This window comes from Neoarius graeffei, chromosome 27 (assembly GCF_027579695.1).
Source record: "Neoarius graeffei isolate fNeoGra1 chromosome 27, fNeoGra1.pri, whole genome shotgun sequence".
NCBI classification, from domain to species: Eukaryota; Metazoa; Chordata; class Actinopteri; order Siluriformes; family Ariidae; genus Neoarius; species Neoarius graeffei.
The window spans coordinates 39,965,083-40,037,171 of NC_083595.1; positions in this window are offsets into that span (position 1 = coordinate 39,965,083).

The window sequence follows — 72,089 nt, forward strand, 5'->3', positions numbered from 1 at the left end:
TACTGAAGAGGAACAAAGGTATTTTAAAAGTACATCTAGTAATTTGAACTTATTTGTGAGATTTAATGACCTTTAAAACATTTCACTACTGACAATTATCATGAATGCCAATTTTGGATGAGAAGATTATTTCTTATTTAATACTGTATGTACTGTATGTATTTTTCCCATGGAAAGGTAGGTGTGGGGTGATATTACAGTCTTGTTATTTTTAATTATTATTTTTGCATTATTTCAAGGAAATGATTATCCAAATGAAATGTATGAATTGCACATTGATTTTTCACTTGGAGAAATTAATTGGCTCAAGCTCGAAGAATACCAAGTAGCTTGAAATGTTCTGCATGATGGAGAGGTCCAAGATTCTTGACAAGTGTTTTCTAATCTTGTTAGACATTACAGGAAGAGGCTCAGTGCTGTTATTCACTCCAGGGAAGGTTTCACCATTGTGAGATGCCAGTAATCTTGGAGCCAGTGTGTTGCTTTGGGGGGACATGCTTAGCTTTTGTTTGCATGTTTTGAAAGATATTGTGCCAAGGGTGTCAATAATTCTAGAGTTACTGTATATAATAGCATAGTAGTGTATCATGTAGTATACTAGGTTCAATTTAGATTACTTGTATGCAGTTTACTCATTTGTTTCAAAACACATGAAACGGAGGAATTGGCATTTAATATACATCCATATCAATGATTTCTTCTAAATCCAGATTGCCAGTGGACATGATATACAATCTCTTTGCTGCATGATTATTGCTAAACTAAAATTTGTGAAGGCCCAGTTTCATATAATTCCTTGTTTACAAAGGTACAGAAACGTGACTAACATGACTGAATAAGAAAAAATGTTAGGTTTTAATGCTTAATCATTTGCAAATAATTTATGGCTAAAAATAAAACAGCTTGGTTATGTTACTTCATTGCAGTAATTCATGTCACCACTTTGGATTAGTGCCACATACTCGAAACAGATGAAGCATCAAGAATAAATGCATTTATTTTATCCACATTCACTGGATATGAGCAATCGTGTGCTCTGATTGGCTACTCTACTACTAGGCTATCAGCTCATACCGTGAGTAGAGAAAAAGAAAATGGCAGAGCGTGTTGCTGAACCAACTGGGGACAAAATAAGAACTGTACTCGAAAACAAAACGCCAAAAAAGCAACAAAATAGAAATGAAAGTATTTGTAGGAACGTATCTTTTTTTATTTTTCACAAATTGCTACCGTCATTTCGCCGGTTTGTTTACATTCGAAGCGAAAATTATTTAGTCTGATGTTTTGTATAAATTTTTATTTATCGAATTTTCAAAAAAATGAAAATGCTCGGTTTCTCAAAATCCAGTGAATGTGGATAGAATAAAACGAATATTCCACTCAATATCATCGTAACTCGGTGCTATGTGCTTCGTCGGCTATCATCTTGTGTATGACTCAATTTTGTGGAGTAACCTGTTAAATATTGGTCTCTTTTGGTATTGTTTTTTAAACAAGCCATATTGTCGCTTCCTTAATCAGACCAGAATGAGTAAATGGAAAGATGAATCTATGGAAGTCTTAAAATCTCTCCTTTCTGACTGATGTCTCGAACACAGAATTTGCTACAGATGCCAGGTTGGTTCTGAAAACTAGAACTATGGAACTACAGTCAGATTTTTCATGCTTTGAATGGCTCTGCTACAATGTTTTTCAGTTTGGTCTGCGAAAATACTTTGTTGGCTCTGTATTCAAACTGCACTCCACCTGTCACAACCCCTGTAACCTGTTCATGAATAAATGCTGTATTTGATTATAGATCGTAACTTGCAATTTCCAAATTACAAGTTACGATCTATTCCAAAATGGAATTTTGTCATTTCCAAACTCTGACTTGGAAAACCCAAAGAATTATTATTATTATTATTATTATTATTATTATTATTATTGCCTCAACTTGGAATTCCTTCTTGTGAACTTGGGATGGTCTACACAACTGAGTTCAGCAAATGATGTCAAATCAACATGGCCATGTACAACATTAGCAGTAAACAAAGTAGCACTTCTTACCTTTAAATGACTGACACTGTACTGTATATACAGAGATAGATAGATAGATAGATAGATAGATAGATAGATAGATAGATAGATAGATAGATAGATAGCTTTAAAATTAAATGCAAGTAGGGCAATATACCAATGTACAATTGAACTAAATACATGCAACTAAACCAAGGATAGCACAAAGTGTAAAACATTTATTTCCATTGTGGCACTCAGAAATGTTTCAGGATGATGCTATGTTGACTGTTTAATCATGGAATTAAGTGTATTATCAACAGTAAATTTGTACAAATGACACTGACTAGAATAATTAACTTGAATGGCACCAAAAGAAGGGAAAAAAAATGAATTGCTGGCTAAACATGGATATAAAAGGCAAGATACAATAGTATTGCTGGGTTTCAGTGACCTTTCTTAGCGGCTTTACCGGAAGTGAAATAGCTGGTGGTCTAAATGGTTGCCGTAGTGCAAACAACTAGTGATAAGTTATCAGAGTACACTCATAATTTAGAAGCCACTGCTCGCTTTAGATATATTCAGAAGATTGCTATGTGCAACGGAATCGACCCCTACAGTCTGGGAAAGAAGGATTTGTCATACGATCTCGAAAACTACCCTTCAATCGAGTTCCTTGACATCTCGAACTATCTGGTGTTGCAGACGTCCTTCTACACCGCAAAACAGATGAAAGCGTGGAAGAGTATGGAGGCTTACTTTTTTGTATGTGGCTGGGTAAAGGACCTTGGGATCAAGTCGCTGCTGAATGAATCCTGTATTGTTTTTGTGAGTGTGTGTGTATATATATATATATATATATATATAAAATTTTTTAAGCTTTTCATTTGCGTTTTTACAATGAAGCGCTGCAAGTTGAAGTGTAAACAAACAGCAGTTCGCTTGATTTTCACTTGTGTTGGCTCTTATCTCTCAGGTAAATCATTCACAAAGATCATCAGAAACCCCTATAAAGACCTGGATCTTAGTTAAACAAGATGGAGAAGTGATCACGGCGCATTGTAACTGTACGGCTGGGGAAGAATTTTGTCGCCACCTTAATGTATATGGACTTTGTGAGGAGTAAACAAAGAAACAGCTGGGGACTTCAGCGCTTCATGACTAAAAAAAGTACCGTAAAATAACGACACATAGCAAGAAAAGTACTTGGAAAACACTCAGGACATAGCTGAGAGGGAGATACAAACCTTTCACCAAGTGATCACTGCAAACTCGAGCGTGCTTCGACTCGGCTCTCTTCGACTTCAGTGAGAGGTTCAAAAGCCACCTTTCTCAATGTCTTTTTGTGAAATCCTGTGTTTGTTCACCCTTTTTTATTAGTTCACGGGGAACCCTGAAGAAACTTTTATCAGTTTCATGGTTTGATCGATTCGAACAACCTAAAACAATACAAGCGTAAGGCGTTTTTCATACGAGCAATGCACCTTCTTTGTACAAACGCTTTGTCAGCTGAGCTTTGGTAGACCACCAGCTAAAGTTTTGAATAACTAATGAGGTGCATGTGACGTCACGTGAAACCCAGCAATTATAATGCATCCAAGAGTAACACCATGTAGTTGAGCACCAAAGAAGGATCACATCAAGAACCCTAACTGTGGACGAGTTAAATTAATTTAAGTTAAATTCTCTTTAGATCAGTCAACATTAGCTTGATAAATCTATAACACTGACGATGTAGATTTGCTGTTTGAGGTGGAAAATGCGTATACATCAGTCGTAACAGTTAGCTGACTGGCTTGTTGCTAACAAAAGAGGAACACTGAAGTGTCCATTGTGTTTCCCCCAATTTGCAGCTTAAATACATGGAGGTCGAAAATGTCATTCCAAGCTACAGCTTTCCATTTCTCTGGTAATTCATATGCAGCATTACTCTTCAACTGGCATGGAAGGAGTGGATACTTTGCCCACAATGTTCATGAGCTTGACCCCTGTCTCCTTTCTCTGACAGCACTTCCAGATGGTCTAGCATTTAATATCGCAGTGATTCTTACTAAATGTTTGTTGATAATGACTCTGAGCACTCTCACTGCTGTTGCATCCCCACTGATCTGTATTACGGCTGTTTATGAATATGCAGCATTTGCTACTTAATGCACCTGAGGTACTTTAACCCACACTGGGTTACTTTAGTAATTAATCACCTAATTACCGAGAGTGGTTTTCTCGTCAAGCAGGACGCAATAATGATGATGACAATAAACAGCGGAGCAGAGAGGATATAATGGCACTTTAAAAAAAAAACAACATCAACAACAACAGGAAGAGGAGGGGGAGCAAGTTGGCACTTGGCCTGCAGCGAAATGGAGGTTTTTTTTTTTGTTCCCACGCTGATAATCAAGCATTTATTCCATAAACAATAAGGCAACCAGCATGAGATTAGCCTAACAATGGCTCATTAAGAGTGTATGAGCTGATATTTTTTTTCTCTCAATAATGCTTTTCATCGAGGAAATGAAGGAATGCAGTGAGGAAGGCAAAAGGAGGAGGAAGGAAGGGGGGAAAACACTTATTAATTTGCAAGAAATGAAATTAGCGTTCAGCAGCATGGTCGTGGAGTTCTAATTTTACAGAAGGCCCTGCGAGTTGGTATGCTTGCGGGAAATGGAGATTTGTCACACTCCACTTGGCCACCTCCCCAGAAAGAGAAGGCTTGATGAGCTATTGCTGCTGCTAGGGAGATGGGGGGCGGGCGGGCGGAGGCGGTGGGGTAGGACTGCATCTCTTGTCCTCTTATTCTCTTGTCCTCTTATCTTTTTCGGTGCTAAACAGACACTGCAGAAAGGAAGAGATAAAAGGATGAGGAAGACGTGAGGAAGAGGAAGGAATGTGACATGGTACTCACATTATTCATAAGAATTTAAACACGGCATGACGTCAGCTGGAAAACACCAGGATTTTTGATAAGTGTAAGATTGCAGTGGTGTGAAGATACTCAGGTGTCAAAGGTCATGACTGCTGTGACGTACCACAGAGATAAACAAGGTCATCACCTTTTCTCTGACCAGAGAAAAACAGACAGCTCTTTGCAAAGTAATATGTCTCATGATCTTATGCAAAATAATCTGTTTTTTTCTTGTTTGCTCTTTTGTTGTTCTCGCCCTCTCTCTATCTTTTATGCAAAATAATAACTGTTTTCTTTCTTTTCTCTCTCTCTCTCTTGCACTCACAGTGATGTAGTTGGTTAGCACTGTCACCTCACAGCAGGAAGGTTCTGGGTTCAAGCCCAGTGGCCGATGGGGCCTTTCTGTGTGGAGTTTGCATGTTCTCCCCGTATCTGCGTGGGTTTCCTCCGGGTGCTCTGGTTTCCCCCACAGTCCAAAGACATGCGGTTAGGTTAACATGAGGCAGCCATGGGCTGAAGCGAAGCACCTAACCCCCAACTGCTCCCCGGGCGCTGTAGGATAGCTGCCTACTGCTCTGGATGTGTGTGTGCGCGCGCTCATTGCTCACTTGTGTGTGTGCATGCGTGTGTTCACTGCTTGAGATGCAGAGGATGAATTTCACTGTTTGAATGTGCATGTGACAAATAAAGGCGGCTTCTTCTTCTCTCTCTCTCTCTCTCTCTCTCTCTCCCATCTACTTTTCTGAGCACATTGATTGTGAATGATGATGTGGGTTGAGGAAATGGGTTGCAGGAATTAAAAAACAAAATTCCACATTGGATAAAATTTGTGCAGCCAAATCTGCATATTAATTTTTAGAATTTCTTTCTTTCTTTTTTTTTTCTTCTTCTAAGACTCATAGCATATGGTGTTTGATAGCAGACTGAGTGAGTGTGACCTCAGTGGGATTAACAGGGATTACAGGGTGATGGAGTGAGTGCATGGCTGCTCGGACAATTCTGGATTAGAGAGATTATGTTAGAGCTGACAGTTGAGATGTCCACAGGTGTGAACTCTGCCTCCAGGCCGGTCAGACGCTCTGGACTTTGTTCTCCGTGTTATCCCTGCTTCTTCTCTGGAAATCCAGCTTCTTCCTGTTTATGCATCAGTAGGCAGGGGCAAATGAGTTTTATGTCTCTCATTTGCTGTCTCTTTGGATGAAAAGCGTTCTTGAAATCTTTTTTTTTTTTTTTTTTACAACCCCGATTCCAAAAAAGTTGGGACAAAGTACAAATTGTAAATAAAAACAGAATGCAATGATGTGGAAGTTTCAAAATTCCATATTTTATTCAGAATAGAACATAGATGACATATCAAATGTTTAAACTGAGAAAATGTATCATTTAAAGAGAAAAATTAGGTGATTTTAAATTTCATGACAACAACACATCTCAAAAAAGTTGGGACAAGGCCATGTTTACCACTGTGAGACATCCCCTTTTCTCTTTACAACAGTCTGTAAACGTCTGGGGACTGAGGAGACAAGTTGCTCAAGTTTAGGGATAGGAATGTTAACCCATTCTTGTCTAATGTAGGATTCTAGTTGCTCAATTGTCTTAGGTCTTTTTTGTCGTATCTTCCGTTTTATGATGCGCCAAATGTTTTCTATGGGTGAAAGATCTGGACTGCAGGCTGGCCAGTTCAGTACCCGGACCCTTCTTCTACGCAGCCATGATGCTGTAATTGATGCAGTATGTGGTTTGGCATTGTCATGTTGGAAAATGCAAGGTCTTCCCTGAAAGAGACGTCGTCTGGATGGGAGCATATGTTGCTCTAGAACCTGGATATACCTTTCAGCATTGATGGTGTCTTTCCAGATGTGTAAGCTGCCCATGCCACACGCACTAATGCAACCCCATACCATCAGAGATGCAGGCTTCTGAACTGAGCGCTGATAACAACTTGGGTCGTCCTTCTCCTCTTTAGTCCAAATGACACGGCGTCCCTGATTTCCATAAAGAACTTCAAATTTTGATTTGTCTGACCACAGAACAGTTTTCCACTTTGCCACAGTTCATTTTAAATGAGCCTTGGCCCAGAGAAGACAGCTGTGCTTCTGGATCATGTTTAGATACGGCTTCTTCTTTGAACTATCGAGTTTTAGTTGGCAACGGCGGATGGCACAGTGAATTGTGTTCACAGATAATGTTCTCTGGAAATATTCCTGAGCCCATTTTGTGATTTCTAATACAGAAGCATACCCGTACTGTATGTGATGCAGTGCCGTCTAAGGGCCTGAAGATCACGGGCACCCAGTATGGTTTTCCAGCCTTGACCCTTACGCACAGAGATTCTTCCAGATTCTCTGAATCTTTTGATATTATGCACTGTAGACGATGATATGTTCAAACTCTTTGCAATTTTACACTGTCGAACTCCTTTCTGATATTGCTCCACTATTTGTCGGTGCAGAATTAGGGGGATTGGTGATCCTCTTCCCATCTTTACTTCTGAGAGCCGCTGCCATTCCAAGATGCTCTTTTTATACCCAGTCATGTTAATGACCTATTGCCAACTGACCTAATGAGTTGCAATTTGGTCCTCCAGCTGTTCCTTTTTTGTACCTTTAACTTTTCCAGCCTCTTATTGCCCCGTCCCAACTTTTTTGAGATGTGTTGCTGTCATGAAATTTCAAATGAGCCAATATTTGGCATGAAATTTCAAAATGTCTCACTTTCGACATTTGATATGTTGTCTATGTTCAATTGTGAATACAATATCAGTTTTTGAGATTTGTAAATTATTGCATTCCATTTTTATTTACAATTTGTACTTTGTCCCAACTTTTTTGGAATCGGGGTTGTCAATATTTACGTGTTCTTCATAAAAGTGCTCTCCATCCACCAACCAGTTAACCTATAAGGGTTTTGGACTGAACCATCGATGACTGACGGATTCCTATTTATGAAATGTAAACTCATCAGATTTTACATCACAAATCATCATCACAAGACATCAGGAATCTGATTGTGGAAAATGGAGACAAGTAACAAACTAACTAAAGATATTTGTTAGAATATGAATATGAAAAAGATTACACATCTCTGATGCTTCTCAAGCTCCATTGTCCTGCTGTGGTTGCTATGGTGATGTGAACTTCTTAAAAGTGGTCCTAGTCTGGTTTTATACTAGTCTTTAGTTAGTACACTTGGTTTGAACCAAAAAAAAAAAGGACGGCTCTAAAAATGGAAGCCACCGCTGGTCTAGCGCCCCTGCTGGCTGGTTGCAGTACAATTTTTAGCCCCGCCCATCCCAATGACAAAACAGCCTCCCCTCCATATTTTTTCTCATCTAAACTGTCTTTCCATCTAGTGTCAAATTTGAACAGTTAGTTTTTCCTATGCTGATATATGCGCCTTTTTTTAATTTTCCCCCAGAAATTAGATTTTAAAACATTATTCTACTGCAAAGTAAGAAGGTGTGGATACACTTGGGAATGAAGTGAGTGACAGCTCTTCGAGAGGATATCAGCTGTAGCCATTCAGCTAGCTTCACCACACAATTTACCATCATGTATTTACTCATATGATCTTTTCTGGACACATGCACTCATACAAACTGTTAACCATTTCTATTAAAAATATTTGAAAACTCGAGAGGTTTAATAGGAAAAGGCTTTGCATAATTGCACTAGCTTAAAGGAGAACTGAAGTCATTTTTAAACTTGCTTTATTTCTTAATTAACGTGTTATTCAATTATGTTTTCGGTTTTAGTAACCTTATATCGTGACCCGTAATGGCAACTAATCACAATTAAATATTATACTTATCGGCCTATTCGGTTTTTAGCCATGTTGAATTTAGTTCGTTTGGTCCACGGCAGGTGTCACTTATCCGCACGATCTTCACAAGACTTGTGCGAGACTTCAAAACATTAAGTGTCAGCCAGGTGTCAGTGCCGCCATTTTGAAAACTGTTTTCCAAACAGAATATTGCACAAAAACGAGTTTGACTTCCTACTTTTTTCAAACTTTCCTGATTGCTATCAAAACAAACAAAACTTCTGACTTGATTACGTCAGCATTCGAAAGAGGGCACGCGTGTCTTTTGACAATGTTGGCAGATGTTGCCCTGTGTCCGAAATCACTCCCTACTCACCATATAGAGGATGTGCAGTCACGTGACCCGCACGTGTGTACTCTGCCATATTGGACGGCATCAGGATTGTTTACCTTGCGCAAGCGTAATGGATCCAGGGAGTAATCCCCAAGAAAATTCGGAAAATACCCCATCTACATCGCGCGATTACTTGTCTAAGTTTGTTCAGCATCTTGAAGGTGACGTGAGGCAGCGTTACGTGGAAAAGTGTTCCAGGTTGGGGATTGCAGATCCGTACGACTTGCCGCAATCCTTGTTCAGGGAAATTCGGCGCTGTGGTGCCGGCGATTTGCCCGATCTGGCCTACCATGACATTTACAATTTTCTTGTTAATCGTGAATTGTGTTACACTGGCAAAGCCCTCAAAGCTTACAAGAGCCTGGAAGCTTATAAATATTTTGTTGCGGGATGGGTATCCCAACTATACCTCTGGAAGGTTCCGAAGAAGGAAGTCTACTTGATAACCTCACGGGTAAGTGGCATTAAGACGTTTATCATAAAGAGACTATGCAGGACGTTTTATCATAAGAATGTTCGAAATCTAAACTCAGTTCCAGATATGAGAAGAAAACAGTAAATCAGAAAGCTGCGCACATTTGCGCAGCTTCCGCGAAAACGTGCGCAGCTTTCTGATTTACTGTTTTCTTCTCATACTTCCTGTTTCATGGACTGTAACGGCATTTGCTTATTTAGTAATTTTAATACAGAATTTACTCTGATGAAATTATTCAGACACTCCAACGCCCCCCCTAAAAAAAATCGGATCTGCACGATTCAGTCGTGAAAAAGTTGGCATCTGCCAAAAGGCGTGCCGTTTGCATCCCTGTTTAAACTCATAGGTTAACCGACTTTAACCGGCTAATGAGGCTCGGTGGTCGGTCAAGATTTTTTTTAGTTTTTGCCATCCCTACTATGGATTGGCCTTTCAAAGGCATATATGAGCCAAAAAGATAAAACATTGTCATAGACTAGGCCAGGGTAGTAGGGCTATGCATAGCCATTTTAAACGTTAGAGATCAAGTGGACTGACGGCCACAAACACTGTACTGTCTAGTTTCTAAGTATGCAGTTATCATTCAATCCGAAAATCAACTTAACAGATGTACTAGGAGTATTGAATTACTCCCAAATATCCCAACTATACCTCTGGAAGGTTCCGAAGAAGGAAGTCTACTTGATAACCTCACGGGTAAGTGGCATTAAGATGTTTATCATAAAGAGACTATGCAGGACGTTTTATCATAAGAATGTTCGAAATCTAAACTCAGTTCCAGATATGCATAGTCTCTTTATTACACCTACCTGATATGAAGTGTTCACTACAAATTCAGCTGGTAGAACTGGGGTACCAGTTTTCTCTTCGCACAGCGGACACCCATTTTGCGCGGATAATCTATAAAATGACAGGCCCTCCTTTTGGCCCTGTCTATTGGTACAACCAAATGCTGAACAAGATATAACCATTCTCGAAAATTCTACTCCCACACACTTGATAATTAGAACGGGTTCGTCTAAGTTCTATGTGCGGCCATGCCGTCCAAGATGGCAGATAAACAAATATCACGTGACCTTGTGACGTCACGTGCACGATCTCTATAGGGCACTACTGTATAGTGGGGATGCCATTGTGTAGTGCTGTCCAAAACCTTAGTGAGGATTATTTGCACCCTATATAGTGCACTCAAAGTATCCCACAATGCATTAGGAAAAGTAGTGTACAACCGATGGTCACTAACCAAAGCAATATATCCCATCATGCATTGCGGTCGTGCTGAAAGAAATCAAATTAAAAGTCTCAAATTTGATTTCATAAAAGGCAGCAGCAAAGAAGAAAGTATTCAGCCTTGATTTAAAAAGAACTGAAAAGATGCAGGGACTTTGTATTTATTAATGTGGGAAATGTGCTCAGTATAATCTGTATTTATCACAAAAACACATGCATGTATTTATTATTTTGAAAACCCACCAGCCGACTGATCTGGCACGTTTTAATTGTGCGACAGTAATGACGCAAATACCAGCCCAACGGACTAGTGTCCGAAAGCGTTTTTTCATTTTACTAATCAGCTCACTATACAGTCCTCTATCCCTAGATAGGGAGTAGTGAACAAGTGAGTGATTTCGGACACAGGGTTGGTCACTTTGATTTCCGCTGTACGTTTTACTTCCGTCCTATGATGTCTCGCACAGGTCTCAACGAATCTCGTTTACGGCCATTGCTTTGACATATGGACTGATATATTACATCGCACATTTCACTCATAACTTGCTACAGCAGTGACAAAATAGCTATCAAAAATGCATTCCTATATTTAATAAAATTAGATAAATAGAGTTTTGATGATAAAAAATTTGCCTTCAGTTCTCCTTTAATCGTACTAGCACATAGCGTGACCATGATAGCAGCAATATCATTTCAGTATTAATGACATCCAGCCAATCAGCTATCAAAATTTGCCCAAAAGTCATTTGTTTGTCAGTGAACACACACACTACCAGTAACGTCAGGAAGGATTTTATAATTAGGTGTCCAAATAATGTTTTTAACTCACCATGCACTGCCGACTGCAGTCTAAACCAACTTGCTTTTCCTGAAACCACCATTAAAGTGATAAATATTCTTATTCGATGCATCCATGTGAATGAAATATCTCCAGCTGAAACTATTTCAGCTCTCCTGGATAGATGCAAGTTTGCTTTCCATGTGTTCCATGAACACCTTCTGCAAAGCACTGGAAGGAGGCGGGCCTACCAAAGGATTAAGATGTATCTCACTTTGCCTCTCTCTCTACTCCACAAACTCGAGAAGGGGAAAGTCTCTACTACGCAGACTCTGGTGGCAAATTTGCCAATATGGCGGAGGTATTTTGACTTCATTTCTGTATGGGAGTTAACATGAGCATGCAGTCCATTTTTATACAGTCGATGATTTGAACCATTTACCCCAACAACAGACGGTTTCCATTTGAGCTTGAAGCATGAACTGCTAACTATACGAGGAACATAATTACATGTTTGTGATAATCACAATGTCATTAATATACTCAGTAAAGAAACACACTGCTTATACAATTTACACTTCTGTGAAATAATAAGCATCCTCTGTATACACTTAAAAGCTACCAGGGCAGTTTGGTTATTTTGGGTTCATTTCTCTCGATGCTGGAAAGAGATTTCCATTGCTTGTGCGTTACAACAATGCAGCCGTATTCTGTGTAACATGGGTGTTTTCCTGTGTGTGTGTGTGTGTGTGTGTGTAAACGTGACCTTTGACATCTTGCTCTTGGGAAACTATCAGGAAGATGCACCTGTGTGGGCAAAACATGATTTGACTGTTTTGTCAACGTTACAGGCTTTCGACTCTGTTGATGGACGCCACCTTCTCCTGGAGCATGGAGACAAACTAACGGATGCAGAAGAAATCCGATTTCAACCCAAAAAGACACATGGTTCTCCAGGCGAAAATTAAGACGGCGTCTAAACATGGCTTTTAACCTTCCATTAGCTGGCAATGAGGTCTGTTTTTGTGGGCAAAACATGAGACGTCTGTTTTGACAATGTTACGGAGCATTTGCTTTGTTGACAGAGGCCTCCTTCCGTCACAGCATGGCTCTCAGACTGTCTTTAACAGGTCCAAAATATGAAAAGAATCTGGGTGCAGTAGTGTTGTAGTACTCGAGAATACTTTTTGAAGGTCTCGGTCTCGTCTCGGAATCGACCGCATTTTTACTCAGTCTTGTCTCAGACATAGAGACTTGGGATTTTATTTCAAGACTGGTCAAGACCACAATTGCAGGGATTCCACTAAATTTCCTGTGCATTGTCTGATTGATTTTTTTTTTTTGTTAACTTCATTTCTGTGATTGGATATAAAACCTCCTGCTTCAAATGCAACCAGTAATGTAACTCGTTGCTAATTCAAAATTGTTCTTCCTGTTACATTACATTTCAAGCATTTACAGTAGCAGACACTCTTATCCAGAGTGACGTACAACATACTCAGAGCAGCCTGGGGAGCAGTTAGGGGTTAGGTTGCTTTGCTCAAGGGCACTTCAGCTATTCCTGCTAATCCAGGGAATTGAACCAGCAAACTTGTGGTCCCAAAGCTGCTTCTCTGTCCATTAGGCCATGGCTGTCACCCCTCCCCATCCCCCTTCTCACACAGTGGTCTTGACTTGATCTCGCCCTGTCTTGGTCTTGACTTGATCTGAACCCCTCAAAGTCTTGGTCTTGTCTCGGTCTCGATACACTCATGACTTGGTCTTGGTTCAGGTGGTCTTGACTACAACACTTGGGTGCAGTCCAGAACTAGGTTCAGTGTGTATTCAGACATCATAACCTAAATTTTGCTAAAGATAAATGAAAGACTGTGATTTTTTTTTTCCATCATCTTGTTCAGTAGATCACAATAGACGTGCCACAAAAGGGCGGCACAGTGGTGTTAGTGGTTAGCACGGTCGCCTCACAGCAAGAAGGTTCTGGGTTTGAGGCCGGTGGGGTCCTTTCTGTGTGGAGTTTGCATGTTCTCCCCGTGTCTGTGGGGGTTTCCTCCAGGTGCTCCGGTTTCCCCCACAGTTCAGAGACATGTGGTTGGGTTAATATGGGATGGCCTTGGGCGGTTAGGTTAATATGGGACGCCCTCCCCAGGTGCTGTTAGCATGGCTGCCCACTGCTCTGTGTGTGTGTGTGCGCGCGCACGCTCATTGCTTGTGTGTGTTCACTGCTTCAGATGGGTTAAATGCAGAGAGGAATTTCACAAGCGTGTGATGAATAAAGTTGTTGTTGTTCTTAGACGCCATTCTATCAAGCACCCATATGGGTTCTTTGGTTTGTCCCTCTTAAAGAACCCTTAAGGATTCTGTCTAGAATCCAACAATCAAAAGTTTCACTTTCAGACGAAACTCCAAATAAACTCTTAAATGAAAGCGCCACCTTGAAACACATGTTTATATTCAAGTGTTTATGATGCGTTTTGTAATTCTGATGCTCATTTTTTGGCTGTTTTTGTATTTTCTTTATTCTCAGACGACGTTAGCGGTTGTCTGCCATGCTGATATTATACTGATGGTGCAGTTATAATATTTAATATGAGAAACAAACTGGAGACAGTAAACATTGGACTCAGAGTTCCAGAATTCAATGTAGTTATACGACAGAGTGGAGTTAGAGCAGAGACTGGGCTCAGCTAGTTACCAATCTATGAGATGGATGATGTGTGTGACGGCACTGATGGTAGGATTAGCATCATAGTTGAAGCTTTGGGAGTTGATCAGAGTGTACAGATGAGGAGGTGAGAGCGCTGGACAGAATAAATGAATGCTCTTTTAAGCTCGAGATGAAGCAAGGGCTAATCCTACTGGCCTCGTTATTAGCAGGCAGTCGAAGGGCATCATGGGGACCAGAGGAAACCTTTAACCACAGAATAATAGAGTAAATCAATCTTAGATGCCACTGAAGGTTGTATGGGATGGATTTTCCTTCTGAGTTTGTAGTGATTTAATTCAGTATCCAGTAAAATACAGATCTACAGACAGATAACTATTATTCCTTCCACATTCACTGGATATGAGCAATCGTGAGCTCTGATCGGCTACTCTAATACTAGGCTATCAGCTCGTATACTGTGAGAAGAGAAAAACAAAATGGCAAAGCGTGTTGCTGAACCAACCGAGGACGAAATAAAAACTCGAAAACAAACCCCCAAAAATCCAAAAAAAGAGCACAAAATATGGAATAAAAGTGTTTGATGGTAAGAACATCTCATCTCATCTCTCTCATTATCTCTAGCCGCTTTATCCTGTTCTACAGGGTCGCAGGCAAGCTGGAGCCTATCCCAGCTGACTACGGGCGAAAGGCGGGGTACACCCTGGACAAGTCGCCAGGTCATCACAGGGCTGACACACAGACACAGACAACCATTCACACCTACGGTCAATTTAGAGTCACCAGTTAACCTAACTTGCATATCTTTGGACTGTGGGGGAAACCGGAGCACCCGGAGGAAACCCACGCGGACACGGGGAGAACATGCAAACTCCGCACAGAAAGGCCCTCGCCGGCCACGGGCCTCGAACCCGGACCTTCTTGCTGTGAGGCAACAGCGCTAACCACTACACCACCGTGCCACCCTAGTAAGAACATATCTTTTTTTTTTTTTTTTTTCAACAATTATGATTATAGCATTTTTCACAAATTGCTACTGTCATTTTGCCGGTTTGTTTACATTCTAAGCGGAAATTATTTTGTTGGACGTTTTGTATAAAGTTTTTATTTATCGAATTTGCAAAAAATGAAAATAAAAATGCTCGGTTTCTCAAAATCCAGTGAATGTGGATAGAATAAAACGGTTATTCCACTAAATCTGGTCGTACACGGCTTATAGCTATCAGCTCATGTACGACTCGATTTCGTGGAATAGCTGTTAAATATTCAGGGTTATCTCTCTTTTTTTTTTAACATCCTGTGTGTGTGTGTGTGTGTGTGTGTGTGTGTGTGTGTGTGTGTGTGTGTGTGTGTGTGTGTGTGTGTGTTTTAGCATGGTCATGACCAGCTGCTTTGTTCTCCTTTCACTTGTCTGCTTCTTCAAACTCTCTCAGTCTAGCTTCATTTAGACTGCCAGATAGTCAGATACACTAACAGAAGTCCCATTAGGAAGGAGAAGTGGTGTGAAAGTCATGTAGCCAGCAGAAATAATGAGGCTAACAAAACCATTTCCTTTTTATTTAGAACAGTCTCACCCTCATTACACACACACACACACACACACACACACTAGTGTCTCATTCTATGCTGTCATCTTCATCTTTTGTCTTTCTCACATGTGACAGTTTAGCCGTGTGCCTATTTTTAGTGTTGTTTTTCCCCCCTTTGTGCGTGAATGCGGTGCGGTGTTTATGTGCGCACGTGCAGATGCATGTGTGAGAGCACGAGTGTATCTGTACGTGTGTGTATGTGTGCGAGAGTGTTATCTCAAAGGTTCAGCTGTGGCTTGCTGCAGTGCATTATATGTGCTGAGTGAGTAAGAGAAACGTTTGCTCTTGTGAAACCTCACTGACCAAAAACCACATGCTATTTCTTCAGAAGCGCAGCCTCTCCCTCACCACACCTCTCTCTCTCTCACACTCACACACACACACACACACACACACACACACACACACACACACACACACACACACACACACAGTTTAACTTTTATGACTATAGAAAAGGAAAAATAAACACACACACACACCAGTCTTCACATCATCATCATACTCTCACTGCCTTTTCCTTTATATCTTGTTACTCTACTTCAATGGAGCAGGTACCTCAGCATCTTATTGAAGCTTTATTGGGAAATGTGGTGACACTGACCCTCTTTGACTGTTTGCATAATCACTGACAAGATTAAAGGTCAGTTTTCAGAGTTGCAAGAACGTTTCCTCACATGCTGGTTGCTTCGTTGTTGTGGTCTACTTTCAGTTCTCTGTTTATCATCATGCTGGTTTTTTTTCCATCCTTTTCCTCCCCCCCCCCCCAGACACTTTCTCGTAAATTTCAGTGCGGATGATCTGCTGGCCTGTGTTGTCATAGCAACTGAGAGGACGTTCATACCAAATGACTCCTCCTCCTCCTTCTTCATCATCATGTAATCATTATATTATCACCTGGCATCTGATTTCCTCCTCTTCTTCCATGTTACCATCACAGTCTTATTACAAACAATGCCAGGAAACAGTCAAAGCAAATTTAATTTTGATTTTATGAAGCATGAAATGTCTCATGTTTAGATTTAAAGTTCCCACCGTCGATCTTTAATCAGTCTTTCACTCTCAGCTCACTGCAGCATGTTCAGTAGAATCATGACACTCTCTTATCACAGCATCTTGAGCACTTTGCCTCATCGTGCACTTCTAGGTGTCAAATTAGATTTCGCACCCTACACCCTGCCACCTCTCCTCCCATGCATGAAGTGTTTATCAATCAGTCAGAGTGAAACAAGGACACACATTCACACACTGTAACCTGCTCCACTGTAGCGCTGTCTCTGATTTGTTGCTTGATAACCACATATAGGGTCCATCAGATATGACAATGTGATCTCTCTCTCTCTCTCTCTCTCTCTCTCTCTCTCTCTCACACACACACACACACACACACACACACACACACACACACACCACAAACACACTTACTTTCGTGCAACCTTATAGTGTGGGTGAGTGGAGAAAACACTCCTATGTGCATTGTCTTAGAAGGGGAAAATTAGCACGCAATAGCCCCACGAGACGACAAAGAACAAAGATAGGTCACAGCCGCACATTAGCACGTGAACAACTTATCTAGTGTGAGATGGAGAGGAAATGGAAAGTACGCTTTGGAATGAAAGTGTTGTTGTGTGAGGGTTGCACTATAGTATGAAGGTGTCGGTGTGTGTCATCAACCTATAAAAGTCCTATTTCACAGTAGGTCGAATGTATGCACTTTCTTATCTGCATATGGATGCATAGATATACAGATACACATCATCCCTCACAGAGGAAAACCCCTGTGCTTGTGTCATTCACAAGAAAATACAGTATCTGAAGCTTTTACGCAGAATTTGGCTCATTACCGTTCTGGAATATTCCTAATTACACCCATGCACGGGTTGCTGTTTTGTACGTGAACGCACTTTTTGTTCCTCTGACCCTCTTTCTAACTTTCTGCTTCCTTTGTGGTTTAGTTACTGAAAACTGAAAAGGTGAGTAAGTTGGTGTTCAGTTGAATGAGAGAAACGTAAAGTCCATGCCACATCCTGTTGCTCTTCACCCGGAGACTGATATCAGAGTGGACTCTTTGAAGATTATCAAAAAGGGGAAAAAAAAAAAAACCCAAGCGTGCACACAGTATCTCAGATCTCAGTGGTTACCAACACTGTTTATGTAAAGCAGCAGTCAAAAGTTTGGAGACACCTTCTAATTCAATTGTTATTTAAACTAAAGGTGATTGGTGTACCTATGTATATCATCAGGCTTATTGGTATTGTCATCAAATGTATCATATTAGATGGGCACAGGTTATCAGTGATGGTTTTTACACAAGTAATGGTGTAAGACAAGGTGGCGTTTTGTCCCCTCTTCTTTTTAATGTTTATATGAATGACCTAAGTAATGCCTTGAATAAGATTTCTGTTGGTTGTTGTTGTGCTGGTACCACAATCAACCATCTAATGTACGCTGATGATTTAGTTGTATTTGCACCCTCTGCCAAAGGTCTGCAGAGATTGATGAATGTTTGTACTGAATATGGTCAGCACCACGATGCGATATATAATTGTACCAAGTCTCAGCTGATGTTGTTTGATCAGAAACATCTTGAAGTCAAACCCAACATAACTTTAACTAATTCAGTCCTAGATTATGTTAATCGATATAAATATCTTGGTCATATCATTGATAGTCATCTTAATGATGAAGAGGATATGAAAAGTAAACAGAGAGGTTTATACGGTTGAGGTAATTTACTTGCCAGAAAATTTTACTTTTGTTCAAATGCTGTTAAGGTCAAGTTATTCTCATCATATTGTAACAACATTTACTTATGTACTCTATGGGTAGGCGGCACGGTGGTGTAGTGGTTAGCGCTGTCGCCTCACAGCAAGAAGGTCCGGGTTCGAGCCCTGTGGCCAGCGAGGGCCTTTCTGTGAGGAGTTTGCATGTTCTCCCCGTGTCCGCGTGGGTTTCCTCCGGGTGCTCCGGTTTCCCCCACAGTCCAAAGACATGCAGGTTAGGTTAACTGGTGACTCTAAATTGACCGTAGGTGTGAATGTGAGTGTGAATGGTTGTCTGTGTCTATGTGTCAGCCCTGTGATGACCTGGCGACTTGTCCAGGGTGTACCCCGCCTTTCACCCGTAGTCAGCTGGGATAGGCTCCAGCTTGCCTGCGACCCTGTAGAACAGGATAAAGCGGCTAGAGATAATGAGATGAGATGAGATGTTCCAGATGTTCTTTCATAGTTCTGATATCCTCAATGATGTTCTACAATGTAGAAAATAGTCACAATACAGAAAAATAAGTACCCTATGTGTACATGTCAATTGGCTACTGCTTATAAATAAAATTGTTTTCTGATCCCATGTCCATACAGTAAATATAGCATATATATATATATATATATATATATATATATATATATATATATATATATATATGCTATATTTACTCTATGAGGCAGTAGCCACAAAAATGAAGCGTAATCCAAAAATGAACAATTTAAAAATCACAGAAGTAAAATATACCAAGTGTCTGTACTTTATATTATTCTACTCTGACCTCTTACAGTTTTTTGAAACTGAAACCTCCGAACCGAGGCTGACACACACACACGCTGTCGCCATGACCCAAACTCTTATTTCCCGGAAAAGGCCCGGCGCTAGAGCTCAGTGGTCTCAATATTCTTTTCGACAACTTCCTGTAACAACTCGGAAGTGCGTCACATCTACATCACATGTGGGACCACTGGCTGAAGAAGGCGAGGAAAGGGGGACGACCTGGAGGATATTTTAAAATAGGAATGCACTTTCCCTCGGTAATAAGCATAAACATGACTGAAAACGATTTCTTTAGTCTAGTCTGTTTATTCTGAATGGTGAACCGAATTGTATACACTCACCAGCCATTTTAATAGGAATACCTGTATGTGTCTGCGCAGTGCGCGACTGTTACACTCATTCTTACAACACAACGACATAGTGGTTACAGCCTCTATATGAGGCAGTAGCCACAAAAATCTATGAATGAGTAGGGGTGTCTAAACTTTTGACTGGTACTGTATAATATGATCTGTCTCACGCACACACGTCTGCCGTTGAATATGTGGTAATGTGTTTGTGGCAGCAGGGGTGTGGCCTAGCATCAGTTTGTGAATGGAGGGCGGGGCCAGGGAAGGTGAGTGGCAAAGTCAATGCACCTGTGGTTAATTAATGTTGTGTGTCTGTGTTGTTGCAGTGACGGAGGATAGAAAAGGAGGGAGAGAGAGGGGTCTCTCCCGACCAGAACACGTACACTATATTGCCAAAAGTATCTGCTCACCCATCCAAATTATCGGAATCAGGTGTTCCAATCACTTCCATGGCCACAGGTGTATAAAATCAAGCACCTAGGCATGCAGACTGTTTTTACAAACATTTGTGAAAGAATGGGTCGCTCTCAGGAGCTCAGTGAATTCCAGCGTGGAACTGTGATAGGATGCCACCTGTGCAACAAATCCAGTTGTGAAATTTCCTCGTTATAAGAACTGTGTTATAAGAAAATGGAAGTGTTATAAGCTGTGTTATAAGAAAATGGAAGTGTTTGGGAACGACAGCAACTCAGCCACGAAGTGGTAGGCCACGTAAACTGACGGAGTGGGGTTAGCGGATGCTGATGCGCATAGTGCGAAGAGGTTGCCAACTTTCTGCAGAGTCAATCACTACAGACCTCCATACTTCATGTGGCCTTCAGATTAGCTCAAGAACAGTGCGCAGAGAGCTTCATGGAATGGGTTTCCATGGTTGAGCAGCTGCATCCAAGCCATACATCACCAAGTGCAATGCAAAGCGTCGGATGCAGTGGTGTAAAGCACGCCGCCACTGGACTCTAGAGCAGTGGAGACGCGTTCTCTGGAGTGACGAATCGGACTTCTCCATCTGGCAATCTGATGGACGAGTCTGGGTTTGGCAGTTGCCAGGAGAACGGTACTTGTCTGACTGCATTGTGCCAAGTGTAAAGTTTGGTGGAGGGGGGATTATGGTGTGGGGTTGTTTTTCAGGAGCTGGGCTTGGCCCCTTAGTTCCAGTGAAAGGAACTCTGAATGCTTCAGCATACCAAGACATTTTGGACAATTCCATGCTCCCAACTTTGTGGGAACAGTTTGGAGCTGGCCCCTTCCTCTTCCAACATGACTGTGCACCAGTGCACAAAGCAAGGTCCATAAAGACATGGATGACAGAGTCTGGTGTGGATGAACCTGACTGGCCTGCACAGAGTCCTGACCTCAACCCGATAGAACACCTTTGGGATGAATTAGAGCGGAGACTGAGAGCCAGGCCTTCTTGTCCAACAACAGTTTGTGACCTCACAAATGCGCTTCTGGAAGAATGGTCAAAAATTCCCATAAACACACTCCTAAACCTTGTGGACAGCCTTCCCAGAAGAGTTGAAGCTGTTCTAGCTGCAAAGGGTGGACCGACGTCATATTGAACCCTATGGATTAGGAATGGGATGTCACTTAAGCTCATATGTGAGTCAAGGCAGGTGAGCGAATACTTTTGGCAATATAGTGTATGTGTTGCATGTGTGACTGTGTGTGAGCAGCGAGGGAGTAAAGCTGAAAAGCAAGAAAATAATTAAAATAAAGTGTGTGTGTGTGAGAACATCAGCTCCTGCCTGCCATGCTTCTGTACTCCACCCACATCAGGGACATATTACAGTGTTTACGTTAAGTGAAGTTTGTTTGTTCTTGGTCTGGTTTAATTGGATTTAAGAATAAGTCAGGATTTGCATGTACAGTGTATACACATTGGGTAGTTTTAATAATGTCATTCAATGATGTCTGTGTGAACAAACAAAGAACAAAGCAGCTGGTCATGACCATGCTAAAACACACACACACCCCTCCTGCAAACAATAATTTGTTTAACCTCACGTTGGCCTTCTGCCTTGTAAAATAATTTCCTAATTACTATACAGAATGTGGCGGCACGGTGGTGTAGTGGTTAGCGCTGTCGCCTCACAGCAAGAAGGTCCTGGGTTCGAGCCCCAGGGCCGGCGAGGGCCTTTCTGTGTGGAGTTTGCATGTTCTCCCCGTGTCCGCGTGGGTTTCCTCCGGGTGCTCCGGTTTCCCCCACAGTCCAAAGACATGCAGGTTAGGTTAACTGGTGACTCTAAATTGACCGTAGGTGTGAATGTGAGTGTGAATGGTTGTCTGTGTCAGCCCTGTGATGACCTGGCGACTTGTCCAGGGTGTACCCCGCCTTTCGCCCGTAGTCAGCTGGGATAGGCTCCAGCTTGCCTGCGACCCTGTAGAAGGATAAAGCGGCTAGAGATAATGAGATGAGATGAGACTATACAGAATAGTAAGAGTGATGCAAAAGTGTTCTTCCTTTCTCGCTCCGTTCCTCAGTCTCTCTGTCCTTCTTTCTCTTTTCTCACCTTCTCCACCCTCTCTCTCTCGTCTCTACTATAAAGTACAGTTGCTGATGTATCCTCTATTTATCCGCTTTAATTCAGAACTGTGAAACACACCCTCTCTCCCCCTCCAAATACTCCTAGCCTCACTAGCTCCACTATTGATTTTAATAGCCGAGTGATCACTGGTGCGTCTAAAGATTTTTTTTATTATTATTATTATGGGCTGTAAAATAACAGAGGGGATGGGCTGTAAGTTTTCCATGTATTGCAATCAGGATTTATAAATTGCTCTATTACCTTGACTTCCATTGGTCACACTTCGAACATTAGCAATTATTTTCAGCTAGGACACGTTCTTAAAGGCAATAATCTGGTGATTTAGAAGGACACAGTGTGAATCGCCCCTCCTTCTCGCTCCCACTCTCTCTCTCTCTCCCCCCCAGTTTCTGATTTTTTCTCCTTTTTTCTTTCTGACATCTATTCATCTTTCCATCCATTAGCTGTAGCCGGCTGTGTCGGAGTCCTGCTGCTTTTATTCTGCACTGTGTGGTCAGTGAATAATATGATGGAATAACAGACAGGCCGCTGCTGAGATCTTTCTCCCAGCTGTAAGAGAGGGATTGTGGGAAATGAAAGGCCTTAACAATGTACAGTGTTCAGTGCACTGTGTGGCCTCAGACAGCAATGTGTCAGAGTTTGTTTTGATGGTTATTTATATTTAAAGGAACACTCCAGCATTTATTTTAACCTAATCAGTCTGTCTATCTACATTTGTAACATCTGTATACAACCCCAATTCCAAAAAAGTTGGGACAAAATACAAATTGTAAATAAAAATGTAATACAATGATGTGGAAGTTTCAAAATTCCATATTTTATTCAGAATAGAACATAGATGACATATCAAATGTTTAAACTGAGAAAATATCATTTAAAGAGAAAAATTAGGTGAATTTAAATTTTATGACAACAACACATCTCAAAAAAGTTGGGACAAGGCCATGTTTGCCACTGTGAGACATCCCCTTTTCTCTTTACAACAGTCTGTAAACATCTGGGGACTGAGGAGACAAGTTGCTCAAGTTTAGGGATAGGAATGTTAACCCATTCTTGTCTAATGTAGGATTCTAGTTGCTCAACTGTCTTAGGTCTTTTTTGTCGTATCTTCCGTTTTATGATGCGCCAAATGTTTTCTATGGGTGAAAGATCTGGACTGCAGGCTGGCCAGTTCAGTACTCGGACCCTTCTTCTACACAGCCATGATGCTGTAATTGATGCAGTATGTGGTTTGGCATTGTCATGTTGGAAAATGCAAGGTCTTCCCTGAAAGAGACGTCATCTGGATGGGTGCATATGTTGCTCTAGAACCTGGATATACCTTTCAGCATTGATGGTGTCTTTCAGGGGCGGAGCTAAGGGGTGGCCAGGGGTGGCCGTGGCCACCCCAGGGCCGGACAATAAAATTTATAAAACCGATATGTCCCACGAAATGTTAGTTCTGCCCGTTGGGATTTTGTTCCACCTATTTGGTTTCTGCGGGGATGCATATTACCGTAGCACACAAACATTTTGCGCTTTCAAGCAGCAGGTGGATGAGCAGGTTGTCGTGACATCAGATAGTCATGGTCTAGTCCAACAACACAACAACCAATGTGAAGGTGCGATTAATTTGGGAGGTAAGTTATTAATCTCCTATACTCTTCAAGTTTTCTCACTTTGTAGACATACAGTTACAATTCTGTCCTCAGACAATTCAGAGTGGAGTCAAGCCGAGCCAAATGCCTCAACTTGGATGAGTTTGTGAATCACTTTGCTCACTCTAACCGCAGAATACAACTTTAAAGTTAATGTTTGTCTGTTAAATGAAAATATAGAGATGTTGTGTGTTACTGGTGGGAGTAGACATTGATTAATAATTGTCACACTCATACATACACAACACTCATGCATTCTCTCAACACACACACTCTCCCCCTACCCCTCTCTCTCTCACTCATGCACCACATTTCTATATTTACATGTAACACACTCACTCATACACAACACTTATGCACTCTCTTAACACACTATCTCTCTCTCTCACACACACACACACACACACACACACACACACACACACACACACACACACTGTGCATTACATTGCTATATTTACATGTAACATTCATACACTCTCAACACAGACACACAACTCATGCACTAAATTTTTATATTTAAATGTAACACTCATGCACTGTTAAAACTCTCTCTCTCTCTCTCTCTCTCTCTCTCTCTCTCTCTCTCTCATATGTATGAACACATACTTCACTCTCTTAACACACACTGTCTTTCTCTCACTCACTATAAGATACAACTCATGCACTCAACACACACCCTCTTTTACTTACACACACACACACACACACACACACACACCACTCATGCATGATGCACTACATTTCTATATTTACATGTAACACACTCACTGGTATACACAACACTTGTGCACTCTCAACACACACCACTCGTGCACTCTGAACACACACTCACCCACACACCACCCATGCACTACATTTCTATATTCACATATAACACACACAACACTCATGCACTCTGAACATACACACTCTCTTACACACACACACACACACACACACACACACACACACACACACACACACACACCCCTTATGCACTTCATTTTTGTATTTACATGTAACATCTACACACACACACACACACACACACACACACACACACACACACACACACACACACACACTTCGTATACTACAGCTTATCTATATCTACATGCAGTGCACATACTTTCCCCCTCTCTCACACACACACACACACACACACACACACACACACACACACACACACACACACACCACTCATGCACTACACCTAATCTATGTCATGTGTTACATCAGTGTAACACTTTCTCACACACACACACACACACACACACACACACACACACACACACACACACACACACACACTTTGTAACTCAACACATTTAGTTTGTACAGTACTTACAATGGACATTATCACAACACGTTGTAAGTGTTTACATATGTTGTATGTATGAGTTAAGTATACAAGTATTTTCCTTTTCCTGAGCAAAGCACTCTTTATTCAAGCCTGACTAATATCCTTACTACTTCCCAGGTGCCTGGGACAGCTGATCTTTTAGTTTTTACTTTTGCATTTTAGTAGTGATCGTTAAAATCCTGATGCTTAACTAGAGTAAACAAGTTGGATGGTTTCTTTGTTTTGCAGATGCTTTGTTACATAAATAAATTAATACATTAATTTCTGATCTCTTGGCTCACATGGGTTTTGTTCATAAGTTACAGTAGGCACCAGATATGCCACCAGATACATCAGAATACAGGAAATCAAATCTAGCTAATTCAAAATTTCTGGGGGAGGACCCCCGGAACCCCCCCCCCCTTTATTTAGTCACAGCATGGCCACCCCTTGTATATCTTTGACCTCCCTTTGGCCACCCCATGTAAAAAATCCTGGCTACGCCACTGGTGTCTTTCCAGATGTGTAAGCTGCCCATGCCACACGCACTAATGCAACCCCATACCATCAGAGATGCAGGCTTCTGAACTGAGCGCTGATAACTTCAGTTGTCCTTCTCCTCTTTAGTCCGAATGACACGGCGTCCCTGATTTCCATAAAGAACTTCAAATTTTGATTCATCTGACCACAGAACAGTTTTCCACTTTGCCACAGTCCATTTTAAATGAGCCTTGGCCCAGAGAAGACGTCTGCGCTTCTGGATTGTGTTTAGATACGGCTTCTTCTTTGAACTATAGAGTTTTAGCTGGCAACGGCGGATGGCACGGTGAATTGTGTTCACAGATAATGTTCTCTGGAAATATTCCTGAGCCCATTTTGTGATTTCCAATACAGAAGCATGCCTGTATGTGATGCAGTGCCGTCTAAGGGCCCGAAGATCACGGGCACCCAGTATGGTTTTCCGGCCTTGACCCTTACGCACAGAGATTCTTCCAGAGTCTCTGAATCTTTTGATGATCTTATGCACTGTAGATGATGATATGTTCAAACTCTTTGCAATTTTACACTGTCGAACTCCTTTCTGATATTGCTCCACTATTTGTCGGCGCAGAATTAGGGGGATTGGTGATCCTCTTCCCATCTTTACTTCTGAGAGCCGCTGCCACTCCAAGATGCTCTTATTATACCCAGTCATGTTAATGATCTATTGCCAATTGACCTAATGAGTTGCAATTTGGTCCTCCAGCTGTTCCTTTTTTGTACCTTTAACTTTTCCAGCCTCTTATTGCCCCTGTCCCAACTTTTTTGAGATGTGTTGCTGTCATGAAATTTCAAATGAGCCAATATTTGGCATGAAATTTCAAAATGTCTCACTTTTGACATTTGATATGTTGTCTATGTTCTATTGTGAATACAATATCAGTTTTTGAGATTTGTAAATTATTGCATTCTGTTTTTATTTACAATTTGTACTTTGTCCCAACTTTTTTGGAATCGGGGTTGTATGCCATTACCACAGACCCATTTCTCTGTACTGAGAGAGACCTTTATATAAAACTCACTTCTAAAGGTGGTCTAGGGGTGAGATGTTGGGGCAGTTAATAGAGTGGAGATAAAAAAAAAAAAGTGTACGCACCCTGTTAAAATGATAGGTTTTTCTGATGTAAAAAATGAGATCACGATAAATAATTTCAAAACTTATCCCACCTTTAATGTGACCTATAACCTGTAAAATTCAATTGAAAAACAAATCTGTTCAGGGGAAAAACAAATAATAAACATACAATAAGCTGGTTTCATAAGTGTGCACACACTTAAACTAATACTTTGTTGAAGCACCTTTTGAATTAATTCCAGCATTCAGTCTTTTTGGGTTCACACCTGCCGTCAATTAAAATGACTCTGATTAACCCCAAATAAAGTTCAGACATTTACTCAGTTGCATCCTCCAGCAAAAGCCAGGGTTCGCAGAGAGCTTACAAAGCATCAAAGGGATCTCATTGTTGAAAGGTATCAGTCAGGAGAAGGGTACAAAAACATTTCCATGGCATTAGATATACCATGGAGCGCAGTGAAGACAGTCATCATGAAGTGGAGAAAATATGGGACAACAGTGACATTACCGAGAACTGGATGTTCCTCGTGAAAAGACAAGATGAAAACTGGTCAGGGAGGCTGCCAAGAGGCCTACAGCAACACAAAAGTCCATGCATGTATTTATTATTTTGAAAACCCACCAGCCGAATGATGTGGCACATTTTAATCATGCGACAGTAATGACGTAAATAACGGCACGGCGGAGTAGTGTCCGAAAGTGTTTTTTCATTTTACCACTGAGCTCACTATATAGTCTTCTATATAGAATTCCCTAGAGAGTGAGTAGGGAATAGTGAATGAGTGAGTGATTTTGGACACAGCCCTCTGTGTGTGTCTGGATGCGGCTCTCCTGCCGTAGCCAATCAACTCCTGCTGCCAATCTGTCTGCACACTTGTAATCCATCCAGCAATCAAGCTCCAGCAGTATATCCAGCTCTGCAATCCAGTCTTTGGCAGATTGTTCAGTCTACTTGTATGGTACTGCATGAAGGCTAATCCTGTAACTGGTTGAGTTGTCTCTTGCATGTTTTTTGAGTTTTAACTAACTGTGAATCTCCTATGCTTCAGATCCATGGTCTTCTTGTTACGAGTCTGCCAACTGGTCTTCAGTCCTGCTCTGCCTGTCCAATTAGCTCACCTGGAAACCCCCTGATCTTCTGCTTGCTTTTGTTCAATAAATCAACCTGATCTGCTCATCTTGAGTCTTGCTGTTGGATCCAGTCATCTCTTAACAGATATCCAGACTGACTTAAAACCTGCATTGAGAAGCATGTCCTCACGCTAATATAAACAGGTTGTGATCAATCAATCGGGCAGCACAGTGGTGTAGTGGTTAGCACTGTCGCCTCACAGCAAGATGGTTCTGGGTTTGAGCCCAGCAACCGACGGGGGCCTTTCTGTGTGGAGTTTGCATGTTCTGCCCAGTTTCCTCCAGGTGCTCTGGTTTCCCCCACAGTTTAAACACATGCAGTTCGGTTAACATGGGGTGGCCTTGGGCTGAAGTGCCCTTGAGCAAGGCATCTAACCCCCAACTGCTCCCCGGGTGCTGTAGCATAGCTGCCCACTGTTTTGGGTGTGTGTGTGCGCGCGCGCTCATTGCTCACTTGTATGTGTTCACTGCTTCAGATGGGTTAAATGCAGAGGTTAAATTTCACATTGTGCTTAAGTACGCGTGACAAAGGCTTCTCGGTTTCTTCTTCTTCTTCAAAGATGATCATAAGGCTAAAACCCTGTTACATAACAATAAACAGTATGGGATCCATCCATGATTTTTCATGAGCTGTTAAGATCAGCTTGGGCAAGACTTCATGTCATGTCTCATTCACATTTGTTATTTAGGTTGCATTATATCGATGCATATTTTTAACACATCAGCAAAATTCAACAACTACCCTTTGATTTCTACGTGAATCACAATAAAATAAACAAGATTTCTCTTCAAAATAACAAACAAAATTCTTTTCCAAGGTACTCACATACATAGATTAGGCTTTACACACACGCAAATACAACTTTCAATTTCATTCCCCCTTTTTAATGTCACTGCAATACCTGAGCTAGTGTACTGTATGTATATAATAGACTGTGAGAGAAATGAGAGAGAGAGAATGTGTTTACACCCTTATTTCCCGCTACACACTTTTAAGCAGCTGTTTGGAGTTATTATGGCTCTCTACTCGATCTGTGCTCATGGAGATTGATGGATCAGGCTGTTCGAGGTGAGAGAGTTTATATTTGTGTGTGTGGAGGTCAGAGGGGCCTGTTGTATTGCTGCCCACACACACTATTCTCATCCCATTAAGGGCCTTGGGGAAGATAGAAAGTGAGAGAGCGAGAGAGAACGAATGAATGAGAGATTGAGTGAGGAAGGGTATTGAAGGGGAATGAATTCCCATGAGATCATAAATCTTGTGCACTGATAATAGCTACAGTGACATCATCAGCATGTCGTGGGTTTCATCAGCAGAGTACGGGTGGAGGAAGGCACTTACACACATTTATCCACTGCTATGAAAATATGATGAGATTCATTTCCTCCAAAGAGCCAGAAAGAGTAGTGTTTATGAGTTTTCTTACAAGTCTGCTGAATTATGTTTATTTATACCACAGCACTGTTGAATTTTTATATTCTGATTGGTCAGAAGGAGTGGATTAGTTTTCTTTAGCAGTAGCTCCAGTAGTAGTAGTACAGGTCAATATGAATACATTTATTCTAATATTTCAATAGCGACACTTCACCTAAATGGATTTTTTTTTAAATGGCAGGCCAAATCATACCACCCTAATGTTGATTATTTCCTATAATGGCATGCTCCATTGTGTTTTATTCCTTATACGTACATGCTACACCGTCTGTCACGTCTATGCGCATTGGTGCTCGGAGCATGCAGCGCGTGCCTCAGACTGCGACTCATGCACAGTACCGTACTCGAGCTTTTTAGGACTAACTGCCATGCACTTGCTGCTGATCACAGCGCATGTATATAGAGAGCGTGCACGTGATGTCACGAGGTCACGTGATATTTGTTTATCTGCCATCTTGGACGGCATGGCCGCACATAGAATTTAGACGAACCCGTTCTAATTATCAAGTGTGTGGGAGTAGATCTTTCGAGAATGGTTATATCTTGTTCAGCATTTGGTTGTGCCAAAAGGAGGGCCTGTCATTTTATAGATTCCCCGCAGACGAGGAGAGACGCGCAAAATGGGTGTCCGCTGTGCGAAGAGAAAACTGGTACCCCAGTTCTACCAGCCGAATTTGTAGTGAACACTTCATATCAGGTAGGTGTAATCTTCTAATTCAATACTCCTAGTACATCTGTTAAGTTGATTTTCAGATTGAATGATAACTGCATACTTAGAAACTAGACAGTACAGTGTTTGTGGCCGTTAGTCCGCTTGATTTCTAACGTTTAAAATGGCTATGCATAGCCCTACTACCCTGGCCTAGTCTATGACAATGTTTTATCTTTTTGGCTCATATATGCCTTTGAAAGGCCAATCCATAGTATTTCACAAGTTCATACAAGGGTCCCCCTTGGAGAGAGTGATCCAGACCTATTTGGCTCACAGCCTGACACACACTGACACAGGGGTGTCAGAAAATATTTTTTTAATTTGTTTGAATATAGAAGCTGGACATATCTGTGACCCCTATACATTTATATCTGATATTGAATAATAATTCTGCACAGATAAAGATGGCAGTGATTTGTGATATTTTTTTCAGACAAAAACATACATATTTACAACCCTGTCATTATCTGGAACTGAGTTTAGATTTCGAACATTCTTACGATAAAACGTCCTGCATAGTCTCTTTATGATAAACGTCTTAATGCCACTTACCCGTGAGGTTATCAAGTAGACATTCTTCTTCGGAACCTTCCAGAGGTAGAGTTGGGATACCCATCCCGCAACAAAATATTTATAAGCTTCCAGGCTCTTGTAAGCTTTGAGGGGTTTGCCAGTGTAACACGATTCATGATTAACAAGAAAATTGTAAATGTCGTGGTAGGCCAGATCAGGCAAATCGCCGGCACCGCAGCTCCGAATTTCCCTGAACAAGGATTGCGGCAAGTTGTACGGATCTGCAATCCCCAACCTGGAACACTTTTCCACCTAACGCTGCCTCACATCACCTTCAAGATGCTGAACAAACTTAGACAAGTTATCGCGCGATGTAGATGGGGTATTTTCCGAATGTTCTTGGGGATTACTGCCTGGATCCATTACGCTTGCGCAAGGTAAACAATCCTGAAGCCGTCCAATATGGCGGAGTAAACACGGACGGGTCACGTGACTGCACATCCTCTATAAGGACTTTCCTAAACAGAGGTAGACAAAGTACCCAACTTCATTACTTAAATCAAAGTACAGATACCACTGGTCAAATGTTACTCCGATACAAGTGAAAGTTGTAAAGTCAAATTTTTACTGAAGTCAAAGTACTGAAGTACTTGCTTTTAAAAATACTTAAGTATTAAAAGTACATTTTCTGTCAACGTTTACACCTCATTGCCTTTGAAGCAACCTACTGGGTTTACTGACGAGCTTGAGCAGAAGCTAGCAAACTCTTATCAAACTCGAAATCATATTGGGTAGCTAATGCTACTAGAAAAGAAATATGTCTACATTCTATTTATTTGGCAAGAATACGCTAAAACGTATTTCTGAAAGGACTTCAGAAAAGTTAACATTATTCATGTTAGCGTGTAAAGATGGAGTTACGCCAACAGTGTCCAAGTTAACTAGCTATGTATAAACGTTAGCCGTGGACAAGGCGATGGCAACTTGGCGTGCAAATCCATAGAAAGTTGTTTGACTAACCAGACTGCTGTATAGCTATTGCAACGTTATTGCTAGTTCTAAAAGCACAGACAACTTCATTGCAAGCTTTCTCTTAGAATAAAACCTTTACATCCCTCAATATGCTTCCGCAGGTCAGAAGGCGAGTTTTTGTAGGCCGTGATGTGGTTCGTTTTAGGCAAACATTTAATACGAAATTAATCTTTAATCCTTTGAGAAAACTGAAACATGGGTTCATGGGCCATGGGTGTGTTCTCCAGAAGAACTGCCGCCTCCCATTCTGCCATCAACTGATCGTGTTAAATAAAGCTGCTGAGAAATCATTGAACTTGATTTTATACAGTCTATGGACATGACGTGACCCTAGTGATTACTGATTGGCTGTCTCAGTGTCACCTGGGAAAAAAAACAATCACGTTTTAGAAAAGAAAAGAAAAAAACATCCACTTTCAAAACTGCTTCATAGTAACGAGAACCTTGATAGAAATGTAGTGGAGTAAAAAGTACAATATTTGCCTTTCAAATGTAGTGAAGTTAAAGTCATAAGTTTCCAACAAAAATAATACTCAAGTAAAGTACAGATACTCAAAGCATACTTAAGTACAGTACTCAAGTAAATGTACTTCGTTACTGTCCACTTCTGCTCCTAAACACACAGACTTTGTAAAATATCCACTCTGTACCCCGTGTCTGATGTTACCAAGCCTTTATATTCTGTATTGCTACTCTGGTTTGACTTTGTCTGGTTTATTTGGATTCTCCCTTTTGTCTATGGCTCTGATACTCTGTTTGTGCCTCACCTGACCACTGCTTGTTTTTGCTCACGATTTTGTATAATGTTTTGGATCTGTTTGCCAGCATGCTGTTCATAAAGATCTTCCTGTACTTACATCTATCCATCATCCACTTCCATGACACTGTTGTAACATTGTGTGTGAATGATGTCACTTGTGTTACTTCTCCTTCTGCACCGGCATGCAAATAACAGAGGGGTGTGACTCTTACTGTAAGTGTTACAGCAATATAAAGAATTATTATACATACAGGACACTTTTTCAATGGAATAAAAAGATGTATTCTATTCTCTTCTAGCAGGTTTCATTCATTTGGTTTGATAGCATGCAATATTTTTAGCATATCGCTTAGCCTACGTGTATTACGTCACTCTACCCAATGGAAAATGAGCATTGAATATGGTTTACGATATTGCATGGTTGTCAAGACAACACGACGTCACATGTTGGAGACGTAAAACTTCCGTGCTAGTGAGCGACTGTGACAGTTTATAAACAAACCTGGCTGTCAAGTTTGCTTCATTAAATATGGAAGATTTTGAGAGAATTTTGAAAGTGAAAGATGCATTGAACACCCAAAAGGAATGTGTATGTATTATTATCATAATAATAAGTGTTGCCAGGCAAAACAAACCTCGCCCAGTAGCACTTCTGATGAATATGAAGGAAGATATCTCAAAAAAAAAAAGGTACCCTGTGTACACGTGTGGCTACTGCTTATAAATAAAATTGTTTTCTGATACCATGCCCATACAGTAAATATAGCATATATATTTACTCTGAGGCAGTAGCCACAAAAATGAAGCGTAATCCAAAAATGAACAATTTAAATATCACAGAAGTAAAATATACCAAGTGTCTGTACTTTATATTATTCTACTCTTACAGTTTTCGAAACTAAACCCTCTGAACCGAGGCTGACGTACACACGCTGTCGCCATGACCCAAACTCTTATTTCCCGGAAAAGGCCCGGCGCTAGAGCTCAGTGGAACGCACTTTCCCTCTTTAGTAAGCATAAACATGTCTGAAAGCGATTTCTTTCATCTAGTCCATTTATTTCGAATGGTGAACCGAATTGTATACACTCACCGGCCATTTTAATCGGAACACTTGCATGTACAGTGTGTGACTGTTACACTCTTACATTCTTATAGCGCGATGATGTAGTGGCTAGTGCCTCTATATGAGGCAGTAGCCACAACAAAAACGATTTTAACCTTTTTGGTGACCTTGACTGGATGACCCTCAAAAAGGTTGGATGTTCTATTTGAGACCAATACCCATCTATCCTGAAAGTTTCATGAAGATTGGTCCAGCCGTTTTCCTGTAATATTGTTAACAAACAGAGAAACCTCACTGAAAACAATACCTCACCCCCAGGTGGACTCCGTCCCGGGTGAGGTGGTGGTGATGATGATGATAATAATGATGGCTGTATTTTTTTCATGGTGTATCAGATATAGTCCCTTCAGCTAGCATGATATTGAACGAGTCGAAGACTCGTTCAATATCATGCTAGCTGAAAAGCATATATCTGACATACCATGAAAAAGCCAGCCAATATTATTTGTGTCAGGGCCATACCGGTACTAATGTTTAACAAATTACTAAATTTAAAGAAAAAGCAAATCTATATGAACACCATCAGTGTCTTAAAATGCAGTGGCGCCTCCAGAAATATTTCATGGGGTGGCCAGATGGGGACACTTAAAATCTTGGGGTGGCACACCAAAACTAAAAGCCATAATTTCAGGATATCATTATACTGTTGTAGTAAACCGGCCAGTAGAAAACTATCAGAAAGACTTAAGGAAATGCCTACTGATATACTTTGGTTTATTGTGTTATATTTAATGTTACTAATGATCTAATGTGCACAGACTAATAACAGTACAGTTAACATTTTGAGTTCCACAGTAATTGTTTCATTGTGTAATGAATATATAAGGCATAAGGTGTACATTTATTGTAAACAAAACAACTACTGGCGTATACTTCCCCCTCTTCTTTTACTAAAGAATATTTTGACTTATTTACTTACTGGTAGTCTTCTCCGTCTTCTCTCTTAACTCCTTTTGATGTCATTATTTACCTGTGTAGGTACAAGCGGCGGTCACGCGCACACGCTGAGCTGTTGCTGTAGGAGCACGCAAAAGCAGCGGGGGGGAAGGGAGGGGCTGCTGTGAGTGAGGGAAGATGATCTTCCCTCACTCACCGAAGATCAAGAGCGTCTTGCCTGGCTGGCTGTGCATTTGGGATGAACTGCATAACTGAGGCTACTACAATCTATACTGGCCAGTGGGGTGGCCAGTAAATTTGTAGGGGTGGCCACAGCCCCCCGGCCACCCCCTGGTGGCGCCACTGTTAAAATGGCTTCTACATCCTTCTTTCTGGTGCTAGCTGACATGTTTGAAAACACAAAACGTGAAATATGCTCTCCAGAGTCAGTGTTTGGTTTATCCTTTCAGGGCTACTGTAGCGGCATAACATGGCGGCTCGGTAAAAGAGGACACTCTCCCTGTGTGGATATGAAGGGCTCTTTCATTCATTCATCATTATCTCTAGCCGCTTTATCCTTCTACAGGGTCGCAGGCAAGCTGGAGCCTATCCCAGCTGACTACGGGCGAAAGGCGGGGTACACCCTGGACAAGTCGCCAGGTCATCACAGGGCTGACACATAGACAACCATTCACACTCTCATTCACACCTACGGTCAATTTAGAGTCACCAGTTAACCTAACCTGCATGTCTTTGGACCGTGGGGGAAACCGGAGCACCCGGAGGAAACCCACGCGGACACGGGGAGAACATGCAAACTCCGCACAGAAAGGCCCTCGCCGGCCCCGGGGCTCGAACCCAGGACCTTCTTGCTGTGAGGCGACAGCGCTAACCACTACACCACCGTGCCGCCAGGGCTCTTTCAAAGCCTACAAAACCACAATAGTTACTGCTGATTGTATACCTGTATCATGATGAATTAACAGATCTCCTAAATCTTCCATAGTGCACCTTTAAGTAAAGTAAGGCTACATCCGTATTTACGGTACCTACTTCTTTCAGTGCACATATTATAGAAACAGTTTGACAATGCGATTTTAATAAATATAGTCTGTAATTACTACATATTTGCCTATTAAACACAAGGTACATGCTGAACTGAAAAAAAAACATCATTGTTATTGCCAGCTAAATGATGTTATTGCTTTGAGCCGTTTTCCCTGAGGGGATCACTCCTCAAAGAACATTTTCATAGCATTCATATTAGCAAGGTGGCTCCTGTCATTGTTTCTTTCTTAGAACACGGTTTCATGGTGCTGTTTAATCTGGAACATTCATCAAACAAGCATCTCCGAAACCTTTTCATAAGGGCGGTTATGAAAATAACTTGAGTTGTGTAGGTTGTTGTTAAAGCGATCCCTTGACATTACTGGTTAATCTTAAGCGTCACATGGTCAACTTTTATTCTACACTAGTCTAAATGTTAAAGTAGGTGGTAAAAATGTGGCATTTTGGTATACTCTAATAGTTCTTACAGGGATGTAACTGAATATGAATACGTGATTTGGAATGGACAGATAGATAGTGTTCTAAACAGATACAGATACAAATAGGAGATGCACTATTCTGTTGTTGCTGTTTGAAGAAGCCTTGGAAGGTTCACAAACCATCTGGTTGAGACTAGAGATGTGCAGTTTGACTTGAAGCCCGTGGGAAATGTCTTCTGAGAGGGGAGTTTTAACAAGCAATAAGATGATGATCTCAGAGGTGAAAGAAAGACCACAGCATTGTTAGTAACCACTGGGTCAGGGTTGCAGTGGTTTACAGTATGAATACTGTGTGTGTGTGTGTGTGTGTGTGTGTGTATATATATATATATATATATATATATATATATATATATATATATATATATATAATATAATATAATTTTTATTTTTTTGAGAAATAGAGCCAAAAAAATTCAGTAGAATATACAGAACCAGTCAAAAGTTTGGACACACCTTCTAATTCAATGTGGTTTTTATTTTAATTTTTATTAATTAAAAGACACTTCTTCATGTCTTAAAGTAATGATGGATTATGGCAGTTGTGGAATAGGACTATTTACTGTATTTTTATTATTTCCTATTTCCTGTTTGATCTCAAATGCATGAAAAAGGCAAGAAATTGCACAAATTAACTTTTGATGAGACACGCCTGTTAATTGAAAAGCATTCCAGGTGACTATCTCATGAAGCTGGTTAAGATAATGCCATCAAGGTAAACGCTGGCTATGTGGAAGAATCTAAAATATGAAAGGTTTTTTTTTCATATATATGTTCCATATGTTATTTCATAGTTTTGATGTCATCAGTGTTGTTCTACAATGTAGAAAATACAAAATACTGAAGTACATTATTGGACTTTTAGGGGTACAGTGGCTTGTCACTGGAGCAGTACCCTCGAAGGTACTTATCTGTACCCTTTATATACTGCTTGGGAACATGTATGTACCTTTTTGGCTCTAAAAAGGTACACATAGTTCCCGTGAGGTCAAATAATGATCCCAAGTGGGTATATTAGTGTAGATTGGACCTTGGGGAACAGAAATGGACCCTTACTGTACCCCTATTTCTGGCAGTGTAGGGGTGGCCAGACTTTTGACTGGTACTGTATAAAGTGGTGCTTGAAAGTTTGTGAACCCTTTAGAATGTCCTATATTTCTGCATAAATGTGACCTAAAACATCAGATTTTCACACAAGTCCTAAAAGTAGATCAAGAGAACCCAGTTAAACAAATGAGACAAAAATATTATACTTGGTCATTTATTTATTGAGGAAAATGATCCAATTTTACATATCTGTGAATGGCAAAAGTATGTGAACCTCTAGGATTAGCAGTTAATTTGAAGGTGAAATTAGAGTCCGGTGTTTTCAGTCAATGGGATGACAATCAGGTGTGAGCGCGCACCCTGTTTTATTTAAAGAACAGGGATCTATCAAAGTCTGATCTTCACAACACATGTTTGTGGAAGTGTATCATGGCAAGAACAAAGGAGATTTCTGAGGACCTCAGAAAAAGCGTTGTTGATGCTCATCAGGCTGGAAAAGGTTACAAACCCATCTCTAAAGAGTTTGGACTCCACCAATCCACATCCAGACAGATTGTGTACAAATGGAGGAAATTCAAGACCATTGTTACCCTCCCCAGGAGTGGTCGACCAACAAAGATCACTCCAAGAGCAAGGCGTGTAATAGTCGATGAGGTCACAAAGGACCCCAGGGTAACTTCTAAGCAACTGAAGGCCTCTCTCACATTGGCTAATGTTCATGAGTCCACCATCAGGAGAACACTGAACAACAATGGCGTGCATGGCAGGGTTGCAAGGAGAAAGCCACTGCTCTCCAAAAAGAGCATTGCTGCTTGTCTGCAGTTTGTTGAAGATCATGTGGACAAGCCAGAAGGCTATTGGAAAAATGTTTTGTGGATGGATGAGACCAAAATAGAACTTTTTGGTTTAAATGAGAAGCGTTATGTTTGGAGAAAACAAAACACTGCATTCCAGGATAAGAACCTTATCCCATTTGTTAAACATGGTGGTGGTAGTATCATGGTTTGGGCTTGTTTTGCTGCATCTGGGCCAGGATGGCTTGCCATCATTGATGGAACAATGAATTCTAAAGGAAAATGTCAGGACATCTGTACATGAACTGAATCTCAAGAGAAGGTGGGTCATGCAGCAAGACAACGACCCTAAGCACACAAGTTGTTCTACCAAAGAATGGTTAAAGAAGAATAAAGTTAATGTTTTGGAATGGCCAAGTCAAAGTCCTGACCTTAATCCAATCGAAATGTTGTGGAAGGACCTGAAGCGAGCAGTTGATGTGGGGAAACCCACCAACATCCCAGAGTTGAAGCTGTTCTGTACGGAGGAACGGGCTAAAATTCCTCCAAGCCGGTGTGCAAGACTGATCAACAGCTATCAGAAATGTTTAGCTACAGTTATTGCTGCACAAGGGGGTCACACCAGACACTGAAAGCAAATGTTCACATACTTTTGCCACTCACAGATATGTAATATTGGATCATTTTCCTCAATAAATAAATGACCAAGAATAACATTTTTGTCTCATTTGTTTAACTGGGTTCTCTTTATCTACTTTTAGGACTTGTGTGAAAATCTGATGTCGTTTTAGGTCATATTTATGCAGAAATATAGAAAATTCTAAAGGGTTCACAAACTTTCAAGCACCACTGTATTTCAGGCAGGCAGACATAGATATAATAACTGAGAGGAATTTATAAAAACAGTCCTGCAAACATCTCAAGTTGAGACAGTTGAGACAAACTTAAGTGATGAAGCTGAGGTTGAGGAACTGTCAGAGAGAGAATTCACACACCATGCTGACAGTGCTGCCATTTCTACGTCTGGCTTTTTTCCAGGGGTTTCAAGTGTTGGCACCGTGGTAGGATTCATAATTAGTTTTAAAGAAAGAAGGAAAGAATGACAAAGAAACTTTTCTGGTTTAGGCAACGCCCACTCTGTTTTTCGGTCCAAAGACAGACATGGAAATTAGGATCACAAAACAGATCAAGATGCAGGTAGTGGATTGCTTTACACCCCAGCCTTCTTAATTGTTATAAAATGAAAGTTATGTTGCAGTTATACAAGACTTTTGTATGGTAGGCAGAACCACTCCTTGTTCTGTACTGAACCTTTTGTACAGCATTCCACCTGACTGCACTGATTGCAAGTAAAACTATGCTATTATTGTAAGTCTTGTGAACTTCCCTGAACCATTATGAGCTGCATAAAGTACACTGTGTCTGCAGTAGCGTTGTCTGGTCTTTATGAGCCTCTCCTTTATCAATGTGTAATGACAGAATTTTTCATGGCAGACTTCATAAATATCTGATCACCTGAGTATTCTAAGATTTTATTTGGGTTTTGGAGATATACAAGGAACTAAACATGATGGGGTATGCTGTTATGGGAAAATAATCCATAATAGTGCGATGTGATGGATGCAGTTTAACATGTTGGACTAACTGGTAGGACCCTAAAGTGTATTATTTTCTTCTACCAACACATCCTGAAGTGTTTTATCCCTCTTATCCATCTGACAGCAGTTTACCAGTGATTGCATTTTTTTTTGTAAATGAAGAATGTCATATATTTTTGTTTATAGTTGCATTTATTGTAATGGAACATTGGCGAAGCAAGTAAGTTCCTGTTATCACTTACAGTGTAAACAGTCACTCCCTCACCAACCTCTTTTTTTTTTCTTTCTCTTGATAATAGGCCTCAAAAATGCAGTTTGGACAGTTTTGTATTGTAAAATAAAGTGCTAAGTCCTGAAGACTCGCCTGTGGGGGAAATCTTACTGCAAAATCTTGACACCAGAGACTCCTTTCATAAAAGTTCTGACAGAAGATGTCACCATTCCAAACATAGTTTTTTTTTTTCTTTAAAGTAGTCATGTGTTTTTAAAAATCTATTCATTATTCGACTTAGATGATGTAGATCAGGGGTCGGCAACCCTAGGCACGCGTGCCACAACTGGCACGCCGAGGAATTTCCAGTGGCACACTGACGATGATACACAAACCTAATTATTCAACACATTAAAAATGTTCAAACGTCATCTTGAACTGTCATTGGCTGTTGCATGGTGAGCCTGCTCTTTTAGCATGACTACACAACAATATAGTGCCCCCTCCCAGTGTTGCCAGATACTGCTGACGTTTTTCAGCCCAAAATATGCTCAAAACCCGCCAAAATGCACTTAAAACCACCCAATCTGGCAACACTGCCCCCTCCCCATATTTCTCATGAGACGGGCCCACTTGATGCAGCATTTGCGCTAAGATGGCAAAGAAGCCAACGGTTCGGGCTTTCCTCTCCTCGTGGACCAAAGAATATGGGTTCGTTTCTCAGAGGGACCGTGCTGTGTGCACGTTGTGTTTTAAAAGTGTTGTGTGTCGAACGTCCAGTGTTAAACGTCATTTCGAGGCAAAGCACGAAAAGACTTTCAAAGATCAGGCAGATAGGGACGAATCAATCTCGCGCAATGTGCGGATATGGGAAGCAAGCCCACACTTTAACAGTCTTTACCTCAACTAAAAACAATGCCACTGAAGCTAGCTATATAATTTCTCACTGCATAGCTAAACATGGAAAGCCATTCACAGACGGTGAATACATTAAAGGTGCCCTTCCACCAAAAACGTTTAATACTGGCTCTTTTTGAAATACCATAGTTCACTCCGAGTTGCATGCTGCATGTGAAAATGTAATTCTACCCCATTCCCTGTATTAGCTTATGAAAGAAAATAGTCAGAAAAACAAGCGGATCTGAAAAAGCCATACAATCTTGCGTCACTTCGAAAATTAGTATTCATGGCCTCGCCCACCTTGGCTTGCGACCGCCCACGAGAAGAAAGTTCGGATTTAAGCGCGAGGAGAGATAGCAGAGCCCATCTCGTCAGTAGCTAACGAAGAGGACCTAACAGCAAGCTGAAAACATGGCTGAACAAGTTCGTGCCTGTGTTATTTGTGGCAGTAACACATCAATGTTGCATGTTTGGGGAGGCTGGGACCTCCCCTGCGCAAGTTAAGAGTGTCCAAAGTCGGGCTGGAGCCGCCGACAGAAACGAAACCTAAGCGGAGCAATGTTGCAAGATAGAAGAGGTGAAGAAGAAATGGTTGGAATTTATCTTTGGAACACCACCAGCGAAGTATAATGCAGCGTTAGTACTGTGTTCTGATCATTTCAACCACAGTGACTTTTCAAACTTCGGTGCCTTCAGTAGTGGTTTTGCTTCGAGGTTGTTTTTAATACCTGGATCTGTGCCATCAAGATGATCGACCACCAGCTCACAAGCTGTAAGTAAAACATGAACTTTTTGTTCGAAGGTTTTTGTTACAAAATTGCATGTTCATATTCTCCACATTAGCATGCATGACATGGTCACAAGCTAGGCAGGGATGAGAGTTTTCCGCTTTTCAGTGGATTTTCACTTTTTCAGAGTAAAAAACGACTTTTTATATTATGCCAAATCCGTTGAGAATTTTTTTTTATTAATTTCGGGTGGTTGGGGTATGTTCCTTCATGCTGTTCAAACTTTATTAGCTCCAACAATGTTTACACATCATTATTTGTAAGTCGCCATCTTTAGTCTCGTTTAAATCTCGTTGAATGTGATATAAAATTCGTGTTACCTACATTGTTATTGGTCAAAACATTGATGTCAAGACCATAATAGCCAATCAAAACAGTTTTTACAAAGACACCCACATCCGCTTGTTCTGACCCACTGGAGGTAGCGTCACAGTGCTGTTAGCCAATCAGAGGTAACACGTTTACTGATTGCTGTTAGCCAATCAGAGGTAACACGTTTACATGTCATGAATATTAATGAGTAAGAGCTGAAATCCTGTCGTTCTCCACTCCTCCACCAAACTAGAACAGCCTGAAACAGGAGAACCACAGGATTTTTTTCACCAAAACCGGCTCACAGGGCATTCATTCATACTAGAGACCACCGCACAGTTAATGAAAAAACGATGCAATAAGGCCTTTAAGGAGGCCTTTCTCTCCAGCTCGGATAATCTTTTTGAGGGGCTGCCAAATAAAGAGACAATAAAATCAAGAATAAGAGACATGCCCGTATCAGCCAGAACTGTTGAGCGATGAATTGGTGAAATGGCAGAAAACGTAAGGGTGCAGCAAACAACTGGCATAAAGTGGGTTAAAGTGTGTGAGGTTAATGGCATAAAACAAGTGCAATGGTGTTTTACATTCGCTCAATGCATTAAATATCCATATCCGTCTAAAATGTGTGGTGTCTAATTACACATAGTTAACAACACCTATTTGAATGGCACACTAACTAACAAGAAAATTTCTAATTGGCACTACATGGCAAAAAGGTTGCCGACCCCTGATGTAGATCATCCTCCGTATAAGTCGCTGTTAGAATAATGAAACAGTAATGTATTAAAAGCACACTAATTTGAACATATCATTTGAATTACAGCCAGAATGAATTATGGTGATGATACACGGGGCAACTTTTTGGGCAATGTTGCCGAGCAATGTTGCTGGCAACGGGCAACCAGGTGAGACACAGGGCAACTTTTCAGGGCAACTAACAATGGGCAACAACAGTTAGCAACGGCAGTTTACAGTTAGCTAAAAAAAATCGATGTCTTAATTTTTGCTGTGACCATTTAATCAAGCTGTCTGTTGTTTTTTTAGAGCTTTGATGAGGTAAATTCCTTCATATAGAATATTAAAATAATTTACCGGCGTAAAAACAGATGAGGAGTCTCTCCATCTCTTCACTCCACTGACACTGAGCGGCCGCCATATTTGTTTGAAATTTCTGATCCAAACCTCACCGGAGGTCACATGACTTGATACTCGCATTCTGATTGGTTTATCTCAAAAAGTTGCCAGAGATTATCAAAACCATTCAGAAAGAAACAATGTTGCCCAATCTCAATAGAAAAGAGTCAAAACGCAATTGGCCAGCAACATTGCTCGGCAACATTGCCCAAAAAGTTGCCACGTGTATCATCACCATTAGAGTTGGTGTTTAAAACCAAAAAAAAAAACAAAAAACCTCCTGACCAATCAGATTTGATAATTCAGCAATGCTGTAGTATAGAACCATATAATACAATCATAAGGTCACGAGATGCGATGTGGGCCAGATTGCATGCATGTGAGCTCCCATACACACCCTGTCTGTCCTCCTCCACCTGTCTCACTGTCGCACAGGATGGCAATGATGTCCATCTCTCTCTCACTCACTTACACACACACACACACACACACACACACACACACACACACACAAAAAAAAAAAAAAAGCTATACCGCCACTCGGGTGGCCACAGCCTAATTTAATTTCAAATTGAGGGTGTGGCTTCTCTGTTGTGTCTTTTCTGGTATAAACTTTGTTTACGTCCATGTTTCTCAGCACCCGACAAAAAAACCACAATAATACACAACACACTCCCGCACACATCACACTGAGCTGGCTTCCTCTACCACCGCTCCCACCAAGTGTATCATTATCCGACAACCCGGACAATTTCAGACTATAATTTCTCCCAAAGTAGCGTCTCCACAAGGGCGATCTCCATCTTCCTGAGTCTCCGTCGGCTGTGTATGGGAGTGTAGGGAGACACACAGGAGAGGATAACAGGATAGCATTGTGGAGGTCCTTTGAGGTCCTGCCAGAGTCTGAATGTGGATTCTGAGGGATTGTTTGGGGTTTTAAACTGATGAGTGGTTGAGTTCTCCAGCACAATTCCTGTGAGACAGACCTAAACAAAGCACTGAAATGATTATCCAGATGTTTCCTCTTACGCGGCAGCACTGCTATGGGGTGTGAAAGGTGAAAGGGAACCTAAGCTCTTGCTCAGGTTTTGCTTTTTTGTGGGGATGAGAAGGAAACATGCCGGCTTTTTTGACTTTATATGTCAGATATGGAGGAAGCCGAATGCTTTAGATTGTCACTTCAAAAACACAGGAACAGAGAGAAGAGTGACAGACAGGTAGATGTGGAGGTGAGAGATATGTGAAACGTGAGACAGGTAGGCAGATAGACAGACTGACTGAAATAAACTCTGTTATAGAGGTTGGAAGGGTCACTCCTTATTCTTTTAGTGTTAATACTTTTTACATGTTTCAATATTTGTGTTACTACATGATGCAGTTTCTGTTACTACGCTTTGTGTTATTACGTTTCAGTGTTTGTTTACGCGCTTCAGTGTTTGTGTTATTACATGTTTTGGTGTTTGTGTTATTACATGTTTCATTGCTATTACATGATGCAGTGTTTGTGTAATTACAGGTTTTAGTGTTTGTCATTGCATGTTTTGGTGTTATTTACATGCTTTAGTGTTTGTGTTATTACATGTTTTGGTGTTTGTGTTATTACATATTTCAGTGTTAATTACATGATGCAGTGTTTGTGTAATTACAGGCTTTAGTGTTTTACATGTTTTGGTGTTATTACAGGTTTTGGTGTTTATTACATGATGCAGTATTTATTACATATTTCAGTGTTAATTACATGATGCAGTGTTTGTGTAATTACAGGCTTTAGTGTTTATTACATGTTTTGGTGTTATTACAGGTTTTGGTGTTTATTACATGATGCAGTATTTATTACATGTTTCAGTGTTTATTACATGTTTCAGTGTTGGTTATTACATGATGCAGTGTTTATTACATGTTTTGGTGTTATTACAGGTTTTGGTGTTTATTACATGATGCAGTATTTATTACATGTTTCAGTGTTTATTACATGTTTCAGTGTTTATTACATGTTTCAGTGTTTGTTATTACATGATGCAGTGTTTATTACATGTTTCGGTGTTATTACAGGTTTTGGTGTTTATTACATGATGCAGTATTTATTACATGTTTCAGTGTTTATTACATGTTTCAGTGTTGGTTATTACATGATGCAGTGGTTATTACATGTTTTAATATTCATGTTATTACATATTTCAGGATTCATGATATTACATGTTTTGGTGTTTATTACATATTTCATATTTGTATGATTATATGATGCAGTGTGTTATTACACGATGCAGCGTTTTTGTTATTACATGATGCAGTGTTTGCATTATTACGTTTCAGTGTTTGTGTAATTACATGATGTCATATTACGTTGGTGTTTGTTGTCATTTTTTACATTATAAAACATAGCAGTTATTACATGATAGTGTAATAATATTGATGCAGTGTTTGTGTAATCACATGTCATGTTATTACATGTTTGTGTTTGTGTTGTAATCTTTGTTATTAAACATAGCAGTTATTACATGATGCAGTGTTTGCGTAATTACATGTTGCAGTGTTTATTACGTTGCAGTGTTTACATTATTAAACAGAGCAGTGTTTATTACATGTTGCAGTGTTTGTTACTTCATCTGTCATTACACACTGCACTGTCTATATTATATGTTGTAATGGTTGCATTATTAATGCATTATTAACTGTCTGAGTTTATGTACCTGTTATGTTTATTATTACATGTAGTAATGTTATTGCACATTAATACTTATTACATTTCAGTGAGTATGCTATTTGCTTATGTGCTTTGCAATGTCTGTTGTTTGTTTGTATTATTACATGATTGAATGTTTTATTACATAATGTAGTATATTATTGCATATAATATACTACATTGTGCTGTTACACTTTGCATTCTCTGTTATTACATCTTGCACTCTTTATTACATGTTGTTTCTTTTATGACGTTCTACTGTTTCTGATATTACATGATACAGTGTCTGACTGGGTTACTATCTGGAGATGCAGTGCTTATGATTAAATAGCTCTGGATACAGAGCCATGATGTTGGTGTGTTACAGAACTAGAAGTACTTTCTCTTCAGGAACTAAAGTGAAATGGATGTACTGTAATTGTGAGAGATAGAGAGGGATGGAAAACTAAAGTCTTTAAGTATTTATATTGTGTATGTTAGATTATTTATCATAAAGTACTTCCATCCATCCATCCATTATCTATAACTGCTTATCCTGTGCAGGGTCGCAGGCAAGCTGGAGCCTATCCCAGCTGAGTATGGGCGAGAGGCGGGGTACACCCTGGACAAGTCGCCAGGTCATCACAGGGCTAACACAGAGACAAACAACCATTCACATTCACACCAACGGTCAATTTAGAGTCACCAGTTAACCTAACCTGCATGTCTTTGGACTGTGGGGGAAACCGGAGCACCCGGAGGAAACCCACACAGACACGGGGAGAACATGCAAACTCCACACAGAAAGGCCTCGTCGACCACTGGGCTCGAACCCAGACCCTTCTTGCTGTGAGGCAACAGTGCTAACCACTACACCGCTGTAAAGTATTACCATTTATTAACAAAGTTTCCCTCCATCCTTTTACATTTGTGTGTGTGTGATATAGAGAGAGCAAGGGAGCAGGTACAAAGACAAATTAAATGTAGGAGAGTCTGCGGCAAACCTCCTGGAAATGAAGATATCTTCAAAGACAGGAAGAGAGAGCGCGAGAGCGAGTGAGAGCACATATGGAAGTGTGCCCTCTGTGTCTAATCCTAATTGGAGTCAGGCATAAGGCAGGCACATTGCTGGAAGTGAAGATTGCTGCCTCTGAAGGATCATGCGCCGAGGGTGATGAGCTAAGAGGGCGGCCTGCAGTTTACTGCCTCCTCATCTGTGTACTCATATGGCCTCTGGATCACTTCAAATTAACAGTTCCCTCTCCATAGCAGTGACAAATACTGTAAATGAAAAGGCAGCTTGGGCGAGTTTAAAACAGGGATATGAATGAGACAATTATGCACTCGTACACGCAGCAAACACACAACACTAGAGCTGCAGTCTAAGTACTTCTTCCTCTCTCTCTCTCGATCTCTCTAACTATTTGGCAAAGGCAACCCAGTGTTAAGTGGCTTTTCTAGTTTATCTTAAGAGGTCAGTGGGAAAAATAAAACATCACTTGAGATGTGCAATTACAGCCCTCCAACATGACAAACGTCTGTTCTGCTCTGACTTTTTTTTCCTCCCCTTCTTTCTTTTTTAAAGCGGTTCCCCTTTTTAATAGCTGGTTCTTGACACTGCGTAAACAAACATGGAGGGCTGGCGGTGTGGTGTGTATGTGTCTCTCTTCAGGCACAGCCAGCGCAGGCAGTAGCAACAGCGACGGCGGTTTCGTGGTGAGTGAATTACAGCTTGCTGCAAAGTTGTGGTTTTTCCTGCACGCACGCACGCACACACACACACACACACACACACTGAGTCTGACGTGGTCTGTGTGATGCTCCATTGACTCACTGCTCTCTCATTAAAGGCTCCTATTTCATAGGCCCTGGTGTATAGCGTCGCTGTAGGCCACGGACAAGAACACACACACACACACCAATGATGTACACACTTACTTGGGTGGGCCCTGGGTAAGAACCTAAGCTCCTGTAGATTCAGCTTAGCCACAGGTGCTGCTCTGTTCTGTCTGTGTGGGCAGCGTGACTATACACACACGGTGGCTCATTACTAAGCTGTTTTCACTACAGCCCTGGACGTAAACTCAGCCAGATTTATTGGAGTCTGTCGTCTGCCTGCCTTTCTGGCATGTGCGTAGTTGTGGTTGTGGAGAAAGAAATTAAGCCATGTCCGACCACACTGTAAACACAGGGTTGATGTTGGAAGCATGAGAGGCATATTATGATGGAGTTTATCCATTAGACTTAATCTGTGGGGAGACTTTTGACCCTTACTATGGTTGATTTTGAAATTTTGGCTGTGGTTAGTTTCAGCTTGCTGTTTTGAAACTTCAAAACCACACCCTCCAAAAACATGTCTGCGTTAAATTGGTTGAATGTTAGCATTCTGAACTGACGAGCAATTCAAGACACCTTGTCCTGAACGGTTGGAGGTTGGTCATCCACATCATTTGGGTTTTTTTTTCCTCCTCTTGACAGACAGAATAGACAGTAGACAAGTGTTTTTTTTCCCCCTCTAAGTATACATGTAGTAGTTTGGGGAAAACCTGTCAGAACTCTTTGCAGCTTAGTTTGAGAAATAGCCAAAACATTATATAAAATGTCACCATGGGAAGGGTTTACCCAAACCAGTGTCCATTCCAAGGGTTTAGTTCATGCTTGTAGTACTCAAGTCCAGGACTCACACTCGAGTCTGACTTCTCATCTCATCTCATTATCTCTAGCCACTTTATCCTTCTACAGGGTCGCAGGCAAACTGGAGCCTATCCCAGCTGACTACGGGCGAAAGGCGGGGTACACCCTGGACAAGTCGCCAGGTCATCACAGGGCTGACACATAGACACAGACAACCATTCACACTCACATTCACACCTACGGTCAATTTAGAGTCACCAGTTAACCTAACCTGCATGTCTTTGGACTGTGGGGGAAACCAGAGCAAACCCACGCGGACACGGGGAGAACATGCAAACTCCGCACAGAAAGGCCCTCGCCGGCCACGGGGCTCGAACCCGGACCTTCTTGCTGTGAGGCGACAGCGCTAACCATTACACCACTGTGCCGCCCCGAGTCTGACTTGTGCCCTAATATTAAGGACTCGTGATTTGGACTTGAGCACTGATGACTCGGACTTGTGCATTAACCGCATTTGGACTCGTAAACTGAAGACGAGGACTCGGATGTTTTCTTTATTTTTCCTAACATGCCATAATATTTTGGCATTTATATCTACATTAATTTTTATACTAATTTTGTGCAAGAGAATGCATATTCACCTGTTCATATGTCATGTTCAGGAACAAACTAGCATTAATGACACTAAAATGCCTGTAGAGAACGCCCCTAAGATGGTCTGCTTTGCTTATACAGACTTCTCGTGCAGTGGGAAAAAATGCGCTGCTATGTGTTCCATATGTAGAAGAACTATCGAGGAAATGACGGGGACAACCTGAGGTGGGGTTTACATTAGACCGTATTAGCGGATCATCAGATTAACGTTTTTAAAAACGATTCGCGTGCACACAGCAACGCCAATACACGATTCGCGTGCACACAGCAACGCCAATACACAGATACGCTAATCACATGACTAATTCGGCACGTAAGTTGAAATGTGTCAGTGCGGCTCATCGCTTCCTCCTCAGCGGCTGCGCTCCAAATCACTCCGCCCTGAACAGCGAGTGCCCTCTGGAGGGTGCGCACTCCGGCCCTGTGCAGCTCACAGAGCGCGCGAGTGGAGTGCACGAGCAGTGATTCGGGACTGAGCCGCTGTGCGCAAGTCACTTACCACTTGCAAGTGGAAGGATGGCAAGCCTAAAGACCATCATAACTACACAATGGGCAGTATTTGCATCAGTATTTGCAGTATTTTCATACTTTTATACTCTTTAATGAAAGGTGATACAAGGCGGAAGTCCGCGCCGTTTTTCAGCAGTCGCGTCACATGACCAACGCCAGCGAATCAGGAAGGTGGATGTCACAGTGACATTGTCCAATGACGATGCCAGCGAGAGCTCAGCACAGCGTATCCGCGTATTCTCAATGTTTACACAGCACCGGATCAGACACGATCTGGATTGAATACGTGGACCCTGGCGGATTCCCGTTTCCCGGTGTTTCCAGGCGTTTTAATGTAAACGGACAGTGCATCCGTGAAGAAAACGAGACAGATACGGTCTAATGTAAACTTGGCCTCAAACTTCAATCGTCATTTGGCAAGACCACACCCAGAGAAGTAAGCAACACGCGATGTTCATTGCCCTGTTGATAGCGGGGCTTGCTTCCTGAGTGATGAACTTGCTAGTGTTAACCCTCTCTCATGTTATTTGCCCTGTTGATAGCTTGCTGAGCGATGAACAAGCTTTTTATCTGTAGCCTAACTAAAATGGGGCAGTCGAGCAGTAACGTTAGTTGAACATAGTAGCAGAGACAGTTTCACATAACGGCAGCCACCGTCAAATGGTCCGGTTGGAGTCTTGTTCTCGGACTCGACTTGGATCAAGAGTGGACTTGAAATTTTCTTTAATGACTTGGACTTGAACACTGGGGACTCTAAACTGGACTCAGACTTGAGGTTTAGTGACTCGACTACAACACTGGCTTAATTTGCCTAACATTGTCCAGCTGGCGTTGCACCTTACCCACATATTGCAGGTAGTGAGTCTACAAGATGGATCCACAAAGCCATTTCGAATATGATAGGTGCTCCAGTCACCAGACCCTTGCCTGTGGACACCACCTTAGGCCTGGCTCCAGGGGTGAGTCATGGTAACCTAATCCAATCAGGATACAATCAGTCATTTTTATGCTTTTCATCCTGGTCATTAGGACCGTTTTGTTTGACCTCTCCCCTCATATCTGTTCACCAGGTACACAAACACTTTCACCATGACAAAATCTAGATTTTTATTCATAAAGTGGTTTTCTTTTGAGTAGATGCCTCAAAGATTGTAGTACCTCAGAAAAGCCAAATTTTTCTTAATATCTGGCCGCTTGCCAGAATTCAGTCAGAGTGGTATCTGATGGGTTTTCCCAGACTGCCATACCTACAATAAGTGCAGTATTTTGAAGAGTGCCTCATAAAATATGACAAGAACTGTTCTTTGTTCTGCATTTAACAAGCCAAAGATAGCTATCTGTCAGCATATAAATTAATCAAATCAATAATATAAATCAAACAGAAAACATAATAGAGAATTCAGGTGTATTTTTTTTTTGCCCAGCTGTGCAGTCCCCTTTGTGTAGGCACCAGTAAAAGTTTCAAAAGGTACAAAGTGAGAACAACTTCAGAGCATTTTCTCAAACCGATACACCGTTCTGTACGCCTTGCAGACAATAGATTTGCTAACGGCCAGGTTTCAGTGTCTGCACCTCATGGCTGTGGTTTTAGTTAAAGCTGTTGAGTGGTCTGTTTGTGTTCCACTGCAAAAGTGCACTAATGCTATAAGCGATACAAATTTTAGACTGCGGTCAATCTGTGGTGTTCCAAGACATGCAGCAGCCCTGCTAATCTGTGACGCACTTCCTGTGCAGTGCCATTTTCTGTTTCTCAAAACTCTTGACCTCAGCACCCACTTCCTGTTTGAAATGAGCTGATTCTTCCAGGGAGAGTGGAACATGGAGGCGGTAAAGTGTCCTCAAAAGACAGAAACTGAGCAAAACAATGTATATTCTTTGTTTTCTGCTGATTCTCGGAACTGGTCAGGTACATGTTTAGGGCTTTTTGCGATGTTACCAACCACTGTGCTAATTTATGACTGAAGTAACATATAAAACGCAGCTCTATATGTAAATACTCTGTGTTTTAGGGAGGCTTTATAGGGGTTTTATTGTTTCTAATTCCAACCTATTTGTTGGTTCTAATTTAGAATATTTTTTTTCTTATGTTTTGGTGATCTGTATCACACAAGAGACGTGTCTACACACTCACTGTGACTGACACAGGTGCACTTAGCATGCAGTACCAGTGAGTGCACTGTGTCTTTTATAGAAGAAGAAACCTTTATTTGTCACATGCACACTTCAAGCACAGTGAGATTCATCCTCTGCATTTAACCCATCTGAAGCAGTGAACACACACACACAGAGCAGTGGGCAGCCATACTACAGCGCTGCCCACTGCAGTCAGGGGTTAGGTACCTTGCTCAAGGGAACCTCAACGTTAACCTAACTGCATGTCTTTGAACTGTGGGGGAAACCCACGCAAACATGGGGAGAACATGCAAACTCCACACAGAAAGGCCCCCGCTGGCTGCTGGACTCGAACCCAGAACCTTCTTGCTGTGAGACGACAGTGCTAACCACTACACCACCGTGCTGCCCCAATACAGCAATTAAATCCCTTGATTAAAAAACAAAGCTCTCCTTTACTACATCCCCTACCACCCAACTGCTCTTACACATACATGTGTGTACAATCACAACTTACAAAACTTTGATTTCAAAAAATGACTGCTTGTACTGACATGAAGATGCTTCTGCCTTTTTGGAGCACACTCTTAGCTAACTTACAAGAGTAAAATACACTCACCAGCCACTTTTTAATAGGAACTCATTCTTGATTCTGAGACTCCTGTTCTTGGCTGCAGGACTGGAACCCAATGTGCTGTTCTGCTGTTGCATGCTGAGATGCTTTTCTGCTCACCACGGTTGTAAAGAGTTGCTATGAGTTATTATATCCTTCCTGGCAGCTTGAACCAATCTGGCCATTTTCTTCTGAACTCTCTTATCGACAAGGCGTTTGTTTCCACTCACAGAACCGTCACTCATTCATTGTTTTTTGTTTTTCGCACCATTCTGTGTAGAGACTGCTGTGTGTGAAAACCCCAGTAGATCAGCAGTTTCTGAAATACTCAAACCAGTCCATCGGCCTCATTCCAACACCCATGTCACAGTGAAAGTCACACTTTGAGATCACAATTTTTCCCATTCTGATGTTTGAAGTGAGCATTAACTGAAGCTCTTGATTTGTATCTACATGATTTGATGCATTGTGCTGCTGTCAAGGAATCGGCTGATTAGAGAACTACATAAAACAACAGGTGGATGGGTGTATATTACAATTAAACAGTCAGTTGCACATGCAAGTTGATTTCTGCACGTGCTTCAGGTGATTTCTTTGAGCTCCCCATTCAGATTACAATCTATAAAGAGGTCATGTCATGTTACTAAGAAACTAGAAAGCACTGTGACTGTAAATGTTAAATAAATGTCTCCTAAGAGAAATTATGCATCACAGTCTGTTACGTTCACAATCACCAGACATCTGATTTCTGACTCACCTGTTCCACATTGCACACAGTCATGCTATTTAATTATTCTCGTTTCCACTCACAAATTACAAAGCATGGTGCTAATAACACCAGTTATTACCAAGCCTTCTTATCTAGTCATCGTCTCTCTGTTTTTTTGATCATAGCTATTGTTTTTCTCGATTCTCTAATTCTTGCCTTGTCCTGTTCATTTTGTTTGCTATTCGCCTGACCCTTGCCTGTTTTTGACTACTTTCTTGCTTCACATTTTTGGACACGTTTGCCTTTGTTTGTTAAACTTTTAATATGATTTTATATCGGCCTCCAGCACCTTTCCTGACAATAAATCTAGCATTTAAATTACATCTGGAGTTACTGTTCAAGTCTTCTGGCCACCCAGATTTAAGAAATGATCGGGTTGTTGTATAAAAACCATTTAAACACACACACATAAAAACAACAAAAAACAAAAAAACAAAAAACAGTGACACCAGTTTCTACAACCTGGGGTGCCCGAGATACTGGACTTATTTTGTTTTTGCCAATTTGAATTTGAGGGGAACTCATCTCATCTCATCTCATTATCTCTAGCCGCTTTATCCTTCTACAGGGTCGCAAGCAAGCTGGAGCCTATCCCAGCTGACTACGGGCGAAAGGCGGGGTACACCCTGGACAAGTCGCCAGATCATCACAGGGCTGACACATAGACACAGACAACCATTCACACTCACATTCACACCTATGGTCAATTTAGAGTCACCAGTTAACCTAACCTGCATGTCTTTGGACTGTGGGGGAAACCGGAGCACCCGGAGGAAACCCACGCGGACACGGGGAGAACATGCAAACTCCGCACAGAAAGACCCTCGCCGGCCACGGGGCTCGAACCCGGACCTTCTTGCTGTGAGGCGACAGCGCTAACCACTACACCACCGTGCCGCCCCACTAAAAAATTCTGTTAATGTACAGTGGTGCTTGAAAGTTTGTGAACCCTTTAGAATTTTCTATATTTCTGCATAAATATGACCTAAAACATCATCAGATTTTCACACAAGTCCTAAAAGTAGATAAAGAGAACCCAGTTAAACAAATGAGACAAAAATATTATATTTGGTCATTTATTTATTGAGGAAAATGTTCCAATATTACATATCTGTGAGTGGCAAAAGTATGTGAACCTTTGCTTTCAGTATCTGGTGTGACCCCCTTGTGCAGCAATAACTGCAACTAAACGTTTCCGGTAACTGTTGATCAGTCCTGCACACTGGCTTGGAGGAATTTTAGCCCATTCCTCCGTACAGAACAGCTTCAACTCTGGGATGTTGGTGGGTTTCCTCACATGAACTGCTCGCTTCAGGTCCTTCCACAACATTTTGATTGGATTAAGGTCAGGACTTTGACTTGGTCATTCTAAAACATTAACTTTATTCTTTTTTAACCATTCTTTGGTAGAACGACTTGTGTGCTTAGGGTCGTTGTCTTGCTGCATGACCCACCTTCTCTTGAGATTCAGTTCATGGACAGATGTCCTGACGTTTTCCTTTAGAATTTGCTGGTGTAATTCAGAATTCATTGTTTCATCAATGATGGCAAGCCGTCCTGGCCCAGATGCAGCAAAACAGGCCCAAACCATGATGATACCACCACCATGTTTCACAGATGGGATAAGGTTCTTATGCTGGAATGCAGTGTTTTCTTTTCTCCAAACATAACGCTTCTCATTTAAACCAAAAAGTTCTATTTTGGTCTCATCCGTCCACGAAACATTTTTCCAATAGCCTTCTGGCTTGTCCACGTGATCTTTAGCAAACTGCAGATGAGCAGCAGTGTTCTTTTTGGAGAGCAGTGGCTTTCTCCTTGCAACCCTGCCGTGCACACTTGTTGTTCAGTGTTCTCCTGATGGTGGACTCATGAACATTAGCATTAGCCAATGTGAGAGAAGCCTCCAGTTGCTCAGAAGTTACCCTGGGGTCCTTTGTGACCTCGCCGACTATTACATGCCTTGCTCTTGGAGTGATCTTTGTTGGTCAACCATTTCTGGGGAGGGTAACAATGGTCTTGAATTTCCTCCATTTGTACACAATATGTCTGACTGTGGATTGGTGGAGTCCAAACTCTTTAGAGATGGTTTTGTAACCTTTTCCAGCCTGATGAGTATCAGCAACGTTTTTTCTGAGGTCTTCAGAAATCTCCTTTGTTCGTGCCATGATACACTTCCACAAACATGTGTTGTGAAGATCAGACTTTGATAGATTCCTGTTCTTTAAATAAAACAGGGTGCCCACTCACACCTGATTGTCATCCCATTTATTGAAAACACCTGACTCTAATTTCACCTTCAAATTAACTGCTAATCCTAGAGGTTCACATACTTTTGCCACTCAAAGATATGTAATATTGGATCATTTTCCTCAATAAATAAATGAGCAAGTATAATATTTTTGTCTCATTTGTTTAACTGGGTTCTCTTTATCTACTTTTAGGACTTGTGTGAAAATCTGATGATGTTTTAGGTCATATTTATGCAGAAATATAGAAAATTCTAAAGGGTTCACAAACTTTCAAGCACCACTGTAAAAAAAAAAAAAGTCTAAAAAATATAAATAGCAGTGTTATTTTAGAGTAATTAACAAGTCGCTGCTTATAAGATACACAACCTTTCAAATAATACAATTCCTCCTAAAGGATTCAGGTGCCTTATCCTTCAAGCATCTCTTAGAGAAATATAGTTGTTTACATCCAGTTACTAATTAGCAGACCTCAGCAAGTGGTTTTGATGCAGCTTTTTGTGGCTGTTCCTTCACAAGCTCATTATCGATAGAGCTGTCGTGTAGTCAGCATCCTCTAGGCACAATGCATTTGCGAGTGATGAAGCGCGCGCGCACACACAGAGACAAAGAGAGCACAACCTCTTGGGCAGAATTGAGAAGGCAATGCATGTGTGGTAAGTGTTAGTGCTGTGTCATTGGGTGGTATGGATTTATTGGCCTGTCCAAGAGTGAAAAAAGGCTAGGGAAGAGAGGAGAAGCGACAAGCAGCTTGGCACATCCTTATAGTCGATTGCTTACTGGAGCTGAAAATGTGTTTTCAGATCTGGGTTTGACATGCCTGCTGTCCTGCGGGGGAAGAAGGGATGAGCGAGGCAGAGAGGGAGAAAGAGACACAGAGAAAGACGAGTACGCAGACCAAACATCTCAGGGGTGACACAATGTTTTGGGGAGGTCAGAATGTAGGTCTCTCAGGGAGACTACTGGGAGAAAGAGATTATGTGACATGATGGCTGCAGAACCTGTATGTGTGTGTGGCTGTGTGTGAGATTGTGTGCAAGCGTGCATGTCTGTGAATTCATGCAGCTAATGGGCATGCGCTCAGGACTCAGTAAGATGGCCTGCATGTGTGATAGACAGTCAAGTCACACTGTGTGTGTGTGTGTGTGTGTGTGTGTGTATTGTGCTGAGTGCATAGTGTCAAATTGAGAACCCTCAACCTGACACAGACACTCCACACGTCAGTAATTGCCATGCAGAGCGATAAAGTGGAGAATTTACCCATCATGCCATTGTTTTTCCAGTGTGCTGGCAATCTACTCTGACAGTCAACCCAAGAATCAATGTCAAATAACACACACTACTGGATACGTTAACATTCGGAGTATGTCAATCCTCTCTCAGAAACAGAATATAGATGAAGATATGTGAGGGAAAAAAAACAACTATTTTTATTTACTTTTACTCCAGATTTAATATTTGGACAATTTTGAATTTAGTAAGATATTGTCTGTTTAGAGACATTCTGCCATTTCTGTTAGTGATGGTGATGGTGAAGAACTCTGAATTTTGGATTCCCCAAAGAGAAATACACCGGGCCCCTGGCCTGGATCATTTTAGTTCTCCAGAACAGGGTCCTCTTGAGCCCTCTTGCTACTAGGAGCTTTATGAATCATCCTTACCTACACCTCCTCTGCCACAGGTTTGGTTTGTAGCCAGCTATTAGGTTAGCAAGCTACATTTTGTTGGTAATTTCTGAGATTTTTTACCTTCGGGGGAAAAAATCCTGCTTTTAAAAAAAAAAATCCTCCTCAAAAGAATATAATGTCAGATATTGTGCACCATACCTAAACCTCATGAAAAGAAAGATGAAACACTTCCAAGATTTAAGATTTTATCACTCAGCTCAGTCCCGGATGCTAGCTGTAGAACCTTCCCTACTGTCACATGATGTTAATTTAGGCATGGAAATCTTCCATCTTATTCCAATATACACATACAGTGGTGCTTGAAAGTTTGTGAACCCTTTAGAATTTTCTATATTTCTGCATAAATATGACCTAAAACAACATCAGATTTTCACATGTCCTAAAAGTAGATAAAGAGAACCCAGTTAAACAAATGAGACAAAAATATTATACTTAGTCATTTATTTATCGAGGAAAATGATCCAATATTACATATCTGTGAGTGGCAAAAGTATGTGAACCTTTGCTTTCAGTATCTGGTGTGACCCCCTTGTGCAGCAATAACTGCAACTAAACGTTTCCGGTAACTGTTGATCAGTCCTGCACACCGGCTTGGAGGAATTTTAGCCTATTCCTCCGTACAGAACAGCTTCAACTCTGGGATGTTGGTGGGTTTCCTCACATGAACTGCTTGCTTCAGGTCCTTCCACAACATTTCCATTGGATTAAGGTCAGGACTTTGACTTGGCCATTCCAAAACATTAACTTTATTCTTCTTTAACCATTCTTTGGTAGAACGACTTGTGTGCTTAGGGTCGTTGTCTTGCTGCATGACCCACCTTCTCTTGAGATTCAGTTCATGGACAGATGTCCTGACATTTTCCTTTAGAATTCGCTGATATAATTTAGAATTGATTGTTCCATCAATGATGGCAAGCCATCCTGGCCCAGATGCAGCAAAACGGACCCAAACCATGATACTACCATCACCATGTTTCACGGATGGGATAAGGTTCTTATGCTGGAATGCAGTGTTTTCCTTTCTCCAAACATAACGCTTCTCATTTAAACCTAAAAGTTCTATTTTGGTCTCATCCGTCCACAAAACATTTTTCTAATAGCCTCGCTGTCTATTGACCTCGCTGACTATTACTGTACATGCCTTGCTCTTGGAGTGATCTTTGTTGGTCGACCACTCCTGGGGAGGGTAACAATGGTCTTGAAATCTGTCTGACTGTGGATTGGTGGAGTCCAAACTCTTTAGAGATGGTTTTGTAACCTTTTCCAGCCTGATGAGCATCAACAACACTTTTTCTGAGGTCCTCAGAAATCTCCTTTGTTCATGCCATGATACACTTCCACAAACATGTTTTGTGAAGATCAGACTTTGATAGATCCCTGTTCTTTAAATAAAACAGGGTGCCCACTCACACCTGATTGTCATCCCATTGATTGAAAACACCTGACTCTAATTTCACCTTCAAATTAACTGCTAATCCTAGAGGTTCACATACTTTTGCCACCCACAGATATGTAAAATTGGATCATTTTCCTCAATAAATAAATGACCAAGTATAATATTTTTGTCTTATTTGTTTAACTGGGTTCTCTTTATCTACTTTTAGGACTTGTGTGAAAATCTGATGTTGTTTTAGGTCATATATATGCAGAAATATAGAAAATTCTAAAGGGTTCACAAACTTTCAAGCACCACTGTACAAACGTGCTAAAATAGGTTATTTAATAGCTTAATACTTAATAGCTGCTAATGCTAGCATGTTTAGTTTTTATTAAAGCCAAATGGCTTTATTACATATCTGTGATAATAGATATGAATACACCCTGAGGGTTAAGAGTCTGAGGGTCCTGTCATCCGAGGAAGCCATGACCTAATGGTTAGAGAAGCAGCTTTGGGAACAAAAGGGGACCAAAAGGTCAGTGGTTTGATTCCCTGGACCAGCAGGAATGGCTGAAGTGTCCTTGAGTAAGGCACCTAACCCCCAACTGCTCCCCAGGCTGCTCTGGGTGTGTTGTACGTTGCTCTGCATAAGATCATCTGCTAAATGCCTGTAATGTAATGTATTGTATTAGGCTACTACCAGTCTTGGGATTGGGACACAACCTTCCAGTCACCTAGTGGAGAATGCCTGACCCAACACAACCCCATAAAGATTTAATTCCATTATAACAAGAGCCATATGTACTACATTATCTGTGAATATGAACAATGATGAAAAAGTAGAGGTAGCTGCAATACAGGCAATTAACTTTCAGTGAACTCTGGTCAGGTTAACAAAATTATTGGAATGTCTTTGCCATCAATGCCACCTTCTAATTTATGTGTATGTGTGTGTGAAAAGGTTTCGACCTGACAGTAAGGCATCCCAATAAAGGTTATTATACAGCCATCAGCTGCCCACATCAGTGTGTTCACTCTGATCCTTGAGCTCTCGCTTTCCACATTCCGGACAGTTGTGTTACCAGGGCAACAGCTGTGTGCGGCAGCACCCTGGGTACGAGTCCTGCAGCCTTGGTAACAGTTAAGCATTTATTCAAGGCCAAAGAATTATCGACAGCCTTGCTGAACTGGGGATTCACACTTGATTCATTTATAATCCTTGACTCAACTCTGTTCAAATCCCCCATCAATTGCTCAAAAACTGTACAATCCAATAGCAGGGCTAATACGAACCCCTGCTTGCGGTTGTGGTTCATTTCCCCCAAGTGAATTGTTTTGGCTATAAGGATTTGTTCCAGTACAGACAAAAAAGCAGAAGTAGAAGGCTGCATCCCAAACCAAACTGTCATTTGGGATGTAACCCAACACATATCACTGCTCAGAGGAATGATTAATAGAGTCGTACCTCTAGCATGATGTCACATCCATTGCCTGGCTCTGTATCATTTAGCTGTGAATGCAATCATAACAGCACCAATTAGACTCCAAACCTAACTGAGCCATTCATTTCTTGCCAAGCCTCACAGCTCAACACGTGGGCTGAAGATATATGTCACGAACAGTGATGTTTATTGCCCTGTAAATCAGTGGTTGCTGCTTCTACGCAAGCTCATCCAAATATAGGCCTGCCTCCAAAATCATATATTCTGCATCGTAACTCTTTGGAGAAAACAATCCTGATGGTACATTCCACAGACTTTGCCTATGCTAATCTGAAACACTGAGGTGAAACCATACTCTATCAAGGCGTGTGTAAAATGAGATTGGCATGGAGCCGCTAAAAGATTATTGCACCATCATGGCGTATGGGACTTTAATGGATATCCAGGGCAAAGCCAGGCTAAAACATTTATACATCACAGAATGAAAGAGCTGCCATTAAATTCACATATTTCAGAGCAGTAACTGAATATTACATGACTTTATCCCATTAAAGCAAACTGAGTATTCTATTTGTTTATAGCTTGCCATCAGTGCTACTTATGCTAATTGCCAAGAAACCGCAGGCTAGTTGGAGAGACATTAACATGCACAGGCTTGTAATTAGAGAACTAAGAAAAAGCACATTTTTAATCTTCTTTGGTAAAGAAGACTAATGGTTTTTGCCTTACACACATTCAAAGCATTAATCTCTGTTGATTTGGCTAATTGCTTTCTGTCTCTCACATAAAGACCATAGAAATATGATTGTAGTGCTGCCTAACAGGAAAATATGTTTATATCTTGATTATCAGAGCTGCAGTTTTGCTGTCAGGGCCTAGAGGAGAGTGTAGTAGATCAATTCCCCAAGCAAGGGCATAACTCCATGTTGAATACTCAGAGAATGGATGAGGGAGGAACCAAAGAGAGATTGACGTGTTTAACATTTCCTTTTTATTTTTTGTCTTTCAACAGAAACATGAATACCTTTTTACCTCATGAGTCTGTGAAAATACCTAATTACATAAAGCAAGTAAGCTCCTCCTGTCATCTGTGGGTGGTAGAAAAGGGCAACTGGACTTGCTTGAAGATTCTTGAAAACGTTTCACCTCTCGTCCGAAAGGCTTCCTCAGTTCTGTCTGACTAATAGGGAGTATCAGATATTTATCCTCTCCTGGATCAGAAACAGAATCAGAATTCTGATGACAAGTTCATCTAAGGTGTCATTGAGGCATCATGTTGGTGTGGGTCACTGGAGGCTGGGTGTGAAAGGCGAGTCATTAGGGTGATCAAAGGATTGCCCGTTAGGGTGATCAATGGAAAGCTGACTCTCTCTGTCCTCCTGTGAGTCACCGAAAACAGCTGGGTCCTGGCGTACACCCAGCCGTCTGGGAAGAGTGTCCAAGACTGCATTGTAGATGGTTGAAAAATGATGTCTTAGGCCAAGTTTACATTAGACCGTATCTGTCTCGTTTTCTTCACGGATGCACTGTCCGTTTACATTAAAACGCCTGGAAACGCCGGGAAACGGGAATCCGCCAGGGTCCACGTATTCAATCCAGATCGTGTCTGGTCCGGTGCTGTGTAAACATTGAGAATACGCAGATACACTGTGCTGAGCTCTAGCTGGCGTCGTCATTGGACAACGTCACTGTGACATCCACCTTCCTGATTCGCTGGCATTGGTCATGTGACACGACTGCTGAAAAACAGCGCGGACTTCCGCCTTGTATCACCTTTCATTAAAGAGTATAAAAGTATGAAAATACTGCAAATACTGATGCAAATACTGCCCATTGTGTAGTTATGATGGTCTTTAGGCTTGCCATCCTTCCACTTGCAAGTGGTAAGTGACGCGCATGCCCGACATGCACTGAGATCACACACACAGCGGCTCAGTCCCAAATCACTGCTCGTGCGCTCCACTCGCGTGCTCTGTGAACTGCGCAGGGCCGGAGTGCGCACCCTCCAGAAGGCACTCGCTGTTCAGGGCGGAGTGATTTGGAGTGCAGGATGCCTGCGGAGCCGAGCGTATCTGTGTATTGGTGTTGCTGTGTGCACGCGAATCGTGTATTGGCGTTGCTGTGTGCACACTAATCGTTTTAAAAACGTTAATCTGATGATCCGCTGATACGGTCTAATGTAAACCCCACCTTAGACCCCCACCTCTGTTCAGTGATGGCTGTTCCAGGTTGACAAAAATGGCTTCTTTAACTCCTCGCTCATACCAACGATCCTCTCTGGCTAAAATGCGTACGTTACAATCCTGAAATGAGTGTCCCTTGTTGTTAAGATGAATGTAGACAGCCGAGTCCTGGCCTGAGGAGCTGGCTCTCCTGTGTTGAGCCAAGCACCTGTATAGCGGTTGTTTTGTTTTCCTAATATACGAGTCCGTGCATTCCTCACTGCACTGAATTGCATACACTAAGTTGTCCTGTTTGTGTCTGGGTATTCTGTCCTTAGGGTGGACCAGTTTCTGCTTCAGGGTGTTACTGGGTCTGAAATGTACCGGAATGTTGTGTTTGTAGAAGATCCTCCTGAGTTTCTCAGATAGACCAGAAATGTAGGGAATGACAAAAGTTGTAGGGAAAGTTGTTAGCTGTCTGCAACAACTAGAAAAGGACCAAGCCATCAACCGATCTCTTTACTACAGATTGTACCCTGGGGAAGCCGTGCCTCTCATATACGGACTCCCCAAGATTCACAAAGAAGGAGCTCCTCTCAGACCTATTATCAGCAGTATAAACTCGGTCACATATAACATTGCCAAACACCTAGCCACCATCTTGGCTCCTCTGGTTGGGAATACACCATATCATGTCAAAAATTCCCAAGATTTTGCTACTAAAGTTGCAGACCTCAAACTAGATTCAGATGAAACCATGGTTTCCTACGATGTCACTTCTCTGTTCACCTGCATTCCCACCACAGAAGCAGTTGAATCTGTAAGAAAACGACTCCTTCAGGATAGCTCCTTATTGGATAGAACGAACCTCACCACGGATCAGATTTGCACCCTGCTTGACCTCTGCCTGACTACCACTTATTTCCAGTTTAATGAAAGTTTCTACAGACAGAAGCATGGATGCGCCATGGGATCACCGGTGTCCCCTATTGTGGCCAATTTATACATGGAGGAAGTGGAACATATAGCTTTGACCACTTTTGCAGGAGTTGCTCCCAGCCATTGGTTTAGATACGTGAATATCTGGGTTAAAATCAAAATCCATGAGGTGGAAGCTTTCTCGAAACACATCAATGCAGTGGATATCAACATCAACTTCACTCGGGAGGATGTCAGTGGGAATAATCTAGCCTTCTTGTATTGTGATGTACACATTAGACAAGACAGAAGCCTTAGTATCGAGGTCTACCGGAAACCCACACACACAGACCAGTACCTACTTTTTGACTCTCACCACCCACTGGAACATAAATTGGGGGTCATTAGGACCTTGCAACACAGGGCTCAGAACATTCCTACAACGGTAGAGGGAAAAGAGAAGGAGCGGAATCATATCAAGAAAGCACTTCAGAATTGCGGTTATCCCAACTGGGCTTTCCTAAAGAGCATAAAAAGGAACATAACGGATAAGGATGATAACAGGAACAAACGCAAGAACATTGTCATTCCCTACATTTCTGGTCTATCTGAGAAATTCAGGAGGATCTTCTACAAACACAACATTCCGATACATTTCAGACCCAGTAACACTCTGAAGCAGAAACTGGTCCACCCTAAGGACAGAATACCCAGACACAAACAGGACAACTTAGTGTATGCAATTCAGTGCAGTGAGGAATGCACGGACTCGTATATGGGGAAAACAAAACAACCGCTATACAGGTGCTTGGCTCAACACAGGAGAGCCAGCTCCTCAGGCCAGGACTCGGCTGTCTACATTCATCTTAACAACAAAGGACACTCATTTCAGGATTGTAACGTACGCATTTTAGCCAGAGAGGATCGTTGGTATGAGTGAGGAGTTAAAGAAGCCATTTTTGTCAACCTGGAACAGCCATCACTGAACAGAGGTGGGGGTCTAAGACATCATTTATCAACCATCTACAATGCGGTCTTGGACACTCTTCCCAGATGGCTGGGTGTACGCCAGGACCCAGCTGTTTTCGGTGACTCACAGGAGGACAGAGAGAGTCAGCTTTTCACTTTCTGCAGAATGTTGCTTTGTGAACATTTTGAGCTCGACAGTTGTGACGGATTGCTACTGTAACCCCCCGATAGCCCATGTAAGCCTCACGTATGCCTCAAGGATGCCTTCACTGTTGTGATGAATGAATTAATCCGACGCTTGACCCACGGTAATTTTCAACATGAAGAAACTTTCCGGGGATGGAAGCTACGCCCTCTCAGTTGTCAAGGTAGTTCCCTGGCTCTCACATATTGTGCTGGAAGGGCCCGGAATGCATGCCAGTTGACCCCCAGAAAGCTCAAAAACATCTCCCGGCAGCGTCTACCGTGAAGTAATTCCGAGTAAGCAAGTCATGAAGTGGTGGTCAGCTGAGCTAACTGTTCACAAAGCATTACTATCACTGTGTTGCCTTGCTCGTCATTAAAATGCCCTACGCTTGTGTTATTTTGGGCTGCTTGAATCAAACAAACCATGAAACTGATAAAAGTTTCTTCCAGATTACCCATGAAGTGATAAACAGTGAAAGAGCAAAGGATTTTACCAAAAGACAATAAGAAAGATGGCTCTTGAAACTTTCTCTGTGATGAAAGGGAGCTGAGTCAAAGAACGTTCAAATTTGCAGTGATCAATTCATGAAAGGTTTGTAAATTCCTGTGATTTATTTCGTTTGGATTCGCAAATGACTTTTCTTGCCATTTTCTGTTATTTCATGATGTTTTGAAGTTCAGGAGATGTTTCCGTCCTTAGATGTGTTTTTGTTTACTGGGGGAAGCCGTGGTTTAATGGTTAGAGAAGCAGCTTTGGGACTAAAAGGTCTCTGGTTCAATTCCCTGGACTAGCAGGAATAGCTGAAGTGCCCTTGAGCAAGGCACCTAATCCCAAACTGCTCCCCAGACTGCTCTGGGTATGTTGTACGTTGCTCTGGATAAGCGCGTCTGCTAAATGTCATTAATGTAATGTAATATTTAATCATGGTCACCATATTGTAAACTAATGCGTGTATTTTCACTGTATTTATCAGGATGTCCTAGCAATCTTGACAAGGACGATGATGTAGATTGGGTTCCTACAATGAACTAGATCGATAAGATAATCGAGACGTGCCACATAAACACAAAAGAAGAGTTCACAAGTTAACAGCACGAAACTGTTTCCTCAACCATGCAGTTACAGCGAGCCATGATAACTTCTCCGTCCTGTTTCACCAATACCCAGGTCTTTAAAGGGGTTTCAGTGGATCTTTGTGAATGACTTACTTGGAAGAGAAGAGCAGAGAGGATTGAGACTCAAGTGGCTGTGGTTTGTTTACACCCGATACTAAAACTTGTAGCATCCTAGCAACCATTGCAAAGACACAAACAAAAAGCCCCAAAATTCCTACTTACCTGAGAAAAACAATACAGGATTCATCTTTCAGTGTCCTGATCCCCAGATCTTTAACCCAGCCACATATACAGTGGTGCTTGAAAGTTTGTGAACCCTTTAGAATTTTCTATATTTCTGCATAAATATGACCTAAAACAGCATCAGATTTTCACACAAGTCCTAAAAGTAGATAAAGAGAACCCAGTTAAACAAATTAGACAAAAATATTATACTTGGTCATTTATTTATCAAGGAAAATGATCCAATATTACATATCTGTGAGTGGCAAAAGTATGTGAACCTTTGCTTTCAGTGTCTGGTGTGGCCCCCTTGTGCAGCAATAACTGCAACAAAACGTTTCCGGTAACTGTTGATCAGTCCTGCACACCAGCTTGGAGGAATTTTAGCCCATTCCTCCATACAGAACAGCTTCAATTATGGGATGTTGGTGGTTTCCTCACATGAACTGCTCGCTTCAGGTCCTTCCGCAACATTTCGATTGGATTAAGGTCAGGACTTTGACTTGGGCATTCCAAAACATTAACTTTATTCTTCTTTAACCATTCTTTGGTAGAACGGTTTGTGTGCTTATGGTCGTTGTCTTGCTGCATGACCCACCTTCTCTTAAGATTCAGTTCATGGACAGATGTCTTGACATTTTCCTTTAGAATTCCTTTAGAATTTCCTTTAGAAAAATTCATTGTTCCATCAATGATGGCAAGCCGTCCTGGCCCAGATGCAGCAAAACAGGCCCAAACCATGATACTACCACCACCATGTTTCACAGATGGGATAAGGTTCTTATGCTGAAATGCAGTGTTTTCCTTTCTCCAAACATAATGCTTCTCATTTAAAGCAAAAAGTTCTATTTTGGTCTCATCCGTCCACAAAACATTTTTCCAGTAGCCTTCTGGCTTGTCCATGTGATCTTTAGCAAACTGCAGATGAGCAGCAATGTTCTTTTTGGCTTTCTCCTTGCAACCCTGCCTTGCACACCATTGTTGTTCAGTGTTCTCCTGATGGTGGACTCATGAACATTAACATTAGTCAATGTGAGAGAGGCCTTCAGTTGCTTAGAAGTTACCCTGGGGTCCTTTGTGACCTCGCTGACTATTACATGCCTTGCTCTTGGAGTGATCTTTGTTGGTCGACCACTGCTGGGGAGGGTAACAATGGTCTTGAATTTCCTCCATTTGTACACAACCTGTCTGAATGTGGATTGGTGGAGTCCAAACTCTTTGGAGATGGGTTTGTAACCTTTTCCAGCCTGATGAGCATCAACAATGCTTTTTCAGAGGTCCTCAGAAATCTCCTTTGTCCGTGCCATGATACACTTCCACAAACATGTGCTGTGAAGATCAGACTTTGATAGATCCCTGTTCTTTAAATAAAACAGGGTGCCCACTCACACCTGATTGTCATCCCACTGATTGAAAACACCTGACTCTAATTTCACCTTCAAATTAACTGCTAATCCTAGATGTTCACATACTTTTGCCACTCACAGATATGTTATCTCATCTCATTATCTCTAGCCGCTTTATCCTGTTCTACAGGGTCGCAGGCAAGCTGGAGCCTATCCCAGCTGACTACGGGCGAAAGGCGGGGTACACCCTGGACAAGTCGCCAGGTCATTACAGGGCTGACACATAGACACAGACAACCATTCACACTCACATTCACACCTACGGTCAATTTAGAGTCACCAGTTAACCTAACCTGCATGTCTTTGGACTGTGGGGGAAACCAGAGCACCCGGAGGAAACCCACGCGGACAACATGCAAACTCCGCACAGAAAGGCCCTCATCGGCCACAGGGCTAGAACCTAGACCTTCTTGCTGTGAGGCAACAGCGCTAACCACTACACCACCGTGCCGCCCCAGATATGTAATATTGGATAATTTTCCTCAAGGGCGGCACGGTGGTGTAGTGGTTAGCGCTGTCGCCTCACAGCAAGAAGGTCCTGGGTTCGAGCCCCGGGGCCGGCGAGGGCCTTTCTGTGTGGAGTTTGCATGTTCTCCCCGTGTCCGCGTGGGTTTCCTCTGGGTGCTCCGGTTTCCCCCACAGTCCAAAGACATGCAGGTTAGGTTAACCGGTGACTCTAAATTGACCGTAGGTGTGAATGTGAGTGTGAATGGTTGTCTGTGTCTATGTGTCAGCCCTGTGATGACCTGGCAACTTGTCCAGGGTGTACCCCGCCTTTCGCCCGTAGTCAGCTGGGATAGGCTCCAGCTTGCCTGCGACCCTGTAGAAGGATAAAGCGGCTAGAGATAATGAGATGAGATGAGAATTTTCCTCAATAAATAAATGACCAAGTATAATATTTTTGTCTCATTTGTTTAACTGGGTTCTCTTTATCTACTTTTAGGACTTGTGTGAAAATCTGATGATGTTTTTGGTCTGCATGTTATTTATGCAGAAATATAGAAAATTCTAAAGGGTTCCCAAACTTTCAAGCACCACTGTAAAAAGTTGTACACCTCCATGCGCTTTCAAGTTTTCATCTGTTTGTCTGTGTAGAATGATGTCTGCAACACCAGGTAGTTTGAGATGTCAGGGAACTCAAGGGATGGATAATTTTCCAATTCATAGGAAAAATCCTTCTTTGTTTCTGTGTAAGGATCTATCCCTTCACAAAGAGCAACTTTCTGAAGGTATCTTGACCATGCATTGGCCTCTAAACTGCAGAAATAGTCGGAGACGGTTTCACTAGCTCTTTACATAACGGCAGCCAAATCGGTTTGCCTGACCACCACTTCATTCAACTCACAAGCAAAAGTCACGTGACTGAATAGAATCTATAGCATAAGATTATCCAACTAACTCACAACCAGGAACACACACACTAACATCCACAACCATGTTAAAGTGGACTCACATATTTTATTATGATGATGTATTTCATTACAATTATGTCCCACCTAAGTACCACATTAAATAGCATACAAAAATAAAAGTGGACAGACTACTACCACCAATACAGACTACTGCCACCACCTGGTATGGAGAGCCATTTCCTTTGACACAGGCACAGAATGAGTGTATGCCCCAAACAATTATGCTTTGTCTAACTGTCAGATTGTTGTGTCTGGGAACTTGGAGAGCTCCAACCTCAGTTTTCTGCTGTTCACACATCATTTCTGTCAATCCAACCTCCTTCGATATGTGTCTGAGAGAGATGAGTGAAAGAGAGGTTTTTGTTTTGTGTGTGTGTGTGTACTCTATAAGGCAGCCTTGGGCTTGTCTGATCCTGTGTCTCAACCCCTGCTTGGTGCTGCTTGATAACTCCATGTTCAGAGGGTGCACTGTTTTCCCACTGCTGTCAGTTTTTTCGTCCATCCTCTCATTCTTGTCTCTCCTCCCCCACCAAACACACAGATACACATTTCATCCTGTGTTTGAGTGTGTTCTGACAGGAGGTGCAGCTCGAAAGCAATCCACTGCCGGTGAAGGAGATATTTTTAGAGAGCTCATGTCAGTCACCAGACGTGGAAGTGATTGTGTGAAGTCATTTTCGCCTGGAGGGGGATTTCTCGATCTCAGCACAGCAGTGTGCATGAGACAGTGAGAGAGAGAGAGAGCTTGAAAGCATGAGTATGAAACAGAGCGAAAGACGGTTTATTTCGTCTTTTATTTCTCTCTTTATTCTGGTAAGGTCACAAAATTAGCAGCTAGGAAGGCTGACAAGACAGAAGCCCTGCGGGGACAGATAGCCTTTATGTGCAGCATGCTGCCTGGTACTGAGAGTGAAACACACTGGGCTTGATTGTCTGGCCATGTCAGCCTGGTCCAGTCTCCTGCATGCTCATACACATTTACACTTCCTAAACACCGTCCAGCCTGAGAAATGGCTTGCAGGAGACACAAGACAAATTCATCACACAGTTCAATGTTGTAGTTTAAATTAAAATCAGAGAATAAATCCATGATAAAAACAAGTTATTGGAATAATTCCTCCTTAAAAGGTGTACTCCAGCATTTTTCCTGATCTCTATTCATCACAATTAGCATATAGCAAATACAGGGTTGATCAAAATTATGTTAACACTAATGGATTATTTTTCTCCTGAATGTGTGGTGCACCATGACCACTGCTGGAGTAAATGGGCCCTACTTTTTTGACACCCCAGCAGCATACCTGTCAACTTTGAGGTTTGAAAAAAAGGGATATTTCCCAGATTTTTAACTCAAAATAAGGGAAAATTTCGGAAAGTCATACCCTTCACCAAAAGTGGGTGTGTAGTTGAATGGGGGGCAATTTTCTATCTAGTATTTGTGATTTCCTGTACTCTGGTGCATGTTGGTGATAGCCAAGACCCAAACTCAATATGCTTATGGTTTATAGAGTGCATTTGTGAATAAACTATACATTTATTTTTATTTGCTTTCAGTGGTACCAGTTATTTCCCAAATTAAGGGCTAAAATACGTATCTTATGTTAAAATAAGAAAGGTCATTATATAACCAGTCAATAAATTCAATTCCATTGCAATTTATTATGGTTTTACCATAGTCATGGCCTCGGAACACTAGATAGATAGATAGATAGATAGATAGATAGATAGATAGATAGATAGATAGATAGATAGATAGATAGGAGTAATAAAGAGTAATATAAAATATTAAACCAAGAGTGATTTAAAATGGGTAAGTTTCAGATAGAAAATAAAATAGACAATGAGTGGATAAAACAGTTAATACACCAATTAGTTTACACTAGGCTATTTATGAGGTCTTAGCCAGGACATACTTAATGTAAACATGTGTAGCTTACCTTTGATTATTTGGGAGGCTTTCGTTTTCCCCATGGAAAATTTCTTTGCGATGGAAGAGTCTGGGAACATTCCAGCCACGCACTTGTTGAAATCATCAAAGAAAGAGAGGCTAATGTTTTTCTTAACTATTAGCATCGCCATCTTCACCTCAGACCTAATCAGTGTTGCCAGATACTGCTGACGTTTTCCAGCCCAAAATATGTTCAAAACCCGCCAAAATGCACTTGAAACCGCCCAATCTGGCAACACTGGACCTAATCACTTGTTCAGCCTCGCCTCCGGACGTAGTTCTGTAATTACTGATGCCTGAGAGGGCGGGGACGTGAATTCATGGCCCGACTTCCTGCTGTAAACTCCTGTCAGAGGCGCGTCATGAATTCTGGACCTACCGACTTTTTTATATTGTGAAAATACGGGACTTTTATATAATGTCAAAATACGGGATATTTTCGGGAAAATAAAAAAACGGGAAGACAGCGGGAAATAAGTCAAAATAAGGGATTTCCCGGGAAAAATGGGAGGGTTGACAGGTATGCCCAGCAGTGACGTCAGACGTCTACTTACAGACGGTGCAGACAGTCCTGTCAATCATCTTGCAAATATGATGTATGCTTTGTGAATAAATGGTTTCTACCATTTAAGTGTGAACATAATTTTGACTAACCCTGTATTTATGATTACCACAGACAGGAATTTTAAGGCAACTTTCCTTTTCTGAGAAAGATCTAAGGCAATCGTTGAACCTCAATAAACATGTGAACTGTACAGTGTAATGCACATTGATTCAAACCTACAAATGTTACACTCCAACACAATTCCATGATAATCTCAAGAACGAATAGTTTGTAACCTTTTCTACACCTAATTATTTGACAGCTGAGTTTAGTACAGATGATTATAGTCTCATTTCCCTCCTTAACCACTTAGATTTCCTTTTCTGGGGCCCTTTTTGAGGAATTATGTGTAGAGGAAGTGGCAATTTTACTCAATCGTTTAACACTTAGTTTAAACTCATCCCTCAGAGTTGGCTCTCTGTAATCATCACCTGCAGCTAGTGCCTCTGAAGATGTGAGTAAAGCACTCTTCCCGAACTCGCTGCCTTTACACATCTCACATTAGTGTCACTACCTGCATGACAGCATCAAGACAGCATCGAGACAGCATCTCTCTCACAGCTGCAGTCAGTAGAAACAGAAACAGAAACCCTAGCTTGACTTTCAGATCACTGTGGATATGATGAGAAATATTTTTCACTTTAATCAGAACATATACATACATACACTCACTGGCCACTTTAACAGGAACTTGTCGTTGATTCTAAGATTCCTGTTCTTGGCTGACAGAAATGGAACCCAATGTGGTTTTCTGCTGTTGCATGCTGAGATGCTTTTCTGCTCACCATGGTTGTAAAGAGTGATTATATGGGTTACTATGTCCTTCCTGGGAGCTCGAACCATCCATCCATTATCTGGAGCCACTTATCCTGTACAGGGTCGCAGTCAAGCCTGAGCCTATCCCAGCTGACTATGGGCGAGAGGCGGGGTACACCCTGGACAAGTCGCCAGGTCATCACAGGACTGACACATAGAGACAAACAACCATTCACACTCACATTCACACCTACGGTCAATTTAGAGTCACCAGTTAACCTAACCTGCATGTCTTTGGACTGTGGGGGAAACCGGAGCACCCGGAGGAAACCCACACGGACACGGGGAGAACATACAAACTCCACACAGAAAGGCCCTCGTCGGCCACTGGGCTTGAACCCAGAACCTTCTTGCTGTGAGGTGACAGTGCTAACCACTACACCACCATGCCGCTGGAGCTTGAACCAATCTGGCCATTTTCCTCTGACTTCTCTCATCAAGAAGACATTTCCACCCACAGAACTGTCGCTCATTCAATGTTTTTTGTTTTTTGCACCATTCTCTCTGTGTAAACTCTAGAGACTGTTGTGTGTGAAAACCCCAGGAGATCAGCAGTTTCTCAAATACTCAAACCAGTCCATCTGGTTCAAACCAACACCCATGCCACAGTGAAAGTCACAGAGATCATAATTTTTTCCCATTCTGATGTTTGAAGTGAACATTAACTGAAGCTCTTGATTTGTCTCTGCATAGAACAGCAGGTGTACAGGTGTTTCTAATAAAGTGGCTGATATATATGTATAAAAGCTTAAAGCTTGCTAGAGTTATATATATATATATATATATATATATATATATATATATATATATATATATATATATATAAATCTAGCAAGCTTTTTTTCTGCTGCTGTTTATAATCTCCGCTTCGCTGTGGCCATATCATTCTACTCCCATCAG